This window comes from Ochotona princeps, chromosome 5 (assembly GCF_030435755.1).
Source record: "Ochotona princeps isolate mOchPri1 chromosome 5, mOchPri1.hap1, whole genome shotgun sequence".
Classification (NCBI taxonomy): Eukaryota; Metazoa; Chordata; class Mammalia; order Lagomorpha; family Ochotonidae; genus Ochotona; species Ochotona princeps.
In genome coordinates, this window is record NC_080836.1 from 5,482,891 (window position 1) to 5,554,979 (window position 72,089).

At 40.6% G+C, this 72,089-nt stretch overlaps 1 pseudogene; it reads left to right on the forward strand.

Annotated features, from left to right (window-relative positions):
* The first annotated feature begins 37,946 nt into the window (after positions 1-37,946).
* LOC101529747 (aurora kinase A-like) lies at positions 37,947-43,640 on the forward strand (annotated as a pseudogene).
* The last annotated feature ends 28,449 nt before the right edge of the window (positions 43,641-72,089 follow it).

Here is a 72,089-nt window from a genome sequence, read left to right on the forward strand (position 1 = left end):
TGTTTCATCTGATAATTACTTTAAAAAAAATAGAATACAGGTCTAATTAAGAATGATAAAATAATAATAAGTTTGTAATAAAAAATAAAACAAGAATATATGATGACCTTGAACAGGAAACTATTAATTAACATCTGATATTAACATCTACCATACTTAGGGAAGAAAGCAAGAAATCATATACTATGGCTTAACAATTAAAATACTTATTCATAAAAGGAAATGATTAAGTGAACATTAACAGTTGAATTGTTGCACCCACCCCCACCTGGAGCTTCCGCAGGGGATGGAAGAAGTCCAAACACTACCATGCAGAAACCAGCGTCATCGGAATGACAACCAGGAGCCCTGAGCGGTCCACAGAAACAGAAGAAAAATAAACTTCCTTTGGGACCAGGGAGGGGAGCTTTCTCTGGCCCTGACCTGGTTCCGGCTCTGGATCCCCACCCTCCCTGGCAATAACCATCAGGATCGCTCAAAACAAACAAACAAACAAACAAACAAACACGCAAACAAACCAAAAAAACCTAGAATAGAGAGACAAACAACAACAAGGAAAGCTTAGAATCAGATAGGAAATGGTCAGCGTGGATTTACTCATACCTCACTAGGTGGGACACAAAGATTAGTTACTCCTCACTGGGGTATTGAAGATTTCTCTGCACACCCTTGAAAAAAAAAAAATGTTCTGCACCTAAACTGTTGACATATGTCTTGTTAGAACTATAAGTGAGTTCAGACCACCCAAAAAAACAATAAAGTTCAGTAAAATCATGTTTCAACACTATAATCAGCTAAATACTAAAATGAAAATGGACATGAGACAGCTGAATAGCAATCTATAGCCATTTTAAGGTGTATAGAACACGATTGAATATAAGCCAAAATTGAAATGTCTATGAAGAAGTCACAGGTTGTGGTTGAGAACCTGCATTTTCCTGTTAACATATTGGTTACTCAATACCATGTCAATTAATACCATAATGTTGTAAATTGTTGTAAACATTATGTTGGGACTTTTAATTGATTGGGATGATACTCTGCCGGCTTCACCTTCAGACCAGTGATGGCCTCACCAAGAAACCACTGATCTTACCAGGACAATAAGATGCTGGACTGTATGCTTGGTAAATACCTCCAATGAAAAAATCTCAACTGAATTTAAACTACGGTAATGCAACAAGGTGGAACAATCCACCGTGTGGGGAGGGTTTTGGGAGGGGTAGGGGGAATCCCAGTGCATATAAAAATGTGTCACATAATGCAATGTAATTAATAAAAAAATTAAAAAATAAAAAAAGAAAGTAAATGGACAAAATGATCCTAATAGGAGAACGGGATGAGCCAAACTAAGTGAATGAGTAAATTAACTGATTGAAAAACCACACACACCATGTTTCAATATCTTACTTTATCTTGAAATAAATATTTACAGCACATTTGGATTTCAGATGTTAGGTTTTTGTGTTTACATTTAATGCTGACTGGATTTTAAAATCTTGGGTAATTGTAGAAAATCACACTTTTCTCAAAACCTTAAATAAATTACTTAAATGTAAAAAAAAAGAGTTGAATTGTTAGTAAACCATTGATAAATAAATCCTACACTAGATTTACATAATGTTAATTATAAAAAGACTTCTAAAATCTGTACATACAAACGATGCAGTAACACCAACACTTTTAACAGGTTTTTTACAAATAAGTTATTTGAATAACCAGTCTATGAACTATTGTCAATTTTATTATCCTTGTGTTTCTTAAATAATTGCTCAATCAAATTTATATTAAAATCTGAGCAATTGAATTTTTTTCCAAATATAGTTATTTTTATTTGACAGGCAGAGTTTCAGAAAAAGAGGATGAGAGAGAGAGAGAGACAGAGAGAGAAGAATTGCCTTTGTAGGGATCAATCCCTGGATTCCTGTAAAAGTTGGGGCCTATCTTTCTGAGACAGGACAAATTTTATCATTTTAAGAACATAAATTTTTCACCTCCTTACTCTTCATTATGCAGGATAATAAATGTAACCCATGTCAGGGATGTTTTGAAAATTAATGGAGAAATTTATTGAGAACCAAAGTGCACATTTCAAATTGTTTGAATTTAAAATAACTTCTTTATATTTCACTTTCCACTAAATGTATGAAGTGCTGTTAATTGATGTTTTTGCTTTATTTTATTGTATCCATACTTTAATGTGTAGGCTCAAAAAGAGACATATGTATGTTATTTATTAATATGTTCTTAACTGCTAGGATAATTCTACGGTGTATATGCTCATACTATATAGAACCAAGAAATTAAAAACAAGTGTATTAACACATTAATGTTTAAGCCTTGTGTCATAGATTTCATACATGCAAGGCATGTGTGGAAAATATCATTTTAATGTCAGTCCCTTATTGATACCAAACATAACAACAAAAAAGTACATAAAAATTGATATTCCAATCTTGCAGGAATGAAAAAAAAAACAGAAGATGAGTTAGTTCTTGCCAATGAATTTTTTTTTCTTTCAAGATTTATTTATTTTTATTGGAAAGCCAGATATACAGAGAGGAGGAGAAACAGATAGGAAGATCTTCCGTCCGATGATTCACTCCCCAAGTAGCCACAGTGGCCAGAGATAAACGGATCCAAAGCCACAAGCCAGGAGCTAAGAGCAAGTAGCTTTTTCCTCCAGGTGTTCCATGTGGGTGCAGGCTACCAAGGCTTTGGTCCATCCCCTGATACTTTCCAGAACTGCAGGGAGGGAGCTAGATGGGAAGTGGAACAGCTGCAAACACAAATCTTTGCCTTTATGGGATTCTGTTACATACAAGGTGAGAATTTAGTTACTAGGCTGTCATACAGGCCCTTGCTTAAGTAGATAAGATGTAGGAGTCTTCTAGAAGTCTATAGGTGCTCTAATCTCTTTCACAATCATTCAGAGGGACAGTCCCAAGAATTGCTTGTGCTTGAGTTAATAATTAATCATAGAGCTGACAACCGCATTTTGAACAGGGATGTCAACTCCAAACTTGTGAAAGAAAAATGTGCTTTTCCCAAAAGAGCCACTATCCAGCTGTTATCTGTGGCATTGCATTGCTTAATATCATGTAAGCAGCACCCACATTTCATCCATAGTTTGTGAGTTATGAAAGGATCCTAGGAGAGAAAAGAGGTAGGTCTAGACAGGGAAATGACAAGTTCATTATGTTCCCTTGACAATTTTGAAGACAGTTGGAGTGCTCAGGAGACACATCTCTTTAGACATGCCTGAACTGCAGTGGAGAACTTAGACGTTAGACTTAGATGAGTTCAAGCCAACCATGCTCAAGGTAAAAACAAGGGTAAAAGCTGAGAAGGATGAGACTAAGCATGGCAGCACTACTGATGCCAACCCACAGAATCAGGCAGAGGATGAGCCTAGAAAAGAAGTGTTCATGCTGGTGTCTTGAGCTAATTAATATTCTGTCTATCGCATTTCCTATAGGGGATGATGGAGCATGTAGTCTTGCTCATTGTACTCAGCAAACAGATTTTTTGTGTGTGTATATGATTTTTTCAGAAGACCTGGGAGTTGCCTGAGTTACAAGCATGCTTATGTCTCACATGTGTACATAAAATATGTGTTTAGTCACAATGGTTTTGTTTTTCTTTAGAATAGAGCTGATTTTCTATGGAAACATTTCAGAGATGTAGAGGTTAGTTGGCTGTGATAAGCGGTACTTCATCTTCCTGGACTCTGGCCCTGTGTATTATTCTCAGTCTCAACACTCTGTAGGTTGGAAAATCAAAATCTTTACATTTCAGTAGATTTCACAGTTACTGCTGATGTATCACTCATATTGGAAGTTAATAAAGGAAAGTAGAGTAATAGGATAGGTGTCGATGGGCAGAACTTCACACTGGTTTGAAGAATAATGAAATCCTTGCCAAATTCCAGTTTCCAGGAGACACCAGCACCAAAGATGTGAACTCAAACTGCCCTGTTCCAAGTGTTCATTGTACCCAACAAGATCCACAGTCTTCAGACTCTGAGATGAGAGAACCCAGCTGGAATCCATCACCCATATCCTGGGGTATCACCTTAATGGCACTGAAAGGTCATTCTCCTGTATTGAGATCAATTGCTGGAAGTTTACTATGTAAAATATTTAAAAGTTGATAGACAATTATGGTTTTTACTATGATTATAAAAGCAGTCTTAGATACCTTGTTTTTAAAAAAACTTGCCTAACTTGATAAATATTTCTAATTAAGCTACGCAGAATCACTCTTCGGTCTTGGGTGTCTAGGAAGCTTTGTCCCAATATTGTGGACATAAGGAAACTCAGCAGCAGAGGGGACGCTACCCAACACGAAGCAGTGCAGTTCTTACCTAACAAAGCCAAGATCGGACAGCAATGAGATGGGGGTTCACTTCTCATTATCTCTTGCATGATGGACGCATTCCTCAGAAAGGGGTGGGCTTTCCAGAAATGTGCCAAGAAGTTCACCATGATCTCATGATAAAGTCAGCAGAACAGCTGAGCTGGAATGAGTTCTCCAAGCCTCACAGCCAATGGTCCTCAGGCTCTAGTCACTATAGGCAGATTTTCATCTCACACACGGAGCAGAATCTCTTACTCCAGAGATCTCAATTATGTGATATATTCTCTAAGCGCATTCACGACAAAAAGTAAAATAAGCCTACACAGCATAAACAAATGGTCAATTTAAGTAAATATGCAAATGGCAGGAAAAGTAAAACATGCTACAAAGATAGTATTTATTTCTTGTACCTATTTTTTAAGTCTTAGGACATTTTTTAGATATGCATCGTTCAGGATCATTTTATTTAATCCATTCTTACTAAAGTTATGTTAGCATAGTATTTTCTAGTTTTTCCTTGTGTTTTTTTTTTTTGAACAGAAAATGATTTTTTTTAACTAATATTTAGCATTATGTGACAGTTTCATAGGCTTTGGGAATCCCCCCACCCCTTCCCCTCCCCTCCCCCCTGGTGGATTCCTCCACCTTGATGCAGCATTACAGTTCAAATTCAATCAAGATTCTTTCCTTGCAAACATATATTAAGCATGGAGTCCAGCTACTTTTCCTTGTGTTTTTATGAAAAAGTGATTTAACAGTTACTGATGTGTTGACCCGAATGTCAAGAAAACAGCAGCAAAGCCTGAATCCTTATTTTATTTTTTGATTTGCTTTTATTTCATTGATTTATTCATTTTTTGGAAAGTCAGAAAAATAGAGAGGAGGAGATACAAAGAAGAAGATCTTCCATGTGTTGATTCACTCCTCAAGTAGCCATAAATTTCAGAGCTGTGCTGCTCCGAAGCCAGGAGCCCAGAGACTCTTCCAAAGTATCCCATGTGGGTGCAGGGTCCCAAGACTCTGGGCCATCCTTGACTTCTTTCCAGGATACAGGCAGGAACTGGATGGGAAGTGGGGTAGCTGGGACGTGAACCAGTGCCCATATGAGATCCCAGCACGTGCAAGGTGAGGACTTCAGCCACTAGATTATCATGCCAGGCCCAGCCTGAATGTCTCAGTGAAAATAAATTCATTGCAAGCAATGAATGGAAAATTTAAGTGACATGAGTTCTCAATTAAAATGTATTATCTGAAACGCTGTCATCAGGAACAAAATGGCAGATATTTTTAAGGGCTAAGATGGGGAATTATTCACCACATAGAATGCATGTGGCCAAACTATCTTACAGGCAAGCAGAGAAAATAAAGCTAGTACCAGGTGATGTACAATTAATCTGTCAGATACACACCATCCTTTCAAGAATGAGATGAGAAAGTTCTTTAACCAAAAAGGGAAATGTAAAATAATCCCGGGACATCAGAAAAAAGACAGACAAAAAGAAAATACATACGCAGATGCTTTCATCAGACTACCATTTCTCTAACAAGCTTTCTTAATTGTGTGGCCATGGACCGCAAGATTTAAACATCATCAGACATTCAAACAATGATATTTAAAGTTCCAAACACCAAACAGTTCTATAGCGAAGAATCCCCTGCTTCCACTGAAGTGACTGCACTTAGAGCACAGAGGTGCTATCGAGACGTATCTCCAAGGTATAAAAGTGCCACGTTAGAAAGGACTGTGAATATGTGCTGATTGTGTGTTGCTACAAGTAAGCTGGGATGCCAGCATCTTATATGAACACTGCTTCCTGTCCTGGCTGTTCACCTACAGGTGTAGCTCCCTGGTCATGGCGTGGCAAAGGCAGCAGAAGATGGTCCAATTCTTTGGGCTCTTGTTAGCTATGCAGGAAATCAGGATGCAGTTCCTGGGTTTGGCCTGGTTTAGTGTTGGCTATTGTGGCTAGTGCAGAATGAATCGGTACATGGAGGGACGTGTGTGTGAGTGTGCGTCTCCACTACACTCTTTGTAACTGTGACTTTGAAGTAAATCAATACATATGTTTTAAAGTACTATTAGTGGATAAAGAATATTATACTGGAAATGTTTAAGTAACTCATAGAAAATGGGGAAAAGAGTGACAGAGTAGACAACAGAAGGCATGTTCAACTTTTCACATGAAGTTTTTACAATGCCAAAGCTTATCTTGAATTTCAATGGTAGATATATAAAATAAAGAAGTTGGTAGAGTGAATAGTAATCAGAATTTTAACAGCTATGCAGCCACAAACATATGCTATGCAAAACTCACCTCAAAGGAAACAAAATGTATACATTGGAGGTAAAATCATGAGCGCCGGTTCTAATTCCAGCGACTCTGCTTCCCATCCAGCTCCCTGTGTGTGGCCTGAGAAAGCAGTTGAGGACAGCCCAAAGCTTTGGGACCCTACACGCCTGTGGGAGACCTGGAAGAGGCTCCAGGGTCCTGGCTACAGACTGGCTCAGCTCAGGCCACTGTGGCCACTTGAGGAGTGAACCATCAGACAGAACATCTTCCTCTCTGTCTTTCCTCCTCTCTGTCTACCTGACTGGCAAAAAAAAAAAAAAAATCTTAAAAACATAGGTTGATATTTTGGGATAAACGAACAATGCTTCAACTGATTTTCTAGTTCTTATATCTTAGCAATTTTTAAATTCATCTCATCACCTCTTTTTCTCAAAAAAGTGGTCAGATTCAGTGAGTAGTGTGCCTTGTGAAACATTCCCAGTTTAAAGTTATAAATGCTATTCCAAACAGCTGAATGGAGGTGTACATATGTGTGAAATTGCTCTGCAAAGGGAAGAAAGCCAGCAATAGGACTTTAATGTTGCCGATGTTTTCTAAGTGATGATTTAAAACAAACGAAAGATTCATATCATTGGATAGGAGTCAGGGGAGTTCTCACAGAGACAGATGTTCCGCAGGACCTTGCACCTGCAGCTGTTCAGAGTGGAAGAGGGAGGAATAGGGTCGTCACCGGGTGGGTATCCAGCTTCCTGAAGACAGAGAGTGCAGCACCAATTGGGAAAGATCAGCAAGAGTAAAGGAAAACTCCCTGAACTGACCTACCCGGAAGGCCTGGCCTCCGAAGAAGAATGCTATGCCATGACATATCTAAGGCATGAAGGTATCCAACAACCCATAGAATAGTATACTTCAAATATATTTATAAAACTGGTTTCAAAACAAGGCTATTAATACAGGTATAAGCCCCTACATTTTACTTGGATAACTAATATCAAAGATGATGACTCATTCATATTATTCTTCAAAATACGCATTTTTTAAAGCAGTTTTATTAAAGCAAGATCAGTTTGCACTGTGAAGAAAATAATACCCCACATGGGCTTCCCACCAGAAACAATAAATGCTCAGAAGAAAAACGTTATCTTCCAAGCTACTAAAAATGGAAAAAAAATGCATAGTGTATCAATTAAAATAGTAGCAAGGATGCCACTCATGTTTTACTTTATAATTGCAAAGTAGTTTTATTTGATAATTAATTGGTTACTTAACTCAATGCTGTGTCATGCTTAAAGAAGTTGATACTATTCTTTTATCACACATAAGGATGGTTGAGGACAAGGACATTTCAGTATATTATGCGAGGACTAATGCAGCTAAAAGTGAAACCAGAACCATTTTTGTAAAACAGATTATTTCTGGGCCTGGCACAGTAGTCTAGTGGCTAAAGTCCTTACTTGATAGCACCAGGATCCTATATGGTCTCTAGTTCATGTCCAGGTGGCCCTGCTTCCCATCCAGCTCCCTGCTTGTGGCCTGGGAAAGCAGGTGAAGGTGGCCCAAAGCCTTGGGACCCTGCACCCATGTGGGTGACCTGGAAGAAGCTCCTGGCTCCTGGCTTCAGATCAGTTCAGCTCTGGTCCTTGTGGACCCTTTGTGAGTGAATCAGCAACAGAAGGTCTTCCTCTCTCTCCTCCTCTCTGTATATCTGACCTTCCAATATACATAAATAAATCCTAAAAATAGAGAGATTCTTTCTGTACTAGCCATGACACTTTCCCCTTTCCTCTGCTTCTCTTCCCTCCTCCTCTTCTTTCTCTTTTCTCTTCTTCTTCATTGCAAAGGAATGCATTTTTTCCCGAAGGAATATTGCATATTCAGTACAAATCTGGGCAACATATATTCCCAAGGAAATCGTGTAGATTGTTCTTCCCACAGAATTTTTTTAGAAATTTTGTAGTTCCTTAATAGGGCAACTGTTTTTCTCTCTTTTGGATTCTTTCTGTCCTGACAAGGGAGAAAAGCCCATGGACAAGGAAATAGCATCATATCAGAATCGGGAATGAATATTACTGAGTGAAGCAAGGAGGCTCAAGGTTGTAGCAACGGGCCCGAATGGAGAGGCATAAGAGGTCGTGTGTAGGGGGTTTTACATTTCTCCAATGGGTATCTTGCCCTGATTGATGCATACGTGTGAGGTATGCCATATGGAAGCCATGAACCTAGCCATAGCCAATGCAACCCTCACTGACCAGTCAAGAATTAGAAACTGAGTGACGGGCTTTGCTGAAGGCAGTTTTCAGCGCTGTCAGGCCGGTGGTCATCAGGGCCTTTGGCTGATGCGGCTTCTCAAGTGATGATCATGATCACAGCAGAGTTCCTTGGGTATCATTACCCCCCTCCATTAAGAACTTGTCTCCCCCTTGTGTCAGAAGAAAATGCTGCTACCCCCAGCAATTTTGGGTAGTCTTTTTGTAGGAGCAGGAAGTGGCAGTCTAGCTAAGTATTCAAATATGACAGAGGTTCAGCTCCTCTGTCATCTGCTTTCTTGTTTCAGGAATCTCAACAGTGTCGTGGCATTTCAGGCATGATTGGAAGTCAGATTGAGTTGCTTGGTGGGGATGGCTGTGCCCAGCCTGCAGCCACGTTGAGTTGGCTTGGGAAAAGGTGGGATTTGGGCTGTGTGTGGCTCCAATGCCAGCAGTCCCTTAGCTGCTCCTTGCTTGTTGGCTACTTATTTGCCCACTTTATCTAGTTTATCAATTTTCCTTTTTTTTCTAGAACTTTTTAAAATTCAGAGTTTGCAGATAAATCTTGGTAATACAAAATTGCAGAGACAATGCTGACATTTTACAAAGTTAATCCAAAGCCAAGTCTCTGGCCAAGAACATGGAATGATTTCCTGGCTGGGGAAGATGTGGGGAGTGATCCCTTGAAAATGCAGATTCCCAAGGCTACAGAGACAACAGATTCACTGCACAATTGTTGAAGGGGACTGCAGAAGCTTGCCACAGCAGTCATGCATGTGTGGGCTCCAGGATGTGCTCACAGCTACAGAACAATTAATTTGCTGTGTGACCTAATAACTTGAGTGTCTCAACTGTATGTTCTTTAAGCACATGGCAGCACATCTGTGGAGAGGCCTTGTCATGGCTGCCTTCTGCTGATTCCCCATGAGCTGTTTTTGCATGTGAGAAAATGAGTCGTCATCCTACCCATCTGACCCAACCTGAGTCCTGTGACCCCCGTCAAATCGCGCCTGGGCGAAGGGGATGCATTTCTTCCTTGGTTATGGATTCAAGCAAATGCAGCTGGGTTTTAGGGCAATGCATGAAAATAGTGTTGATGTTTGTCAAATTCTTTAACGGAATCAGAGTTTCTGTGCTGTGTGCTAGTTGAAGATAAACTTGATAATTACCTAATGAGGTAGTTATAGCAACCATAATCTGTAAAATTTTCAGGTCCACATATCCGAAGACCTACATATTGCAATTCTAAAAATATGAAATGTGGGATAGATGTTTTTTTGTAAAATATGGGGTGTGCTCTCATTACCCCAGTGGGGGAAAAATCAGTGGCTGCTTTTATGTCTGGAAAACAAGCCTGAGGCCCTAAAACTGTTTACTTTGCAATAGTAAATTGCAAACTGAATTACTTTGCAATAGTCAGGTGCATGGCTCCCTGCTTTCCACTCCTGCCTCCTGGCATAATTCACTTCTGATTGAATGTGTTCATTACTTCTTTGAGAAAAAGACTAATTGTGAGTCACCAACTTGTTCTTTGTGAGAATACAGCAGTATGTAGGCTGGGGATTAAATTACAGGTTAGCAAAATGAAAGACTTGAGGTTCACAGCTTTCCTGAGCATTCTCAGGCAACTATTTCACTGTGTTGTGAACTAATACTAAAGAACAGCTGATGACAATCTAATGTTACGTAGTTTGTGTTTTCTCTCAGACAGTTTTATAGTCTTATTTTTGAAATCAAGAGCTTATTTTATTTAGATAATTTCTAGGCTTACAGAAACAAAGAACACACAGAAATCATATACCCAGGGCTCAGTGTAGCCTAGCTAGTTAAGTCTTTGCCTTGCATGCGCTGGGATAACCATATGGGTGCTGGTTCTAATCCCAGCAGCCCAGCTTACCATCAAGCTCCCTCTTGTGGCCTGGAAAGCAGTTAAAAATGGCCCAAAGCCTTGGGACTCTGAGCCTCCTTGGGAGACCCAGAGGAGGCTTCTGGCTCCTTGTTACGGATCTGCTCAGCTCCAGCTGTTGTGGTCACTTGGGGACAGAAGCTCTTCCTCTCTGTCTTTCCTCCTCTCTATATATTTGACTTTCCAATACAATAAAATAAACATTTTAAAAAAGAAATTATATGATCTCCCTTGTCCTCACATTTTTATCCTAATTATTAATGTGTAGTGCTGATACATTATTATTAAGCATAACCCATATGATATATTAGAATTCACTCTTGAGGGTGAACACTTTTCCTGCACAGAATGTGTTTCACTTAGTGGGATTCCAGAAGAAGAGGGACAGGTGAAGGGCAATAGGAAAATGCTGTGCTTTACTGATGTAATCCCAGACTAAGTGCAGGGTAGGCACTCAGACATGCCTTCTAGCCAGTTACAGTGTCATTGTTGGGTGGGGGGTGGCTGTCAGGGACAGCCTTTATGCTTTCTCCTTTCCTCGTCTGAATAAATTCCGCCACTTTACAATAAAAGGACATACTCCATCAGACTGTCCCTGGTGGTTCTTGCAGCTGAAGGACACCTTTACTTCACCCCACAAGTGGCCTTCCCTCAGGACAAAATCTCAAAAACCACTGCTATTGGAAACCAGCACCTGAATTTGAGAACCATAATGTTTAAAAAACGTTTCCCATCTAAATGGGTGATTTGTACTTCTGTTAGGAGATGGATGTTTAATGCATTCTCTCTTCTGCTAGCTAATGTCTTAATTCTTCCTTTGGTGTTCATTAAGAGCTGTTTCCTTGTACAAAATAACAAGCATCAATATTAGAGATTAAAAGAACAGTAAGAATGGAGCATTTTGGAAGCTCCATTAAGTTCACTTGACAGTTTTGACAATATTTTCTGAGGAAGAACTTGTGCTGAACATCTTAGAAAACTGATTTCAAGGCACACCCCTACACATTCTCACATTAGAGTTTATGGGACACGATGGCAGTGCATGCATTTAATTATTTTTAATAATATAAAATGATCAAATAATATACAAGTAATATGTTTATAAAATAATTAATATGGGAAAATCAAAATAGCGGACTATGGTAAGGACACATTTACATGGACAGAGAATCATTAGCCATGGTGAAGCAGAGAGAGCCGATTCCTCTTCTAAGAGGGCAGGCCTGTGGCAGAGAGATACTCAGAAACTCATAGAACAGCTAATAGAGTTGACCAAAGCAATCTTAACCATGAAACCCGCTAATCAAATTCTCTTCAATTGAACATAAGGAAAACAACCTTAAATGTGCACAAGGAAAAAAATCAATTGGCATATAGAGGAGCCCCATTCAGACTCACAGCTGATCTCTCAGAGCAAACTCTTCAAGCCAGAATAAAAATGAAACAACATATTCCTGATTCTAAAAGAAAAAAACTTGACAGCCTGGAATAACATACTCAGGAGAGCTTTCCTTTGTCTTTGGGATTGAAATAAAATACTTCCACAGTAAAGAAAAGTTCAAGAATATGCCAATTCCAGAGTTTCTGTACAAATGATGCTTACAGACGCTCTCTTGAGAAAGGAAAGTAATAGCACTAATCAAAACCAAAGGCAAATGTGGAGAACATCCCAATAAAATAGGAGCAGAAGACTAAATCAATGAACAAATCATTGTTAAAATGACAGGATCAAATTACCACATATCCATATTAACATACCAATCAAACATCATAGGTTAATAGAGTGGATCAAAAAACAAAATCCATCTAGCTCTTGCCTACCAGAAACATATCTCACCAACAGAGATCAGCAAAGGCTATATCTTATGGATTTTAATGTTTTTGTTTGTATTTCAATTTCTATGAAACACTTTTGTTTTTTCATGTTAAATCCTTCACTGACTCTTCAATCATATATTAGCATCATTTTCTCTGTAAAGGTCCTTGATTTTCTTTTTCATTTCTTCAGCAGCAAATTAGTCATTCAGTACTATTTTAACTTCATCTTGTTGCTTATGTCTATTTTTCTTCCTTTTGTTGATATTGCTTTGTGGCTTTTCACTTAAGGGCATACGTAGTAAATGTGTAATAGAGACTGTCATATCCAGACTTGTACGTACAATGAAACAGTTGCATAAAACTTGAAAATAGGATGCTGGACTCTCTTCCATTGTCCTTATCCATGATGGCAGGACACTTAAATCACAGAATGATTAACTTGCGACTTTTTATGAAGAACTCCAGTACTCTAAAAATAGAGAAGAAATCCGTGTGGTGAAGTATCTGGGTATGAGGAAAGGGAAACCACAGAACCTATGCAGCTCCATCATAAATAAATACATGCATATATACAACAATTCATATGAAAATTGTGCAATACATGTTTGAAAGTCGCAGGTCCAAAAGACAAGTCTATTTCCCTCTCACCCACGATCCTCTGTCCCAATCTCCTTTCTTTCTCCCTCTATCCATCAGTGTTTGCCTAGACATGATTTTAAATGACCATTTTTATACAGGCTTAATTCATTATTTACACAGGCTTAATTTACCACAGATCTTATCTCTGAACTAGTGAAAAATGAGAAATTTCCTTTTTTTTTCAAGATTTATTTTATTTTTATTGCAAAGTCAGATATACAGGGAGAGGAGGAGAGACAGAGAGGAAGATCTTCCGTCCGATGATTCATTGCCAAAGTGAGCAGCAATGGGCCGGTACGTGCCGATCCAATGCCAGGAACCTGGAACCTCTTCCAGGTCTCCCACGCGGGTGCAGTGTCCCAATGCATTGGGCCGTCCTTGACTGCTTTCCCAGGACACAACCAGGGAGCTGGATGGGAAGTGGAGCTGCCGGGATTAGAACTTGCGCCCATATGGGATCCCGGCACGTTCAAGGTGAGGACTTTAGCTGTTAGGCCACGCCGCCGGGCCCCCCCAAAAAATAGGAAATTTCCAATTGCATAGGATTATAAGCAGGGTTAAACATGAGAATTATATCCCCAAATGATATTTTCATTCTTATATTTTTAAAATTAATTTCTTTAATTTCCACGTATTAGAGAACATGTATTTGTAAGATGTAGAACTGTATTTGTAAGCAAGGTGCTTGCTTATGAGGGGTGTGGTCTTATGAAAGGAATCAACATTACTGTTTGAGGTCTGTGTTTATCATTGAAGGACTGGGTTCTACAGTTTTTCTTCATCACGCTCCTCATTTTTATTTCCTCTGCCTCTTTTTTTTTACTTCTTCCCTGGTTTGACCCAGTGTTTCTCCTGATATGGGAATTACAAGCATTTAGATTTGTGAACTTACAATTGTGATAGCAAAAAAATTGCCCACTCTTTTTCATTCAGTTATAGAAAACCTGAACAAAGACATAGAACATGGTGGCCCTCAGGGATACCATGATTTAGTACAGACACAAACAAAGAATGTTGTCAGTACCTACATAATTCCACAGCAAGCAATCTTCAAGGAAAATTGCAGTGGTCAATATGCCAACAAAACTTCACAGGAGCCATTTGCAAAGGATTATTGGCAGGTCATCAGGTAGCAACTGTCTAGCTCACCATGATTGGTGCATGAAGTATATAAACATCCATATGTATGTTTCACTGGAACCCTAGACATCTCAAGTTCTGCCGACAAGCTCCATTAATGCATTTTGCATGCCTGCACATATTGAAGTAGATCAATGTAGGCATTCTGTTTTTTCACTTAATGACAACTTCCAGGTTGATGATGGCAATCATCTTATTTGTCTTTTTATCTCCAATGATTAAAACAAACTAATTAAACTCAAACTGAGTTATTGGACAGACTGTTCAAGCAGACTTTGGTGTGAGGATGTGGTACACCAGGTAAAGCCAACAGTTGGGATGCTCACCTCCTTAATTAGAATGCCTGGAATGAACTCCTGCCCGTTTTACTTTCTGCCCCTACTTCCAGCTTAGATGCACCTTGAAGGCAGCTGCTGATCATTCAAATACAAGGGCTTCCCATTCACTTGCGAGACTCAGCTGGAACTTCCCGATTCCTGGTTTCACCCTTGTCTACACCTAGTTGTGGGCATTTGATGAGTGAAGCAAGGAATGGAAGATCTGCGTGTGTGTGTGTGTGTGTGTGTGTGTGTGTGTGTGTGTGTGTTCTCTGAAGCAAGGAGGGATGGAAGGTAGGAATTTAAAACAAATACAAAAATATTTAGTTATTTTACCCTGTGGTGTTCTCCTGATAGTAGCTCTCTAAGTAATTCTATAAATAATGCTGTTTTCTTTACCCTCACAAACAAAAAAAGACAAAAAGTTTCTATTAAGAATGTTGAATAATGTCTATTTTTTTTCCTTGGAAGATACATTTTTCACATCACCACAAAAGCACCACATCGTGCCTGAAAAACGCATGGGTGAAAATGACTTTAATATGTATTGCTCACTGTTGATTTGGGTTACGGAGATCAATGGGAACCTGCCCACCCAAACCTCCTGATACAGCTTAATTTCATTATGAGCAGAAATCAACAAAGCAAATTATTTCTGCCCCAGTAACAAAGCAGGCTGACAAGAGGGAACATTTTATATTTCATGCTGAAACTGGAACTTGAGATCTGCTCAGATTTTAGGGAAACAAAATAAAAACTCTCAGAGCAGAGAAGAGCCAATGGTGCTGGACAGAAACAGGATTATACACAGGAATTAATGGATTGTTCTTTAAAATTATCAGCTGCACAATAAGAGTGAAATAAACTTACTGCTCCTTGTCTTTGCTGGTCTCAATGTCCTTTTCATTTCTGAGTAAATAATTGAAATTAAATTTGGCTATGAATTTCATCAGCACTTAAATTTTTGAGTGGGTGTGTGTAGATTTGTGGATATGCAGTCACTCAGGGCTGTTTGACAGGTCTTTCTAAATACCAGCAACATGTTGTTATTGTGGTTGCACCTACTTCCTGGAGCTCCATTCAGTGATGTGCTCTGCACATTGCGAAGTAAGCCCACAAAGCAGATATGGTGGCAATACTCTACACAGCATATCATTAGATTAACAGCTTGGAACAAACACAAAAATGATCTAGTCTTGGTATTTACATTCATGTTGAAAAGAATGTCCTTATATTAGGAAACAAATACATTAAATACATTAAAGAGTGTATTCGCACAAAAGACAGTTTGACTGTTTGAAAGCTAGGATTCGAATATTAGTGTCAAGCTTCAATATTTAACTATTTACTCAAAAGTTAAGAAGTCTTAGATAATTGCAAATACTAAATGCATCAATGAGAAATAGGGGGCAGACCGTAAGCCAGAGAGGAAGAAAACTGGAAACTTGCACTGCCGTCCTTCTTTATTACAGTGTAATGTTTTTCTGTGACAGTTATCCTACCTTCAGATTGCAGCTCATGCTCAATTTGTTAGTTGGGTAATCATGACAGATGACATATAAGTACTCACTCATTTAAATGCTTTGTGTGAGCATCTGTAAGCAACAGGTGATGAAGAAAGTTTGCAATGGGCTGGCTTCCATAACAATATAGTTTCTTGGGTGGACATTTTGCATTGCAGTTGGGGTACTGTGGTGGGACAGCCACATCCCAAATTAGAGTGTCAGGCTCTGGGACCCAACTACTTCTGATTCTAATTAAATATGCTGTTTGTAAATATAGAAAGAATGGCTGTCACAGCACACTTGATCTTCTTGGAACACGTTTCATAGCTCATCAACACCTGAACAATGTTCCCCTACCAAAATGCAGCTCTCACTTTGTCAAAGGTTGTTGTATGAGTTGGAGAGTGGGAACAATATCTGTAAAATAAGTTTCACATACCTCAAAATAATCGAGCAACAACTCAGTACTTTGGGTTGGCACCCCTGAGTCTCATGCAAGGTTCCTACACAATCCATCCTATAGAACCACAGTGTGTGCTGTTATAATTAAATCAGATTATTTCCCCACATTTCTAGTTTCCCTATGAGATCACAAAAAAAATCAAAATAGATGTAAAACTTGTTGATCTCTAGACTGCTTATCCAGTTATCTATTTCCAAAACCAATATCATAAACTATTGGAGATAAACCTAGTTTCGATTTTTTTCAGACTACATATTTCCTACATACCACTGCTACACATTCCAGAAAAATGTAAAATGCTGTTTAAATAGCTAAACTCATTGTCATGTCCCTGAATATTTGGAAACTCATTTTTATTTTTTTTCTTGTTGCTGTTGCTGTTCATATTGGAAAAATTGTCTGGACATTTATCAACTTTTTTTTATAAAGAACATATTCTTGGGCCCAGTAAAGTATGCTAGTGGCTAATGTCCTCACCTTACACACTCCAGGATCCCTTATGGGTGCCGATTTCTGTCCCAGTAGCCTTGCTTCCCATCCAGCACCCTTCTCTGAACTTGGAAAGCAGTTGAGTATAGCCCAAAGCTTTGGGACCCTGCACCCATGTGGGAAACCTAGAGGAAGCTCCTAGTTCAGGAGATGAGCCTCACTCACTTTTATTCAGCTCCGGCCTTTATGTCCACTTGGGGAGTAAATTAGCAGACAGAAGATTTTCCTCTCTGTCTCTCCTCTTTTCTGGATTATCTGACTTTCCAATAAAAAAAAACCTTTATTTTTATTGCAAGCTCAGACATAAAGAGAGGAGGAGAGACAGGGAGGAAGATCTTCCGCCCGATGATTCACTCCCCAAGCAATTTCAAAGGCTGGCGCTGAGCCAATCCGAAGCCAGGATCCAGGAGCCAGGAACCAGCCACCTCCTCCAGTTATCCCATGTGGGTGTAGGGTCTCAACTCCCTGGGACATCCTTAACTGCCCACCCAGGCAGTAAGCAGGGAGCTGAATGAGAAGCAGGGCTCCTGGGATTAGAACTCTCGCCCATATGGGATCCAGGTGTGTTAAAGGTGAGGACGGACTTTTAGCCACTAGGCCACCACCGTGGGCCTCAAAAGAACATATCCTTATAACAGCTTTCAGACTTTCACCAGAATAGTTAGGCTGTAATGTGACTACCATTGCCACATAGGAATGCATAGCTATTCTCCTTTCGCATGATATTTACAGAAAAAGGATTATGAGCTTCAATAACCATTCCTATCCTGTTCTTACAAAGGAAACTATCATTGAATTTTATGCATCATAATTTAATTACAATTATAGAATCTGTGATTATTTTGTAGCCATTCTCTTAAAAATAGTTAGTGTGCAATAGAGCATAAAAATTTCAATGCTTTTGTCCTCTGTAAAGTTTGTATAGATTAGTGTACAGAATAAGGCAAATATTGAATAACTTGGGGATATGGAATTCAGAAATCTTTCACGTAAGAAAGCATAAAAATTTTAAATACATTTAAAATAACTTTAAACCTAATGTGTCTTTACTTCATGAACTTTGTACAAATGAAAAATGTAAGCATATATACTATTGTAGCAAAGAACAAAACATCTTAATACACATAGGCAGAAAAATGCAAATAACCAGTGAATGTACTTTATTTTCTCTTCTTTAAATCATTTATTGTAGTAGTATTTATTGGACTTTTTTTTTACTAGGCCAAAGACATATGAATTAAGATAAACGTTCTCATCCCCATATAACACATCTGTAATCATTCACTTAAATAATTGTTGAATATGTACTTTTACTTTTGTTGGAGGCAGGGCGATGGTGGGTTATACCAGCAAACAAAACAGAGTAACAGTCTTGCATTAGCAACAGGAATGGAGACTGGAGAAGACTCCAGTCTCCTGACGCAAGGACAAAACAGCAACAAAACACCCCAAGGCTCATGGTGCTGCTTCTCTTTCTCACACTACTCCCTTTCTTGTATTCTCCTCCTTCTCCACTTCCCTGCCTTTATCTTCCAGAGATTTGGATGGGATGAGGGAAGAAAGCTTCTATAGAAGTCACAAAGAATAAATGACATTGAGTGAGTTTTGTTTGGGAGCCCAGGGCTGCAATGGTGCCTGCCGTGGCTGAATCCCTGCCTTCCTTATTCTGTGTCCACGCAAGGGGCTGCCAAAAGATGCTTGGCTCAATCCTTCCCACCCAGTCCTCATATTCCAGCAGCGACATTTGTTAAAGGAATTCAGAAGCACTTGTCTTTGTTCTTTTTCTTTTTGTGTATGTCTGTCATAAGTGTCTTTTCTGATTTGGCGTCCCTATCTGTCCATTTATTGATCACTTATTTTATTTTATTAATTTTTACTGGAAAGATAGCTCAGATTTACTCTCAGAAGGAGAAACAGAGAGAAAGATCTTCCATCTGCTGACTCAATCCCCAAGAGGCCGCAACGACTGGAGGTAAGCCAATATGAATCCAGGAACTGGAAATAGATGTATTTTTAAATGGTCCATCATGCTACTCACATGACAGCTCTACTGTTGTTTCTATTGAAACTTTTTAAACTCCAAATTTCAATGGGGCCTGCAAGTACTGTCTGTTCCTTTACATGAAAGGGTGCAACCTGTGGTGACTCATCGTTTAAGAATTCTAAAATATCCTTAAAGCCTTAGTAGGCTGGGGGTACAGCATGTAAGCCACTGCTTGCTACACTCCCATTCCATACTGGAGTATCAACTCAAGAGCTGGATGTGCTATTTCTGATTCCATGTCCTGCTAATGTGCTTGAGAAGTCCATGGAAGATGATGATCATGCTGGGGCCTTCACTCACCATTGAGACCAAACTACAGCTAATTGCTCTGGCCTGGCCAAGCTTCTACTGAGCTAACTTCTGAACAGATGATCTCTCTTTTTCTGTATCTCTATTTATCTGCCTTTCAACGAAATAAATAAAAAAATTAAAGTATTTGCAAGTCTAATCTCTCAGCCTTTGGCTGCCTTGGATCTCACTATAGCACTTGCCACTTCAATCCATCATGCCCAGTTAGAATAATGCATTCAAAAGCGGAGGAGCATGAGATTTTAAGCAATGTTCTGATAAACAGGATCCCCTTATACTATTTCATGACACACAGAAACAGTGCAAGAATACGATTATGTACTTTTCTTCACATCCAGTTGAAGTCAATTGATTCTGATCCCTATTTTAGTTGGGCAGCATTATTTGTTTGTTAATTTTGCTGGCACAGAGACATGAAGAGTAACAGAGAGTTAGAGGACAGAGATCTCATATCCTGGTCCATTTCTCAAATGCTCAAATCAACCAGTGCAGTTGTGCAGCTGGAGTAGGTGCTCAGTTACACCAACCCAAAGCTGGACTTCCTTTCAACTCCACTTCCTTTGCTTGCTCTTACCTTCAAAACTCCAGAAATGTTTCTGAGCTATTTTCTGAGTTCTTTCCATCCCCTTTAGTCATCCCTTCAGTACTTTAGAAAATGCCATCCTTTCTCCTGTGAAAAGGACAGGACATGCAAGCAAATGAAATAAGGTCAGGTTAGGCTTGCTCTTAACGGTTTTTCACAAAACACATCAAGGAGAATTGTGTTGATGAAGACAAAGTGTGCAACCTGTACTGTGGATAAGAGCTTTCTATGATTTGGTGCCAGGGAATGCGTTAATATTTAATCCAGGGAAGATACCACTGGGGCCATTGATGGAATGCACCTCAGGATTGAACTCTTCTCTCTCTGTGTTCTGACTTGAGTGAAGCCTGATTCACTAAAAATAAAACTCTTCAAATTTGTGATGATGTGACATGTTACAACCTTAAGCAATCCTCTTATTCTCTACATTATGATCATTGCTAAATAATAGCAAGGTTGAAGTCAGAGGGATTCCTATAATTGTATGCCATAGAATTCTATTCTCATACTGGCTTAGATTCTCACTCAAGGAGATCAATGAAACATAAATGACATTAACTATGTCTCTGATCAAATTCTACATCTCCCAGTGTTAGAATAATATCTGAGTGATGCAGGATAAGCTTGGGCACAGCAGTTAATACACCTGTTGATCCACAAGTGTTCCCTATTTGAGTGCCTACTTCAAGTCACAGAGCCTCTGGTTCCAATCCAGCTTTCACGCTCATGTGCATCCTGGGAGAAGACAGGTGATAGCTCAAGTACTTAGATATTTTCAACCAAATTGAACAATGCTGTGTAGTTTTAATATATGACCTGACCCAATACCTTATGTTAATCACAAAACTGAGTGAGATTCTTTTCTGGGCATATATCAATGAATCCATTGGAAATCTTTTTTTCTAGGGCTCGCTTGAATCACTTGGCCGAGTTAAAGGGTCCTGGCTGCCATAATGAGAGGTCACTCTATTTGGAAAAGGTTTCCATTTCATATATTTCACACACTTATCTGCCAAGAAACACAGTTAAAGAGAAATAAATTTTGTAAAATGCATGACCCCTCTTATATTTCTCAAGCTTTTTCAATGAACCCTCATTTTTTTCAATATAAAATCAATTCATGTGGAATATTCAAATGAAACATTTAAGAAAGAGCTTCTCTTTACATCAAAAAATTTCCACTACCAAGGATGGGAAACCACTTTCTATAAGGACCATTTGGGTATTTTTTTAAAGCTTTATTTATTTTATTGGAAAGGCAGATATACAGAGAAGAGAGACAGAGAGGAAGATCTTCCATCCGATGATTCACTCCCCAAGTGAGCCGCAACGGGACGATGCGCGCCGATCCGAAGCCGGGAACCTGGAACCTCCTCCAGGTCTCCCACGTGGGTGCAGGGTCGCAAGTTCTTGAGCCTTCCTTCACTGCTTTCCCAGGCCACAAGCAGGGAGCTGGATGGGAAGTGGAGCTGCCGGGGTTAGAACCAGCGCCCATATGGGATCCCAGGGTCTTTGGGCCATTCTCGACTGCTTTCCCAGGCAACAGGCAGGGAGCTGGGGCTGCTGGGATTAGAACTGGTGCCTATATAGAATCTTGGCATAACATACAAGGAAATTACGTTAGCAAACAGGCCACTGTGATGGATCCTCTAGCTTAATTTTGACTTTCTAGGAAACAGAACAAATAGCTCAGTCTGAAAGTGCTCTACTTGACTTCTCCTAGGATAATTCCTGGATCCCCTGCAGTTACAGAGGTAAATACATGCTTGCATTGAGAATATTAAGCGAGGGAACATTTAATGTAGTGGTCCAGACTCCGTGTTCCACACTGGAGTGTCTGGGTTTGTTTCGCAGCTCTGACTCCTGCATCTTGCCATTGCAGTTCCTAAGAAGCAGCAATGATGGGCCGGGTATTTGGATGCTGGCTTTGTGATTAACAAGATGTCTTTATGTGTGTATCTATGTGCATGTGCCTGACTTCCTTTGCTCATAAAGGCACCAGGATCCAATTATGAAAAAAAGAGCGCGTTTCCAATTTCTTAATTTCTTTACCACATGCATTTGAGGATTAAACTCCTGAAGAAATCTGAAAGAAACCGCAAACCACTCAAATGGTAGCAATGTCAATAATATCTTGGAGGAATGGGTGCTATGTGATGTATATCACACACTAAAAAAGAGTCAGTAAATGGTGAATTGGTGCTTGATTCTTTGGCAAGGTGGTAGGAATGAAGTCATCTACAGTATGCAGCACAAACAGAAAGCAGACACCCTCCACGTTGTTCTGATACCCATGTTGTGGGACAGAATTAAGCAGAGCCGAGCCACTGGAACACACTAGGAAACTTAGCTGGCTTGTTTCTTACCTAATTCACCAGCGTGTTTCTGAGGCCAAACAGCACATAAGTACTGTTCTGAAATCTGTTTTAAGCTGACAGAAAGGAAGGAGGGCCAACTTCATCCAGACCATGTCAACATAGTTCTGAATAAGAAGGCCTACATAACTCATTTTCTTTTTTAAATGTCTGTAATCTTAGCAAGAGAAATTTCTGAAGCCCCCACTTGTTTTTTTTCTTACTTTTATTCTGAATATCCCAATGTGCTTTTAAGAAGGATCCATTTTAAATAAAAATCTGAAGCCTAACCCTTAAGCTTTCTTGAAAAATACCTAAGGAAGCTAAGTACTACTGGGGGACATTGTTATTCTAGCTCACAGCAGCAAACTGTAGAGACGCATGGATGCTCCGAGGATGAGATTTCTCTTCTATGTAAGTGGGCGTTTTTACATCCACTTCAGGCAGCCTTTGGTTCTCTTATGTTTCCAAATAGAAATGGTACTTGCATGCTCTAGTAGGTCTATGTCTCTAAGTGTGGAGATTACATATTTATATATATAAGATTTATAATATATATAATATATATTATTTGCTAATTTCAGTCTCTGAGCATCGGTAAGAACAATTCTTGGCTCATTCACTGAATGTATTGTACACGACAGACTTCCTGTTACAAACACAGACTTAGGAAGTTGCTAAGTTAAGATGTTTACTCCTGAAGTTTTACAAAGATCAGGTGCCAACCCCTGCCCCAGTGCCACAACCTCCCAGGAGAACCAAGACAGCTTTCCCTTTAGCTTTCTTACTCTTTCAGCCCATCTGTCATGCTGTTCTGCATGTGTCTGCACCATAGTCACTATTTTTGCTATAAATTCAATGAGTAGAGCATGGGATCATCAAAGATCCTCTCCCAGCACCTCCCACCCTGCAGTCAAAAGTACATTGTTTTCAGGCAGCCCCTTTCCCCCTTGCTGTCAGATTCCGACATTATGCCCTCAAATTAGACAATAGTGAGCAACAATCTACTTGACATGGCACGTGAGAGATAGAGGAGTTGATTTCTCGGTTTTTTGTTTGTTTTGTTTTGTTTTACATGAAAACCTCCAGATATCATTCTGTATTGCCTTGTTTTATCTCCATTCCAAGCATCTCAAAATTGGTACAAAACCTTACTAGCCTATTCCTAGATAATATAAATGCTATAATGCTTTACATTTATACCACACATCTGTATGAAATAGGAATAGATATATTTCTGGAAAGTGCACATCTGCTCTTCCTCAAGCAGATTGCTCCAGTTATGTATAGCTTTCTGAAAGGGGGGAATGCTTTTAAAAGGCAAGAAGGAATAGGCAATAATTTCATTTCTATAAACATTTCATTGCAGTCCAAAGTGTACCTATGTGTTCACAGTACTGAAGACTAATTACCAATCAATGACCTTGCGTATATCCCAATGTTGCCTTTAAAAGTATGCTAATTTTCAAAATCCTTCCAGATTTATACAGGGCACAGATGTGCACAGCAGTAAGTGAACACTATACAGGCATGCAACTTGTCTTCCAAAGCAGCAGTTGAAAATGGTACTCGACCTAATTATCTCTCAGAAATGATTTAGAAGGATGTGATGTGGGAGGCGAGTCAGCGCCAGATAACATGTTGATACATTTTGAAACAGAAATGCATCTTTATTAGCAACTATTTGAGAAGACTCAGAGGAGAGAGAATGCGAATGGCAACACAGGTAGGTGTCAGGGTCCATCTCCATCATGATCACACTGGTTTAGTCTTCCCAAGACTCTACAGTGAGACTCCCTTCTTCCAGAATGTTCACCATGTAGTTTACACAGCAGTCTGTTGTACTCCCAACCTCATTCTTGTCCTCAACTTGCTTTGCTCCGGCTTCTTTCAGTGACTCTGATTTTTCTGTCATGTCTTTTGCTCACAGATCAAATATTATGACTTATTCTTTCCTAGTCTCAGTCTCTACTCAATGAAATTCACGTACAAGGCCTTCATGCATTTGTGTAGCCATGAAAGGAGATCAGGGATATCCAAATGCCAGCAAGGCATCTGGACCATGCCTGCCATCAGCACATTTAGCATCCCTGGTTAAGCCAGTGTCTCTTTGATTAAGTGTAATTAACCCTGTACTAAGTGTCAGGTGGGGGTGGTTGTGTGCTCTCTGTAGCAGGAGAACAAGTATCCCAGGCAGCCCAGTAGGGGCAAGATCAAACTGCTCAGGCTCCAGAAGAGGCTGGAAGCCCTTTTGGAAAGAAGAGGAATGATAAACTTGAGAAAGATGCAAGGATGTCTGTGGTTATAGGATTTTACACTTGATCTTATCCAAAAGGCTGAGAAGGGGTGGGTTACAGGATTTAATTGAAGAACTTTGAAAGTTTCCATGGTTGCTTCCTATTGGAATAGTAGAAAATCACGTTTATTTTAAAAAGAAGGAAAACATCTTCGACCGAATAATTGTGAAATGGTTTGATATTAACTATTTTACTTTTTATGTATTTGTGACCCACTGACTAAACACTTCCTCTCAGAGCAGGCTATAGCAGTGGATTTTTAGATCATTTGAAATCACATGTTTATAGATACAAGCTCATCTACAGGTAAGGCATCAACGTACACAAAGGTCAGAGTGGCCTAGTCCACTCCAATACATGCCAGCTCAGCATCTTCGGCTGGCCCTCTGACAAAGACACCAGCTGCAGTGTCAGCATCCCATATGGCTACCAGGTCACAACCTGGCTACTCCATTTGTGTCCAGCTCTCTACTGATGGTCTGTGAATTGGCAGAGCAGAGGAAGATGCCCCAAGTAGTAGGATTTCTGCTAACTATGTGGGACATCTGGAAGAAAACCGTGGCTTATGAATTTGGCCTGACGCAGACCTAGCCTATGAGACCATCTGGGGAACGAACCAACGAATAGAAGATCTCACTCTCTCTCTCTCTCTCTAACATTTTCATTTTAAAAAAATTAGTAATAACCTGAAAAGTTTTAATTATCTTAAGATTAGTCCTGTACACTGCAGGAGGGAAGGTAGGATGTGTGAGAAGTATCACTATGCTCCTTAATCTGTATTGTGAAATCTGTTTACTAACTAAAAGTAAAATAAGTTTTAAAATAAGAAAAGGTGAAGAAATTCCAGTACACATGGTGGTCTGGGGCTGGCGCTGTGACTCATAAGGTGTCTGTCTGTGGCACCTGCGCCCTGTATGCATGCTGAGTCAAGTCCAGCTGCTTCACTTCCAATCCAGTTTCCTGTTAATCATCTTGGGAAAGCAATGGAGGACAGCCCAATTTCATGGGCCAATATGACCTACATGAAAGATGTGGAAGAAGCTTTCAGTTCCCGGCTTTGGTCTAGCCCAGAAGAAACATTTGTGACTACCTGCAAAAACAGCCAGCAAATGAAAGATTCTCTCTCTCTCTCTCTCTCTCTCTCTCTCTCTCTCTGGTCTTTCCTCCTACTCTCACACTGACTTTCAAGTAAATAACCAATAAATAAGTTTTATAAAAAAAACCTGAGAATCTAAAACTTGAAGTTCAGTCCTGTCTTAATTCTGTTTCAAATGATGATTTATCTAGAAACAGTTCTCTAACTTTTCCCATTATGCCCTCGCTTTTTTTGTATCTTGTTTTGTTTTGTTCATGGGTTCCACTTCTTAACTATATGGACTGTTTGTGTTTCCTTCTCTCAAAGCAGCTGCCAATATGTGGGCAAAGGGAGTCAGCCCCTTTCAAGACACAGTTGCTCTTGGACACAGGTAGAACCAGACTCCAAACCCAGTTCCCAGCCACTGCACCCCAACACCCACTTGCTTTATTTTTCCCCCACCATTTGTTTCCTCCAGGTATACATGAGCTCTGACATCTGAAGTCTCTTCTAACTCCCAACCATGCCCCCAACCACTGAGGACACTGAAGGAGCTCAGTATGCCCGCATTTACTAAAAGAGCATAGCTGTATGGAAATGCTTTAATCAGTGCCAATGTTCCTTATGTGAAAAGAATCAAAACTCTATGTCAACAAGCAATGAGATGCAAGGGCCAAGTCATCAAGACATAATAAATGTTTAATAAGTGATTTCTTAATCACAAAAGGTGTTACTGGGCCGGGGTGCTGGAGCAAAGGTAAATGCCTTGGAGGAATACAAAAACCTTTGTGAAAAATGATAGAAGCTAAAAGGGGACACTGACACTGTATCTGAGGGCAAGTGGAAAGAGCAGAGCAATAACTGCCTGACCAGCTGTAAGGAAAAACTCATTGTGAAGGGCCTATACAAAGGCACCTGAGTTGCATCTTCTTGCAATGAAGTCTTACCAGGAGCCTGTCTGAGCAAGAGATGTCTGCTTATAGGGGCAAGAGTCAGATGCCAATATAGGCTCTGCTCAGCTTATCCCAAGAGAAAGGACATCCTTGGCACTTCTCAAATGTCCTTGGGAGAAACAAAGGATTGGCTGGCACTTTGTAAAACTGTCAAAGAAACAGTATTATGACCTCTCTAGAAAGCAGACTGAGAGCCTAACACTCAAAACCTAAAATTAAATGAGTGCTCACCTCCGACAAGTCATGTGACAGTTATCCTTCGCACTTCAGTATGGCTGCTGCCATACTGTGATAGAGTCGTTATAACTCTGAGGATGTCCAGCGTTGGCTTTATTGTACACTCCTCCCAAGCCCAGGGGAGTCACTTATCGCCTGTCACTGCCAACTCTCTTCAGCTGAAATGAACCTATTAATTTTCCCTTTGCAGGATGGAACCAAATAAAAGAAATGAAAGCCTTTCAACTCCATGTGAGGATTATTTAGAGCCTGTCATGGGCTATCCAAGGCTTCTTTTGCAGGTCAGATACATGACACAGCTTGTTGAACAAAAACAGGATCCATATGGACCAAGTGGATTAGAATACCTGGGGCCCGGGGACAGCCAAAGGGATGATATGCTCTGAGATGTGCTCTGAGATCACACCTGTGGCAAGGCAACAGAGGCAACAGAAGCAACAGACTAGACTGCAGTGAAAGTGAGCATATAGAGACGGGAGACACATGCAGAAAAAATAGCATCCAAACTTGGCAGAAAAATTGGCAGGTGAGGAGTGGGACATGGGAGTAGGAGGCTCCCCATGAGAAGACAGCATTAGGTACTGAAGCAGGCGTCTGATTGCTAACTCACAATCAGTCAATTGAGATACTGTTGTCCTGTTCAATACCAATGCCAATACCGCAATCTCAGGCCTAGTGAGTCAGCGGCATTCCATCACCAAGAACAGTTTCTTGCAAGTAGCAGACTTGTCAGAAACTTCCAATGACAAAATTCTTTGCACTTTTTTTTTTGCCTTTTTTTGTTATGCGAAACTTCAAGCAAATGTAGAAGTGGACAGAACAATATGAGGCATTCACCTGTCTATTTCTCAGGCGTAGTGATTTTTCCTTTAATGGGCCACCCTTCTTCTTTACTGAACTGCTCTGATGGCTCCCTGAGTCATCCTTCATGTCTCACCAGCACTATTTTGAAGTAAATAAATTGTATTGAGGAGGGTACTTCATCAAGTTCACGAAAAATTGCAGTCACAGATGTTTACTGAAACCCATAGAATATGCACGTAATGAAAAGTCATGCATAGATTCAAACACTTTTATTTATTTGTTTATTTATATTATTGTAGGGGCAGATTCACATAGAGGAGAGATAGATCTTCCATCAATCAGTTCACTCCCCAAATGGCCACAAAGGCTGGAGCTGAAATGATCCAAAGCCAGGAGACTCTTTTAGGCTTCCCACACAGGTGCAAAGCTCCAGGGCTACGGGTCATCCTCTGCTGCTTCCCCAGGTCGTAAGCAAGTAGTGGAGCAGCTGGGACGGGAACTGAGATCAATATTGGATGTCAGTATTTGCAAGGGTGGGGGGGAATAAACAATTGAATCATTATGCCATGCCCAGAATAAGATTAGCTTTATAAATTTACTGATAAGGGAATTAATTATGGATGGGTAGATAGTTTATGCAATATGCATTTTGTATCTGAAATGGTACTTCACATCCAACATCTCACACCTCACAACAGCAGGTTAGAGATACATTATTTGCACGTTGAGATGAGAAAATTCAGTTGCTTAAGCTGATTCAGTCATTTTATTTTTTACCTGTGGTAGTTAATGTCATGTCAACTAATGCAGATCACTTGACCCAGATATCTGATCAGGTGCTATTCGAGATGTTTCTGGGAAGGTGTATTTTATGGATTGTATACTTTTCCCCCTTAGAGTCTCTTTTTATTTATTTTTTTATTTTTCACATTACATTTCCATAGGCTCATGGATTACAATGATAGCTAATGTGTTAATGCTGACAGTTGATGGATTAGGATGAAGGCTTGATTCAGTTATGATGTCTGAAGGTTGGTTGTTTGTCCTGTGATTGGACTATATTAGGTTGCCAGGTGGAACCCGATGATGTCATGATGACATCACAAGGAGAGAAGTAGAGGATGGAAGAAGGGCTCCCTAGGTGCTTCTGCTGCCTGACTCACCATGTGGGGGGTGCTCCTCTTCCATACTCTCCCACCGCCAGCCACAGCCAGACACTAGACTGTCAGAGCCTGGGACTTGAACTGTGAATCTCCAAACTGTAAGCCAAAATAAATCATTCTCTCCCTAAGAGGTATTTTAGTTAAAGTAACAGTAATTGACTAACACGTTGTGGAGAGGTTAGTACATAAGCCAATCCAGTTGTTCACTGTAGTGTGGGTGAGTGTCCAACCTGTTCAGATCAAAGGGATGAGCTTTAAATATTCATTTAGCTTTTTAAAGCATCCATTTTGTAATTTAACGCCAGTGAAGTATTGTTAAGCTTTATTTTTATTAATAATGGAGATTTATAGTGAAAAGGAAAGACTGAGCAAAATATTGTCCATGGACTGTTTTACTCCCAAAATTGCCATAATTGCTGGAGCTGAGCTCATCCAAAGCCAGAATTCAGGACTTTCTTATAGGTTTCCTATATAGATGCAGGGACCCAGGGCTTTGGGTCTCTTCTGCTACTTTCCCAGGTCATAAGTAGGTAGTTGGATGGAAAGTGGAGCAACTGGGAAACAAACTGGCATCAATATTGAATGCCAGTGCTTGCAAGTGGGAAGGGAAGAGTGATAACTAATTGAGCCATCACACAAACCCCTATTTTAAGTTACTAAAGAAAAAATAAAATTAGTTTCATTTAAAGTTTTTTTTAACTAGTGCACAAAAAGAAGTCAGGAGCCGCCTATTCGGGAATATAACTTACCCGAAGGTGCTCTTGTTTGAAAGGAGGAATAAGCAGGTGCATTGCTGTGCCAGACAAAAATCTTCCACAGTGTGTGGGCTGACCTTCTCAAAACTATCCTCTGATGAATACGTGGTATCATTCTTCCAGAAGTACACTAAGCAAAATGCTTAGAGCACCCCCAAAGCTGTTGGCATGGCCTTGACTCTGGACCAATACAGTTTGACTTTGAATGAACCATTTCCAGCTCTGGGTCTGTGCTGCTGTGTTGAGATCAGATCTTGATTCTCTTTGATCTGCATAGCAGCTCTGGGACCCATTAAGAATACTTGCTCCATTTTATTGTTTTAGTCAGAACTGGGTCAGCTGAACCAACTACGAGGGCTCTAGGGTAGCTAATGCTTCTGTTAATTGTCAGTCTTATGCAGTTAGGTCAAGAATAAGACAAGTTGTTTAACAAGAAAATTAATGTAGACAAGCTGACCCTGAGGGTTTCATCTTAAACACCACATGTTTTCTTCTTCAAACAAACTGTCCCTTTGTCAACTGATTTCTCTGGAGCATTGTCCTCATAAACTTTCCATAGATCAACAGTGGTTTCACTGCACTTCAACCTAACCTCACTAGAAGTTTGATATGTGTTCAATTTTAGAAAGATTTGCTTTGCTTTTAGAAGAGTTTCTTTGTTTTTTTTTTTTTTTAATTGACATTGTGTTCTTTTTGGTGCTGAAATCAGACTAATTAGACACACGGTAAAAACTTGGCACACATTTATTTAAGGTGCAAGCACCATTGGAAATCTGTGATTTTTTTTCATAGTATTGATTTCCTTGAACTTCTGGAACCCCATGTTTACAATGTGTGTGTTCTGTGTGTGCGCATGCATGTGTGAAAATGTTAGGTGCAATTAGCTGTGAGACTTGATGAGGTTGCTGGTCATGCTGGGGATGGCACGTTGTTGTATGGGCTCTAATGGATAGTGTAAGCTCAACAAAGACATGTTACTTGTGCATGACAGAAGTAAGTGGGAATGCACTACTTTGAAACTAGATGGAACCATGATGAGAGGAGAAACTGGACAAAGCAGGCAGGTGATGAGAAAGCAAGGCTTTTTGATGGGCAGGAAGGCAGGGAGGCACAGTAAGCACAACCAGGAAGGGCAGGGAGGTGGAAGAGATGCTGAGGCCAGCAGCAGGTGGACATGGCACACTGGGTCAATTCAGGGATTGTATTTGTTTTTGCAAAAATGAGACCATTGCTAGGTTGAGAGCAGAAGAATGCAAATGTCTGCTTCAGATTTTAAAAGGAGCACTGTGATTTCCCGCATGCTTCGTCTTAGACACTGGAAAGAATTGTGCATGAATAACACACTGGAGGCTTCAAACATTGTTATGATAGCAAAAAGGATCAAGCTTTCAATTATTCAACAAGGTACCTCCAGTAACATAAAGCTTGAAACCAAATCAGTGATGCAGTTGAGGTATCCAGGTTCTCCACCCTGTCCTCAAGATAACAGTGGTTGTAGAGGTAGTGGTCGAAACCTATGTTTTTCACAGTGAATGCACAAGACAAACAATGGATGATGTGGACACAGTTGCTTTTATTCAGTTACCAAGGAAAAGTTACTGTCAAAACATTTTTAGCAAATCCTTAGGTCAGGAATTTTAGTAGATTCTGGTAAATACAAATGATCATTTTTTACTTTTTTTTTTAAAAAGATTTATTCATTTTATTACAGCCAGATATACACAGAGGAGGAGAGACAGAGAGGAAGATCTTCCGTTCGATGATTCACTCCCCAAGTGAGCCGCAACGGGCCGATGCGCGCCGATCCAAAGCCTGGAACCAGGAACCTCTTCCGGGTCTCCCACGTGGGTGCAGGGTCCCAATGCATTGGGCCGTCCTCAACTGCTTTCCCAGGCCACAAGCAGGGAGCAGGATGAGAAGTGGAGCTGTCGGGATTAGTACCGGCGCCCATATGGGATCCCGGCGCGTTCAAGGCGAGGACTTTAGCCGCTGGGCCACGCCGCCGGGCCCAATTTTTTACTTTTTTACTAAGTCAGTTTATTGTTGATAAATCAGATGAAATCAAAGTCGGTTTGTGTCACGTGTATCTAGTATCTGAATAGATAGATACAAGATGTCATACCACATAGTAAGCTGTGCTGGGTATTTTACTAAGGGCACAATAAAGATTAGTAATTGAAATGGACTTTGACTGAAAGTGTACTATATTTACCATCAGGAAGACAAGCCATCGGATGCCCTGGTACTTGTGACTAGTAGCCCTAGTGACTGTCATCCATTTGTGGTCACATTGACACTATACCATGATGATTTTGTTTTTACTGAGTTAATCACTCGCATCGCCAATTGCATTGTCAGCACAGTAGCATATATATCTTCTCATTGATTAAAAATGCCATCAGAATCCAAATCTCAATGGCCGACATTCATTAAAACTATGACTAAGCTAAAGCACAGTGACCCATTTCCACAGTGTAGACAAATTTATAAGCTGGACATTGCTTTTGCAATGTGGTGTGATTATGGTCAAAGGTTCTTGTTTAGGATTTGAGGTGAAAAATGCTACCAGACACATATGAGAAGGTGACATCCAAGATGACTTAGCCAGGCTGAAAAGGAAGACTTGAAGGTTAACAGCTCTTAAAAACTGGAAAATTGGGGCTGGTGTTGGGGTGATCCTGGTTAAGTCAGTGGAGTGCAAGTTCAAGTCCTGGCTGTTGTATTTGTACTCTAGCTCCTGCTATTGGACATGGTAGGCAGTAAAAGATTCTCAAATACTTTGGTCCCTGGCACCATTACAGAAGACTCAGTAGAGTTCCTGGCTCTTGGTGCCAGCCAGCTGCTACCTTGGTTACTGTGGCTGTTGGCTATTTAGGAATGAACACATGGAGGAAAGACTCTCTCATCCCTCCCATCTATCTTTCAGATACATAATTTTTTAAACAAAAATAATTGGGAATTTATGTAGCCCTTCTGTTAATTCATGTACCTTGAATATGAGTTTAACAACTATTAATAGCAGACTGGATGAGCTAAAAAAAAAATCACTGCCCAGGAAGCATTGAAATTGCCATGAGAACTGAAAGAAACATCTTGCTTAAAGCAGAGCAGATGTCAATAAAAACTGCTCATTTCCCCTAAGGACCCTTCCACCTAATCACCAAACACGTCCAATGACTGTTCAATCTTTTTAGTCACTTCTGTAGAAGGTCTTGCACTTAATCAGGGAATGAAATCATATTTATGAATAATTTTGTGGGATTAATTTAATATTTACACATGATATACAGTTGCTAAATGTTGTCTTATGTTCATAAAATACATTATATTTAAAATTTTTTCTGAAAATGAATTATTCTTCCTGTGATTCCCAAACAAGCACAGGATGTGATAGTGCAAAAACTGCAAAATCTCTATCTACTCCAGCCAAAACAGAGCCCCAGCCATGTGCTTGGTATGTAGCGTGCCCTGGAGCTGCCAATATAGTGCTTTCAGAAGCCATATTCCAGGGCTAGGGAAGCACTTTCATTCCTGCCGATCTCGTCCTTACAGCCTATACAGCCTAAGGACCTATACCCTTGTCCTTAACCTATACAATACTAAAACTATTCCCTGAGATGCCTTGACACTTTCAATCACATTTAACTCTCAGGCCTTTGCTGTCCCCACTGTCAACACAGCCTCATCTTCCTGATTCTGTCTCAATTTCTCATCTAACATCAATCTACTTATACCTATCTCTACTTTCTCTACTTATTATCTACCATATATCCATCATCTATCATCAAATTATCTATCATCCATCCATCTGCCTTCATCTCTATTTCCTCCTATATCCACCTCCATCTGTACATCTATCCATCCAATTATCTATATATTCTAGGTCCTTCATTTCTTCTACTCATTGTTAACTGAATGGCTCTGTTTCCTTATGGATGCTAAATACCTTGTAAAATTTGAAAAGCCCCAAACCCAGCTCAGTATCGTAACCCATCTATTTCTGTTCTCATAAAAATGTTGCCATTCCCATTTTTATAAGAAGTCATTAATCAATTCGAAGCGTTGTGGGGAAAAAGGGACACAAAGGGCCAGAGAACTAGAGTAAGAAACAACAAGAGAGAGAACGTTCATTCACTAGTTAACCCACTATGCCTTTCACAGCCAGTACTGGGGTAAGGCTGAGGCCAGGAGCCTGAGTTTCATCTGGGTCTCCCACACAGATGCCAGAAACTATCTTTGGTTGCTTTTCCAAGGACATTAGCACAGAGCCAGATCAGAAGTAGAGCAGGTGCAACACAAACCGTTTCCCATGTGGGATGCTAATGCTTGGCAGAGGCAATGTCAGCTCCTCTCACCCCCATTTTTCAAAGCCAGAAAGTTGTCTTATTTTATTTATTCCTGTTTTTGGAACTTTCTCCTAGTCCACCCTCAAAATATCCAAACATTTCACTTTTCAAATATGGCAGACTGGGCCCGGCACAGTGGGCTAGTGGCTAAAGTCCTAACCTTGGATGTGCCAGGATCCCACATAGGTGCCAATTCTAATCCCAACAGCCCTGCTTCCCATCCAGCTCCCTGCTGGTGTTCTGGGAAAGCAGTCAAGGATGGCCCAAGGCCTTTGGATCCTGCACCTGCATGGGAGACCTGGAAGAAGTTGCTTGCTCCTGGCTTTGGATGGGCACTGCACCGGCAGTTGCGCTCACTTGGGGAGTGAGTCATCAGAAAAAGGATCTTCCTCTCTGTCTCTCCTCCTCTCTGTATATATGACTTTGCAATAAAAATGAACAAATTAAAAAAAAAATGCAGACACTCAACACATCAATTTATAATGCTGTTCCAGGTTTGGATCACTAGACGAGGCCCTTAGATGAGTTCCTAAATAATACCCTGTGGCCCTACTGCCTGGTCTCAAAACATTGGCCTGTGACAACAAATTGCTTCTTTGTCAAGGAAACTGGGCACTACCTTTCCTAAGGCCCTGCAGCTTCACTGGAGGTTCTTCAGATCCCTGTCTCCCACCCCCAACTAGGCCGGAGGGCCCTAAGTTCTCTAACACCCCAAAGCTTCCTCCCAACCCATGTTGTATTTATTTTGTCTTCCTTAATAAAACCAGGCAAGTCCAATCTTTGGAACTTGTCATTCTCCCTCCCTGCTTGGAATATTCTCCTCCAAGACAGTCTTAATACACATGCCCCTCCTTCTGATCTGGTCAAGTGACACCTCAAAAATAAGGTCCTTATCACCTCTACATAAGAAAGGGCAAGTCCTTCTTGCAGTATAGTGCATCATTCGCCCAATGCTAAACCTTTCCATACCATGTTTCACTTCTGTCTGACTGCCTGCCGACCCCAGGAAGGGATGTGACAGTCCATTTGTCTACCACTATATTCTCCATCCACACAGAAAACCACAGATAGTAGTTATCTGAAAGCTTATTACAGGAATGGGTCTTTAACTCGATAATCAAAACATTGATTAAGACTCCTGCATGCTAGGACAAGTTGATAGGAATGTCTATTCTTGACTCTGCATTACTGGTAATACACACCCTGGGAGAAACTGATGGCTCAAATGATTTGGCTCCCGCCTCCCATGTGAGAGATCAGGAACTGAATTCCTGGCTTCTGGCCTCAATTTCCCATGTTCTAGTCTTTCAGGAACTCAGAGAATGAAACAGTTAATGTAATTGCTCTCCCCCACCTCTCACTCTCTCTCCTCCTCTTCCCAGTTGTGTGTGTCCGACTCTCCCGTCAATTAAAAAAATGCAATAATTTGTCTGACCCTTTATTGAATGCACTTTTTCAATTAAAATATATTTGAAGTTAAGATAAAAAAAAGAAATTTTCACCTTCTCACAATTGCATTCAAAATATAATTCAAAATCATTTTACTAAGAGTCACCAAACATCTTAGAAGAATAAATGAAAAGGTTGGAATAAATTAAACCACAAGATTTATACATCTCATGTTTATTGACAAAGTCAAAAGAGAAAAAAGGAACCAGAATGTTGCATTCCATCACTAGTATATATTTTCTTGTGCAGTCCCTTTCTGCACCTGCAAGGGAGCCTAACTAAAATTGATAGCAAAGGATTTTTGGAATACTGAGGTATACTCACCAGGAGAGAACATAGTCCAGGAGCCTCAGTTTACCACACAATGTTTGAATCCACATTTCTATTCAACCAAAAAATAACCCTTCTTCTACTGGATAAAGGATTATTTTTAATTAAAATGATCATTTTTCATAAGCAATAATACCCGATAAGCAGTCTCTGAAATTAGCTTGTATAACACAGCCATTATTACTTTGCAAAAATAAAGCCCCCCCAATCTCCCTGCCATGTTTTCTAAATAAAAATTTATAAAATTACTGTTATGTCGCCAAAAATTTGCACAAGCCAAAATGAATGAGTTGAAATGCTAATGTAATTCTGTATTCCTGACTAAGTCACCAGATTAATGTTGTGCTTATTTGCAACTTATTGCAAAGTCTGTATTCATTTGGCTCACTCAGTCTTCTTGGTAGAGTTACTAAACATTCCTATCAGTACTGTGAACAAGATGGAGCACCTGATTAATCGAAACACCTAAACATAGTTTGGAAGATGTTGGGTAGTTTACCTTGCATTGGCAAAATCAAAAATACTTAGGAAATAAACATGTAAATGTTACTTGCCATCTTCTAAATGTGAATCTTAATGTAGTGAAATGTAATATGTGAAATGCTAGCTTGATTTCACAACATAATTGAAAATCAGCTTTATTAAATCTTACCTGCTAAATAAGGATAAGAAAAATAAGACCTATTTCATAAAATTCTCATTTAAATAACACTATTCATGTACTCAATTATTGTATCAAATAAACCCTCCAAGCTTGCAATAAAAATGTACTTACCTAAAATAAGTGCAATAAATTAGCTGAGCAACAAGGTGCATGAATACTGCTCAATCATAGAGCAAATTGATAGTGAAAGTCTTGATAGTGCTATGGTTTTGAAACTGTAACAATGTAATTTCAAATTTGCACGTTAGAACCATTGTGGCCATTTAAACTGGTGGTTTGAGGTCAGACAATGACAAGATATTGCATGTATTCTTTTCTATCACTTAAATGCTTAAAATGAAATCAGAAAAATCAAACATTCATTGTGGACTAATTTAAGAAAAGATGACCTCCCTAGGAGAAGCTAAAGCTGATGCAACTATGAGTGTACATTCTCTCCATCTGTATCCACTGACCAGTTCCTTGATCATTGTCCCTCATGATGAAAGCAATTAATTTCTTTTTACCAATAACTTTTGTCTCCTGGCTAGCTCCACCTCATAGAGAGAGTTTGGGTCAACAGCACACCTCTAGGACCTTTCATCCGAGTCTTCCAGAGAGAATCACACTTCCCTCTGGGCTCTGCACCTGCACATCCATCAAAATACCAGTCCCCAGCCTTTCCAAAACTAGATGGCATGCGTCCTCACCTACAATGAGACCTGTGAAAGTGTGGTCCATGTATTTATCACCACTAAAACCCAGAGCTTGCTTCCGTAACCTAACACAGAGACGTAGCTCGATACATTTGTGTTGGAATTTTAATGAAATAGAATTGAAATTACAAGCAAGACTTGCTTTAATATTTCTAGAAGCCTCCTAGATATTTATTATTCATTTCACGTACCACGTGAATTCTGCACAGATGGAAATGAATCACAGAAGTGGAAATCTGAGATGGCACAGGGGCTTCTGTTTTGTGTGTTGGCTATGATCACTGATTCCCTTTAAACATTTCATTATATTGCTGAAAAGTTTATCTGCCATATTGCTCAGGGGCTTAGATAACTAATGTTTTTAAAGATTTATTTATTTTTATTGGCAAGGCAGATACACACAGAGAAGGAGATACAGAGCGAAAGATCTTTTGTCCGCTGGTTCACTCCTTAAGCACCTACAATGGCTGAAGCTGTGCTGATTTGAAGCCAGGAGCCAGGAGCTTCTTCTGGGTCTCTCATGCAGGTGTAAGGTCCCAAGGCTTTGGACCATCCTCTACTGTTTTCCCAGACCACAAGCAGCAAGTTGAATGGGAAGTAGAGCAGCCAAGATTGGAACCAGTGCCCAAATGGGATCCTGGCTCTTGCATGGCAAGGACTTTAGTCACTAGGCTACCACACCAGGTCTTTAGATAACTATTTTTAAACTTGAAGCATGTTTGAGACACCTTTTGCAAGGCCAGACTCCCCCAACACAGAAACCTATGGAGGTCAGGGTGTGATAAAACCCTCCTGGAACATGTCAAGAGATCCTGAGACATACACCTCTCGTTTGGGTGGTCAGGAACAGTTCATGAGAACAAGGTAGGCATGAGACAGCCATTACCTCTGTTAAGCACAATTTTTGGAAATGAGCCTTGGCTGGAAGACACTATTTGTATCAGTGCCCAGAATGCTCACCTTTGGCCTAGCAGCACTAATGAGTCCCTTGAATTCCCTCAGTACAACCCTAGGTACAGACAAGCAGTCAGAAAACCAGGGCCATCTCTTCATTTCACTGAATGAATTTTCCAGTACTCTGATCAAGTGAGGCAGTTACAGGATGCCTGAGAAGGGCAGAGAGGACAGTGTGGAGGACAGTGAGCAGAGGTGAACAGGAGAAGCTGGGAACTGAGACGGGCTGGGATCTCTGGGCCCTGTCACACCACCCATGACTGTGATGGGGCACATCAGTGCTGCCTTCACGTTACCTGGATTTATGGACTCATCATGGTCTCTGCAAGACTGTAACAGTGTCTTCAAGTTTTTAAAATATTATTACGAAACAGGAATATCCAAAAGATCACTTTAAATAATGCCATCTACCCTCCCCACCGCTCAACAAGAGTCACAAGTCCATCACTCTTCTATTTAAGTGTATCCTGAGATTGCATAGAGAATGGTATGAAGTCTAATACTCTAGTATCAATACACATTTAACAGTTGCAATGAAAGTTCATCTTTTATTCCAAAGTAATGACGCATACTGAAATCTATCTCCAAATCATGTTATAATTGCTTCCATTATACAGATTAGATAGATAGATAGATAGATAGATAGATATTGATATATATTTACTGATCTTTTATTTTTCATGAAGGTTGCCTATGATATTTGCCCTTTCGGGATTGGTTTATTTCACTGAGCACAATGGTCCCTATCTGGTATCATTTTGTTTCGTCTTCTTGGTGGCTGAGTAGTATTCCAAGGACTGGATGTACCATTTTCTTTATCTGCTGCTGTTTTGATGGGCATTTGTTTTGCTTCCTTTTCTTTGCTATCACAAATTGTGTTGCTATTAATATAGAATTACAGATCCCCTTCTCATTTGCAAAATTCATTTACATTGAATTTATTCCCAAAAGTGGAATAGCTGGGAGTGTGGGAGGACTGTCCCTGAGCCTAAGGACCTGTATCATGAAAGCTAAAGAATTAAAAAACAAAAAGTCTGTAATTCACTGTGTGCTACCTTGCAACTTGAATCTACCGAACAGCTCTACTTCTACAGAGTAAACCTGTTTGGAATGTTGTAATGACTAATGAATGGGCAATGTGTTTATTTTAATGAGGTGTTCCTGGAAATTCAGAAATCCCCTGACATCAGCAATAAACACAAAAACTGTACTGTGAGATTGGACTCCCTATGGTAGTGAATAGGGTAGCCCTACACACATGAGCACCAACTTCTTACTTGACTGCTGGCACCTCTGATTGGCATGGAAGATGAGGAAAACAAATGGGCTTATCTGGTGGTAAGGCTGAGGAGCCGAACATCTAAATTAGAAGGCACCAAGCCAGAGGGATGGGTGGGATATCGTGAATCGAAGGAAGGAAGTTGCAAAAGAAGGCCTGGGGAGAGAGAAGAGGTGAGAGTTATCCATTCTATTAGTAATGGGCTCCTTCTAATACAGAGAGCAGCCGATATTCGAGCAAAGTGCAGATGAGCAAGGAAATTCAGCATTAGCACGAAGTCATAGAATGACACGGCACGTAAAGCAGGGCAGAAATGTGTAGTGCAACAGTCAAATCCAGTTTAACTACCTGTGACAAATTCACATAAATGACAGAGGACAAAAGGCCTGTCTCCACTTCAGAGGGGCTCTACCCACTCCAGTGGAAAGCACATTATCACGGAGCTTTGTCTAATGGGTGGGTGGGGTTTGTGCATTTTGGCATACAGAAAGGCAATAATACTCTGATTCCCTAAGTAACAACAAAGATTCTTGCATATTAAACATATTTTTGAAGCATGTATTTAGATCTCATTGGGAATGCAATTATGTGAAATTTCAGCCAGATAGATGTTTGCTGCCCTGTTGGAATCTTCTCTGAGATATGATTAAAGGTATCTTCCTACCTCAGGTGTGTCTGAGAGAGGCTTTGCTTTATAACTGGAGCTGAGAACCCCAATAGTGGAAGCCTGGGTTCTATATACAGGCTGCTACTTCCTGCAGGTACAGATTTATACAATTTGCTCAGATTCAAGGGCCATAGTGGTTTTTAACGAAGTACATTCATTTACATGTTCTTGATTGCTGGAGCTTTTTCCAGCAATCTTCCATGACTCGGATTCTGCATCATTCTCCGGCAGTTCAGTGGGAAGAGGCTGGCTGTTTCTTCTCCACCCTGACAAAAAATGAAGCCCCTGGCAGCCTTTCTTCTCTCAAAAGCTACCCTTCTTGTTATTTAATGAGTTCCTCCCTCAGAGACTGGTGTTTGGTACAGCAGTTAGAATGGTGGCGAGGACACCCCTGTCCCACATAGAACTTCTGGGATTCAGTTCCTGGCTCAGGCTCCTCATGCTTGCTTACTACAGACACAAACCCTGGTGAGTTAGAAGTCTGGCATGGCTGGTCAGGTCCCTGTTACCCACGTGGGATACCCTAATGCATTCCTGACTCCCCATATTGGACTATTTTCTACAGTGGCCTCTTTCAAGCCTTTAGGTGAAAGAACCAGCAGGTAGGGATGTTCTTTCTCTCTCTCCTTTTTCTCTCAGTTAAGAAATAAAATTAAACTCATCTCTGTCATGTCTATGGATTAAATGATTGTGATCTGTCCTGAGCTCCTTACAGATGTAGCAGGTTCTGAAGTCCAATGTCTTATACCCATTCCTATCTCCCAGTCTACACTGGATCTTAGCCAAAAGGCCGAGACGCGATCTCCCCAGTCTCTTCATTGCTTATCAGCTCCTGCCTTCTCCACTCAGGCGATTGACTAAGTCTTTGACTATCTGCAACAGCCTCAGTTCTTTATCCAGTAATTTGAGTGAATCATCATGAAGAGTTTACCAAATTTCCTTGACACATGTCACATCTGTCAGTGCACTCCCCTCTCATTGCCTACCCTACTGCTTATTCTCAAACAATCTAAACTTCATCTTTACCCCTCAGAGAACTTCAAATATCTAAAGCCTCTGCACCCTGGTCCCCTCTGAGACCTTCTCTCTGTGCAGACAATGCCCCTTTTCCATGTCCTAATGTCCTAATATAGCCACGTGATGCCTAACAAAGGAATGAAGGAGGGGACACACTGTGAGAAGAGAACAGTGTTCCCCACAGTTGTAGGGACAATGCTGTGGGCACTTGAACTATGATAACTCCAACAGTATTAGGTAAAATATTTGTTCAGGCCGCTTTGTACATTCAATAGATTCTTGACCAAAATGCTATTATGCAGGCCATGGCTATTTACAAAGTGTTGAATCATGGAAAACTCATAAGGCACTCAAGAATTTATAAAAATTACACAATTTCAGAATCAAGATGCAAGAAAAGTAACACTAAAAATAAAATATTGGCTAAATATTCATGAATATAAACCTATATAGTTGAAGGGAGTAAATTAAGCATCCCACAGACAATTAGAATAAGTTGACTAAGAAAATGACCGAGGAAGGGAAGTAGGATTTCTTAATGATAAAATGCCAGTTCACTTTACAGAAAGCAAATCAACACAGAAGTCTTCCAGCAGATAAATGGCTTTGACATGAAAATCTCAAGTTGATAAAAACCTCAGCCCATATAAAACACAGAAAAGAGCAGAAAGAGTAGGATTATGATGACATGGGGGTGATCCCTGAAATAAGGATGCCAGAGCAGAAAGAGCTATCTCTTTTCACAGAACAGATGCAAATAGAAAGCTAAGTTAGATACCATCACAACAAAACATAAACAGTGTGTAAGAAATGTGTCATCTATGATATTCGTGTTTTAACATTTTGCTTACCAAACTTGCTTTCCTAAATACAGAAGCTAGATAGACCGACTTCCAGGGAAGTGGAAAGTGCTTAATAAGTCTACTAAAGGCTGAGAAGTACATGAGATTCTTACAGATTTGTAGGAGAATTCCACAGAAGACAAAATCTGTTCTAATGCTATTCAAATTGGTTTTCAATAGGAGGCAAAAGGAACACTTGTAAATTATTTTAATGAAGGTTATGTTTTAGGGATCAAATATGAAGGCAGTCACACACAGAGATTACGTCCAGATTTATTTCTTTGATTCCTTTCAAGGAATTCAAAGATGGTTCACCACTGCCTGAAGACAGCTGGGGAGGAGTCTACCAGCATCATGGAGAGAGCCAGGAGAAACTGCATGTCGGGACTTATTAAGGCTACGATGTTGGTGATGGCCCTAATGTGTCCCGCTAGCTCAGCATCCCTGACTGCAAGAGGAGGAATAGCTTAGGGCATCTTGTGCTCTTCAAACTCCCCCATCAGGTCCCTGCCCATGCGCAGAAGCTTGCGGTCCTCAGAAGTCTGTGCATTGACTGCTGTGGTCTTTCCCTGTCTCCAAATCACCAAGTGAGCACAGCCCCAGTCTCCGGCCCCCAAAACGAATCCTGAAAAGGGCCTGTTAGCAAACCAGCAAAAAATAAGAAACCTTACAAAAGGCAGTGGAACTTGGATGATTTTGACATCATTCGCCAGCTGGGCAAGAGGCAATTTGGTAATGGTTATTTGGCAAGAGAGAAACAAAGGGAGTTTATCCTGGACCTGAATGCATTGTTTAAAACCCAGCTGGAGAAAGCTGGCGTGGACCATCAGCTCAAGAGGGAAGTAGAGATCCAGTCACATCTGTGGCAGGTAATATTCTCTGACTCTAAGGCTATTTCTGTGATGCCACTCATGTGGCATCCTAGAGTATGAGCCTCTTGGGATTGTCATAGGACAGTTCCAGAGGCTTTCCAAGATTGTTGAGCAGAGAACTGCTCTCTATATCACCAACTGGCAAATGCCCTGTCGTACGGTCACGCGAAGAGAGTTATTCATGAAGATACTAAACCTGAGATGCTGCTACTGGAGAGCTGACTTTGGGTGGTCCATGCATGTGTCGTCATGCTGGAGGACGACCTGTGTGAGATGCTGGACTATCTGCCCCCTAGATTACGGAAGGCCACATGCATGAGGAAAAAGCAGACCTCTGGAGCCTCGGAGGCCAACAGATACCATGAAACCTACAGAGAAGTATCACAGTTTGAATTCACATTCTATAACTTTGGAACCAAGGGAGCGAGGGACCTCATTTCCAGACTGTTGAAGCCCAGCCCCATTCACAGACGCTTTATTATCACAAGTGCTTGGGCACCCAAGGGTCTCAGGCAAGTCAACCCAAGCCCTCCAGCTGCCCAAAGAGCCTTCTAGCAACAATCGACCACACAACACAGGGACAGTTGATCCAGGGCTGCTGCATAGCCTGTGTGCCAGGAAGATGCTACAGACCTTTCTCCTGCTGAACACCATTGAAAACGCCTGCGATTGGACCAGCGGTGCCACAGCCTCTCACTTAGGAAGCTCTGCTTCAGAAGACATGCCATTCAGGGGTCAAAGCCGCCACAGGGCTGTGGGATGGCTACTGACTTCTTGATCCGGACCTGAGTTTTGAGCACCATCGCCAGAGCCTGTGCCATACAAGGTGTTCCGATGGCAGACAAATTTGGTGTCTGCTGGTAAAGCCAGGTGACCGCTTACCCTGACTTAATAGGTTACATAGCTGCACAGTGCATGATGGCCTGCAGGACTGCTTAATTCTTGCTGGGATCCCATATGGATGCCAGTTCATGTCCCAGCTGCTCCACTTTCCTTCCAGCTCCCTGCATGTGGTCTGGGAAAGCAGTAGAGGACGGCCCAGTGATTCAAGACACTGTATCCAGGCCCGGCGGCATGGCCTCGTGGCTAAAGTCCTCACCTTGAACGCCCCGGGATCCCATATGGGCGCCGGTTCTAATCCCAGCAGCTCCACTTCCCATCCAGCTCCCTGCTTGTGGCCTGGGAAAGCAGTCGAGGATGGCCCAATGCTTTGGGACCCTGCACCCATGTGGGAGACCTGGAGGAGGTTCCTGGCTCCTGGCTTCGGATCAGCACGCACCGACCGTTGCGGCTCACTTGGGGAGTGAATCACTTGGGGAGTGAATCACTGGATGGAAGATCTTCCTCTCTGTCTCTCCTCCTCTCTGTATATCTGACTTTGTAATAAAATAAATAAATATTAGAAAAAAAAAGACACTGTACCTGCACGGGAGACCTGGAGGAGTCTCCAGATTCCTTTGCAACAGCTCCAGCTTTTGCGGTCATTTGTGCAGTGAACCAGCAGATCAAATATCTTTCTTTTCTCTGTCTCTCCTTTGTAAATCTGCCTTTCCAATGAAAATAAATAAATCTTTAAAAAAGAAAAATGACTGGTCAACAAAATATGCTCTTAAATAGCTCTTTAGTACATAGAGGCAAACCTATTTCCTGTAACTAGTCACTGCTTCTGTAGTCAGTAACAAATCAAAGGAGAATCTTACATTCTTCATTTGGTCATTTTCACAAATTTATTATTTTTGCTTAATCTGCACTTATTTCAAAGTATGTTCTTGCCTATTGTTAACTTTTGCTTGGGAAATAGTGGTTAAGAGTGCCAACCCGGGAACCAGTTCATTATGTCCCAGTGCTGCTTCCGAGTTCAGCTTGCCAATTGTTTGTTTAACCTAAGACTCTTGATAAGAAGACCCACTGCAATGTTGTCAATGGCATCCTTGTAGAACTTGCTTTACCATTTCTGTACCCCCCACAACATAAGATAGATTTCTCTCAGTGTCATTGAATGTCTTGAGTTGAAACTGCCTTCAATTTAGCAATTTAGCGTAGGCTTAAATCCAACAATTGAGCTCCTCAACAAAAGAGCAAAGGGCTCACAGGTGCAGAGTGGAAGACTATGTTAAGCGGCAGTGTATGGTGGTGAATCTGCCACATCCAAGGCAGCTCAAGAGACACAGCAGGTTCTAGGAGGTGTCAGCTGTTTTCCTGTAGGTGACAGCATGGCTCTGCCAGCACTTGGGCTTTAGCATTCCACTCTCAAAAGCCATAAGATTAAAAAAACAAACAACAACAACAACAAAACTGCTGCTGTTCCTGTGTCTTTATTCCATAGTGGTTTATTCTAGCAGCCCCGGGATACATAAGCTGATGTTCTCAGCATGTGGGTCCACTTCTCAGAGTCTTGGCCGCCATGCTGGTATCCATATGAGATTCAGTCTGTGTCCCAGCTGTTCCACTTCTCATGTAGCTCCCTGCTTATGGCCTGGGAAAGCAACAGAGGATGGCCTGAAGCCTCAGGACCCTGCACCCACACGGGAGATGCAGAAGAGGTTCTGGGCTCCTGCCTTTGGATCGACTCAGCTCCTACCCCCTGCAGCTCTGCTTCCCATCCAGCTCCCTGCTTGTGGGAGACCAGGAAGAAGCTCCAGGCTTCTGGCTTTACTTTAGTTCAGCTCTGACCATTGTATTCATTTGGGGATTCAACAAGCAGACAGAAGATCATTATCTTTTCTTACTCTGTAAATCTGCTGTGCCTTTCCAATAAAATATGAACAAATCTTTAAAAAATACAGTACTAAGCACTTAAAAAAGGAAAATTTCAAATAAGCAACGTAATGGTTGAAAAAATTAATAATCTTAAAATAGCTGTACTACTTAAAGAAATTTTTGGATTCAAAACACCAAAAGCAGCCATTATATATTGAGAAATAAATCCTAAACTTGTACAGAACCCCAAAATGTGTAGAACAGCCAAAAAATTCTGAGAAAAATAAGCAAGCTAGTTATCTTATTAACCTCAAGGACTTAGAAAAAGAAGGAAAACAAAACCAAAAATTAGAAGATATATATATATGAAAAGCAGTAAATAACATTAAATTTTTTAAAGATTTATTTATTTTATCGCAAAGTCAGATATACAGAGGAGGACAGACAGACAGGAAGATCTTCCATCCGATGATTCACTCCCCAAGTGCGTGCAACGGCCGGTGCTATGCCGATCCAAAGCTGGGAACCAGGAACTTCTTGTAGGTCTCCCACACAGATGCAGAGTCCCAAGGCTTTGGGCCGTCCTCAACTGCTTTCCCAGGCCATAAGCAGGGAGGTGGATGGGAAGCGGGGCCGCTGGGATTAGAATTGGCGCCCTTATGGGATCCTGCCGCGTTCAAGGCGAGGACTTTAACCGCTAGCCCACGCCACCAGGCCCAACATTCAATTTTGAAACCACAGAAGATAAATAAAGCAAATGCTCTTATTTTTTGAAAGATAAACAAATTAGAGAATAAATGCAATTTAAAGATAAAACAGCAGCATGTATGCAAATGTTGCCTCAGAAATAATATCATAAAAACCTGCTATGAGTAATGAATAACACAACTGTTGTGGAGTGTGAGAGCTATCACACCAGACACATGTATAGACTATTAGGAAGACCGTAGTCCCCAAGCTTGGTGACAGCAATTCCCCCGCTACACTCTAGGAATGTAGTGAGGCAGAAATTAGAGGTTTTTAAGCTGTCATCCTTCATTCAAATTGAACTCCATACAGGACAAAGTTTTCATGCATTTAATTAACCTAGTGTCCAGAAGCCAAAAGAGAGTTGCCGGAACCCAAAGTTTTCGTGTAGTTTTATTGAAGAAGCGCAGTAGGAGACAGGAGTGGCCATGTGCCTGGAGCCTCCAAAGCCATTTCCACACTGGTGATTGATTTGAACGGCACAAGAGGAAGGACTGTGCGGGTGTTCGGAAGCACAAGGAGCCTCCAGAGTTGATTTTGTGCGTTCAGTTAACTTAAATGGTGCAAGAGAAGGTGGGAAGGGTGAGACATGGAAACTCCCTTTCCACACTGTCTGTGCTGTCAATTAACCAACAAGCAGGTGCTGCACCCCATCTCTATAACAGCATTGCATTCTGTTAGTACACTCACTGTGGAAAGTAGAATGGAACTTCCATGTGGCTCAGCAATCCCCCACTGCAGAACACATATTCAAAACACATGGCCTCGTCATATCAAAGAGATATTGGCTCCCTTTTGGTTTATTGTAGCACTTTTCACTATAATTAAATTTATAATCAGTGAATTGCCCATCGGTGGGTGAATGGATTAAAAATGTGGTGTATATGCACCATGGATATCATTCAACTGAAAAGGAATCCATCATTTGCAACAAAGTGAGTGGAACTGAAAGAGGACATGACTGAAGGCAATCAAACTGACAAAGAGACAAGAGCCATCTGCTCCTAGGAGGCATGGGGGGCATGCGTTTCACAAGTAGAAGTTTTTTGTGATTCATCAATTGTAACAAATATATTAAATAGATGTCTTTATGAGGGAGAAACTGGGTGCGATTTATAGATTAAAAATACAACACATGGCTTTAAGATGTTAGCAATGAGGCAAGCCTGAGCACTTTGGATAGAAATCCTTTGTACTGTTTTACAATTTTTGTCTTGCAAATGTAGGACTACTCTGAAACAGCTTTCTGTGAAAAAAAAAAAAATAGAAAATGCTTCTTTCAACAAAAAACATTCTCTTCTAAGAAGATTCTAAAGGGAATATTGTTTATACAAATGAATTTAAACTTTTATTTATTTTTGCATTATTATTATTATTACTATTGCTAACATTTAATGTCTACATTGACTTGCACAAGGCACACTCATCATTGGAGAACTTTGAATATTATCCTTTCAGGCACCATCACCTTCATTTAGCAAAAGCTGTGTTAAATGGGAAATTAGAGCTTTTAGCAGTAGACATTACCTGGATTCTATGACCTAGCTATAGATTCTCAGGTAATTTACTCAAAATCTCTCAAAAATTGCATCAGCTCCATTAATTATTACTTTGGTTTAACAATGTCACCGTGTTTTAGGTTCCTATAGCTTTTGCCCAGACAAGTGGGTTTGAATTCATTCTTGGACACTTTCTTGGCTGTGTGGATATGAGATGGTGATTTTGCTCAGTCTTACACTCAGTTTCTTGCTCTGTAATTTAAGGCAAAACTAACCCAAGTTGCACGGTTATTTTTTAGTCAGTAAATAATATAACACAAGTGAAAGGACAAATTAAATGACCAGATGACAATAAATATGCCTGTTATTGATTATCTTATTCCTTATCATAAATTTAATTGTCTTGCATGGGGACTGATTGACACAATAGATATTATAAATATTTAATGCTTGTAAACATTTACTGTGTTGGAAAATTTGAAAATCCAACTTGAGAGGGAGGGAGAGAGGGAGATGACAAGGAGGGAGAGAGAAAGAGAGTGAGAGAGACTATACTATGTACTGGCTCATATTTGGAATCATTGAAACAGCCAGGGCTGTGCCAGGATGGATCCCAAAACTAGCAACTTAATCAGGGACTCAAGCTGAACCCATTGCTTGCTGCCTTCCAGGTACTCCTTAGCAGAAAACTGGATCAGAAGTCAAGGACGGGCCAAGAAGCTGATGCAATCCCCCCACCCCCCGTGACTCTAGCATCCTATGTATGTGCCGGTTTATGTCCCCACTGCTCTGCTTCAGATGTAATTTTTGCTAGTAGCTTGACAAAAAAACAGAAGAGAATTCCCTAAGTGCTTAGGCAGCTGTCACACATCTGGGAGATGTTCCCAATTCTCTTTCTCTGTGTGTATGTGTGTGTGTTTGTTTGTGATCGTGTTTGTTGGAGAAGTTTGTTCCCTATGTTTATGCTACCTTTGAGTTGCACATTGGAGTAGCAGTGACTACCCAGAACTCAAAGAAGGTTGAGCCAGCACAGCTTATGTCTAACACATTTAGACTGAGAGTATGGAGACACAAAATGTTGAATTGAACTTGTCTGGGCACTACAGTGTTGTAACTACGACAATGTGCTGGAGCAAGGCATTGGGAATCTTTTGTAAAAAGATCTTTGACTTTACAAAGAGCTGTTTAAGAATTCCTAAAACAGGGCCCAGTGCGGTGGCTTAGCAGCTGAAGTTCTCTCCTTGAACACATCAGGATCCCATATGGGCTCAGGTGCTAATCATGGCAGCCCTGCTTACCATACACCTCCCTGATTGTGGCCTGGGAAACCAGTTGAGAACGGCCCAGCGTCTTGGCACCCTGCACCCATGTGGGAGACCTGGAGGAGGTTCCTGGCTCCTGGCTTCAGATTGGCACAGCACTGGCCGCTGTGGTCACTTGGAGAGTGAATCATCAGATGGAAGATCTTCCTCTCCATATATCTGACTTTGTGATAAAAATAAATAAAAATCTTTAAAAAAAAGAATTCCTAAAACAACATAATTCCTAAGAATAGACTAAAGGTGAAAGAGTAAAGCAAGCTGACACTTGCCAACATCTTGTCAACAAGAGAAGCATAACACAGAGAAGATGGGGGAGTGGTTCAAAACTGGCTTTGTCCAAGTCTATCATCTACCAATCATTGCTGGTAATCTCCAAGGGGGGGCAATTAAACAGGTGGCAATTGGAAAGCTATGTGGGATGCCACGCAAGCTACTGTACTGATCTGAATAACATGGGTTTAGTACAGAGTCAATTAGAGGAATTGGAGCATACATATGTGCTTGGGATGAACTCAACCAGACACACAAAGGTGCAACCAAATGGACACTGCATGTGAAATGCCCACATCAGGCAGGTGCAATTACTGAGTCCCTCCATATTACCCCACAGTCTCTCCACACATTCAGACCTAGTCGATCCACTGTTGTACTTGCTATCCCTCTCTATATGTGTACATTTTCATGGCAACACTTGTCAAACTGGTATCATGTCCTTGACATACTATTGGGAACTGGGAAACTGAATTAGATAGAAGCATCCATTTTAGGAACTAAGTTTAGTAGACTGTGAATTGATTATAAGGCTGATAGTCTCTGGCATTTAAATGGACAATTTCAAGCAATGAAGGGTAATTGATAGCTCTTACAGAATAATAATCCAGGAGAAACTATCCACTGTCCATCACAGCAGGGTTAAAGGTCAGAGCTTCCTTGTAATTCTCAGTTAGTTCCCAGTGCTGAGAAAGGCTGTGCATTTGGTAGAAATAACAAAATAATATGTCAAAATTATAATAAAATTGATATAATTATAACACTAATACTACATGTTGGAGGTTGCTATATTTCTTATACAAGGCTAAAGCAGTTTCAGATTGATACTTGATGACGAACCTCTCTCAATTAGCCCAGATTCCCTGATAAGAAGATTCAGAATCTGAGATGCCATGAATCTCCCAAGATCGATAAGCCAGCCAATGATTGTCCTGCAACTCCAATACAAGACATCAACCTCCATTAACATGGCTGCTATTGCACAGTGAGTGTCTTCACAGGCTGTCGGGGTCCAATCTAGAATCCTAAATTATTTCACAAAATCTAGGGCACAAAGGTAGGCTCAAGTCCTGTAAGATTAAGAAAGGAGCAGGTAAAAGTGCATGTCAGCAGAGATCATGCGTCTCTGCTGGTCCACAGCTTCTCTAGCACTGGTTGTTGCTTTTGTTTGCTCTAAGTACCACAAGTCTGGGTGAATATGCTTGGGAGGCAGAAGGTCAACGCAGCCCCAGTTCACAGTGGTGACACGTGGGTAGCCACTGGAGGCATCGGAATACGAACAGTACAGACATAGTTACAGAACAGACAGAGAAAAATGATTCTAGTTAAATACTATCTGCATACAATTCAACTAAGCAGGAAGTTAAAAAGAGTTCTGTCGCACCTAGAGCCTACATAAATGAAAGACTATTTTACATATCGCCACGGAACACGATGGAATGCCTCCTTGTTACGTTCTGCCTTCATCAGAGAAGGAGACTCCTAGCAGCCAGATCAGCATTCCTCTAGTGATCAAAACCAAAAGATGTTGTTATCAAGAGCGAACGCTTTAACCAAAACTGATGCAGAATGTAAAAGAAAGAAGGTGGAGCAGAGTGAAGCTCCACCTGCAGGGAAACTGTGGCACTTGTGGGGAGGACTGGAGAGTTAGAGATGTCAATAGCACACACACTGTGTGACACGACAGGAATGGTGGGGCGGAAGGCAGGAAGGAGGGTAGAAAGCAGAGACCGAGTTAAAGTTGTGGTCTTCAGACCCAGGGCTTGATTGTGGCGACATCCCCTTCTACTACCCTCTCCAGTCCCCTGAAGAATCCGTACCAATCTCTATCCTGCTCCCTGGTGCCCAGACTGTTAAAAATGCCCTCCTCTCTGTGAGTAAAAGCCATTCAATGTCAATTCATAGAGAATCTAATTTCTCCTCTGTATTGATTTCACTGAGCCTGGGGTTAAATCAGAAAGGAGATGGTGATGCCAAAGGCATTCTAATATTATGTGTGGCCTCTGGTACACTTAGCTGACTGACCATGGACCTTTCTGAGGCATCATCATGTCTAATTAAACCAGCACAATATAGGCTGTATACAAGCGCTGCCCAAGGCAGTGTTGCCTGCTATAAGGCCTAGTAGAAATGGAGTTCTTATAACATACGCAGCACTTATTGGCTCTACATTCCCAGTAGGACAAACAGTGATGCAAGGAAATGGACAGAAAGCATGAGGTCTATGTCTATACAGGGATGGACCAGTAGGTACCAGAATGACATCTTCTGTCGTGACACTTTTCATTGCCAATCCCCCACACATCAGGCACCTGTCAAGCCCTGTCCGCAGCCCAGCCCTAGGGAAAGCCAGCTTATGGGAACAGGCTGTATTGTATGCCTTGAATGTTATTTTTTCTCAGCACAAGGAAGGCCAACAACTTTTTTTTCTGAAACAGAAAACACGCTCTTGAAGGCAGTGTGCAGGTATTTCTAAGCCCCTAAAATGATTGGGAAGGAGCCCTGACTGGAAGTCTATACAGGAGGAAGTTATATTATTTGAGCTCCGATATTCCACTGCCTAAAGCTATATGTCACACAATGGCCATCAAGGAGAGAAGCAGAGGGCTGCCAGCTTAGTGTGGACAAAGGGGCTACCTTTCCTGCTGATAATGATAACAGCTACTACAATAGATAGTGAAGTTAAATTTCAGCAGTGGAATGGAACTGAGGCCTCTATTCAAAGAGAACTGTCCACAAATGTGGTCTAATATAACTCCCTCAGGGCTTACAAAGATGGGTGGAAATGTTTCTAGAATAAGCTATTACAACTGAATAACCTGTCAATCTAGGATATATAGTGGACACCGAGGAGAGGCGGAGGGGAAGTGATAGGGTCATTTTATTTCTAATATCTTCAGTCTTTTAGAGAATAAAATATTCCGAGTAGAAGATAATTGATTTTCTTTTGCTTTATCTTCCTCTCTCTTCATTAGACGCTAAAGACAAGAGATGATGGGAAGTAGAACTCTAAATGAATTTCACAAAGAGGCGGGGCCTACCTACCAGAAAGAGATCGGATTTTACCTACCAGCAGGTGACCACAATTTTGTAAACTTTAAGGCTCACCTAGTTTGAGCACTTCGGGAGCTTGAGAAATGTACATCGAGGGGACTGTCTGCTTCCAGCCTCATGCTTTCTGAACACAGAATGTTTGCTAGAAAAACTTACATTTATTGGGTTGAAATGTACCTCCACAACCTAGGTTTCCTGAAACACAGACAGTAAAGGACCCCACTATCTCCAGTGATCCCATCAGAAGTGATATTGGCGGTGTTGGTTTGTGACAAGGGCAATGAAGGAAAGGGTATTTGTCCCTTTAATGTGGTCTTCAGGGAGAGGCATGTTGAAGAAATATGCATAGCTCTTCGAGAAAACCATGCCCATAATGCATTTCACCTTGACTGCTGATGTCCTACACCCAAAACAAGATTAGGGCAGGCTGGTAACAACCTCCAAATGCATACGAATAGTAATATCATCACTGCTTTTTAGTGGCGCCCAATATGGAGGAACAAGACCGAGAAGAATAAAAACCAGAAGTGAAAGTGCAAGTAAGCTTCACGTTTAATGATGAACACGCCATCCATCCAGCTTGAGCTGTTATCTGCAACTCTAAAAAGGAGGTGGACACACACTTTTGGTGTGCTAAAACCTGGAAGACAAGGCCATGTGGTGTATTGAATGAGTTTCTCAAGCACCATTTGGTAAAAATATTTGAGAAAAATCCAGAAACAGAAGAAACATGATAGAATGTCTCTGCATTGCTAATTGCTCTTTCCAAACATTGCGAAGCAATGTATTGGAAGAACACGGCCCTCAGTCACCATCCTAAAGGTTATGAGCAGAAATAAAATGAATACACTGCAATGCTTAAAGTTTATTTTCAGATTACTTCAGAATGAAAAGGCTGCCATAAAAAGTCAATGTGAACTGCTGGGCTCAAAATTCCAGCCACGGAGGAAATTGCAGTATCCATGCTTGGACTGTAGAATGCATGTGTCAGAGCTGGGCCTCCTCAGTGGCTTAGACGGAGCAGTAGACAGCATATCCAGATGCACATGGAGGATATGGCAGTACACTGGAGCCTGCAGAGGACATTGGTACCATAACCAAGGATGGATGACAGAACAAATTGATCAAGTACCCCTGCCAAGAGCTGGCAGTGAATACCAGGGCAAATGGAAACTCTACGGTGGACTATGTCAGCTGGTAGATTCTGGAGATTTCATTGTGATTGAAGGGCAAAATTGGCAGTAATACAGAACTGCTAAACTATCAAAACTGCTTGACCTTCGGAGTATCCTCCACATAAAGGACCCTGGAATGATTGGGAGACTGGATGTTTCTTCCCCCTTATCTCTCCCCTCCCCAGGGACACAGGAAGGTAAAAAGAGAATGTCAAAACAATGATGTCACCCACTTTCCTCTAGCCCTTGACCCTTTGCATCTTAATCAAATATGTGAAAGCTTTCAAAAATAAATGTATACAATAAAGAAAAAACTCACTGAATAAAACATTTGAACTTGTCTATTCAAACAAATCACTTTGAAACAAATGAAGAAAACACGAGGGGCCAGTATTGTAACAAAGTGGGTTAATCAGCTACAAAGCTCGCATCTCCTATGGGCTCAGGGTTAAGTCCCTGCTGCTCAACTTCTGACCCAACTTTCTGCTAATGAGCCTGAGAAGGCAGTACAAAATGATTCAAGCACTTAGACCCTGCTGAACAAGTCAGTTATATGGGCTACTGGCTTGCGTTTGGTCCAACCTTTGCAGATGAGGTCATTTGGGGAGTGATCCAACAGACAATTTTCTCTCTCTCTTTTTCTAACATTAGTACTTAAACTTTTAAAAGAATTTATTGTGGATCCGACACGATAGCATAGTGGTTAAAGTTCTTGCCTTGCACACCCCGGGATCCCATATGGGTGCCGGGTCTAATCCCGGCAGCCCTGCTTCCCATCCAGCTCCCTGCTTGTGGCCTGGGAAAGCAGTCGAGGATGGCCCAAAGCTTTGGGACCCTGCACCCGTGTGGAAGACCTGGAAGAAGCTCCTGGCTCCTGACTTCGGATTGGCTCAGCTCCAGTCATTGTGGCCACTTGGGGAGTGAACCATCGAAGGGAAGATCTTCCTCTCTGTCTCTCCTCCTCTCTGTATATTTGCCTTTCCAATTAAGAAAAAAAAAAAAAACATTGTTTTTCTGTGAAAGACAAGGAGACATTAGGGACACTGGACAGAAAAACAGAACGGATTTCTTGACACTGGCTTATTCCTGAAACGCACATTCAGCAAGGCTTAATACTGAAGTCAGAAGTCCACTATTCGTTCTGGATCTTCATTTAGATCTTCTTTCTGGATCTTCATTTCATTGACTGAAAAGGAACCAAGGACCTATGGTCTCCAAGAGTGCCTAACATCAAGCAGCTACACTAGGAAGCAGACATGGGACCTGAATCGAGGCAATCAAACAGGATATCCAGTGGCATCATGAAATCACTATGCATACACCTGTCATGAATGTTGCTACTTTTTAAAACAGCAACTATAGGATCAGCAACTATAGGTGTAGCAGTGAAACTATAAGTTGGGATACAGCATCCTGAATGCAAGCCATCCCAAGCCCCTATTGCTCCACTTCTGATCCACCTTCATATCAATTTGCGCAGGAAAAGAGCACAAAATGGACCAGATGCTTGGACCCCTTCCACCGACATGGAGACCTGGAAGGAGTTCCCAGATGCTGGGTTCAGTCTGGGCCCAGCTGATGTGGCCATTTGGAAATTGAATCAACAAATAGAAAACCAGTATCTATCTCTTCTCCCACTTCGTGTGTGTGTGTGTGTGTGTGCATGCTTGCACAGGCACACCTCTGCATTTCAAGTATACAAAAAACAATGAAATAATTACAGAAATAAAAAACACAAAGGGAAGAGGGAGAAGGATTAGAGAAGGAGGTTGGGACATGGGAAGCATAACACACAAGAAACACGCAATGGTATTTCACAAGACAATGTTGGTAGAGCAGCTCGCAAGCACCATCGTGGATGTCATGGATGCATTGAGCAGTGGAACTCAAGGACAACAGATATAAAGGAAAGTCAAGGGAGCCAAAATAACAGTCCTTTGATTTCTTCTGTATGTGGCAGCATCATTATCCACAAGTAAGTATGATTGCTACGTATAAATCATTTTTCCTTTTTTATATATAGAGGTAAAATTTTAGTACTAATAATTTCAGATTCTGTTTTTCAAGATTTATTTATTTATACTGCAAACTCAGGTATACAGAGAGGAGGAAAGACAGAGAGGAAGATCCTCCGTCTGTTGAATCACTCACCAAGCAGCTGCAAAGGTGGGAGCTGCACCAATCTGAAGCCAGGTACCTGAAGCCTCTTCCAGGTCTTGCACTTGGGTGCAGGGTCTCAAGGCTTTGGGCCATCCTCGATTGCTTTTCCAGAACACTGGCAGGGAGCTGGATGGAAAATGGGGCTGCCAGGAATAGAACCGGCCCCATACAGGATCCCAGTGCATTCAAGGTTAGGACATTAGCCATTAGGCTATCATGCAGGACCCTCACTCTATCTTTCAAACACAGAAATAAATATTTCAAAAAATCAATAAAAGCAAGCTTCAGATACATCTTCATGTTCACTCTTTTTCCTTTTTTAAACATTTATTTGGTTATTTAAAAAATTACTAAGAGAGGGAAAGGGAAGGAGAAAGAGAAACAAGAGAAGCATGAGAGAGAGAGAGAGATCTTACATTCACCGGTTCACTCCCTAACAGATGTCACAGCTAATGCTGGGCCAGACCAGTGTCAGGACCCAGCAGCTCCTTATGCTTACTGTACTAAAATTCCTTTTCTAAAATATCCAGAAGAATTTCTGGCCATTGACAGAAGCAATGGATCAAGCATTGCCTCCCCAGAGAAAGGATTGATCCAAGGTACATACTCCTTTTAACTGCATATCCTTTATGTTCAATAAGAAATACCTAATAGGGCATCATGTTAGTCTAGCAGCTAAAGTCCTCCCTTTGCACATGCCAGTATTCCATATGGGTGCTTGTTCTAGTCCCAGCAGCCTTGCTTCCCATCCACTTCCCTGCTTGTGGCCAGGGAAAGCATTTGAGGATGGGCCAAAACCTTGGTACCCTATAACCATATGGGAGACCCAGAAGAGCCTCCTGGCTCCTGGCTTTGAATTGGCTTCAGTTCTGGCCATTGTGGCCACTTGGGGAGTGAGTCAATGGACCGAAGATCTTGCTCTATGTCTCTACTCCCCTCTGTACATCTGCATTTCCAATAAAAATAAAGATTTATAAAAAAATTCTCATTAGAAAAGAAATAACAACATAGAGAAATGAGTTGCATCATTGTTATTTCCTACTCCAATTTTAATTTATAAAAATGTGTTGAAACAGAGAAAGAGAATCTGGGCCCGGCAGCGTGGCCTAGCTGCTAAAGTCCTCACCTTGAACGTGCCTCGATCCCATATGGGTGCCGGTTCCAATCCCGGCAGCTCCACTTCCCATCCAGTTCCCTGCTTGTGGCCTGGGAAACCAGTCCAAGACTGCCCAAAGCTTTGGGACCCTGCACCTACGTGGGAGAATCAGAAGAGCTTCCTGGTTCCCAGCTTCGGATCAGCACAGCACTGGCTGTTGCGCTCACTTGGGGAGTGAAACATCGGGTGGAAGATCTTCCTCTCTGTCTCTCCTCCTCTCTGTATATCTGACTTTGTAATAAAAAAAGTTAATAAATCTTAAAAAAGAGAGAAAGAGAATCTTCCTTCTGCTATTTCACACTCCAAATGACTGCTATAGCTGAAGGTGGACCAGGTATAATCCCTGAGCCTGGAACTCCTTCAGGGTATACCATATGAGTGGCAGGAAGCCAATTACCTGAGCCACATCCTGATGCATTTCAGTTTGTTCGCCAGCACAAGCTAGGATTCAAATCCTGGCGCTCCGCTATGCAATGCTGGGGCTCTAAGTGACCTGCCCTTTACTAGTGCATAAAACACCACTTTCATCATGATTTTTTTGTGGTCTTAGTTCAGGGTACTGAACTAACACACTTTAATCAGATTTATAGGAAAAAAAAAAACGAGAGAAGGAAAGATCTTCCATCTGACAATTCACTGCTCAAATGGCCTCAACCATTAGAGCTGAGCCCATCTGTCTCCAGGAGCCAGGAAATGTCTGGTGCAAGGTCCCAAGCATAGCTTAATGCAACATAGTGCCAGCCCATTTTTTGAAGGTAGAGCGCTTGCAGAGTTTTGTCCACCCATTTGCTAACATCGATATCACTTCATTTCATTCCATATCAGTTATTTTAGATGAATACGAGTATAGGTAAAGGCTTATGTATTAGATTAATTTAGCTTTCCTGACTTGTAATAAATCATTAGAAGCAGTGAGTGGGTCAGCATTCTGGGTAAGATTCATGCATCCCTTGGGAAAATACGTTGGTTTTTATCCTTGCTCTAGCTTCTGACTCCAGCTGCCTATATTGACTTCCCAGAAAGCAGTAGGAACAGCTCAAGAAGTATATATATTCAGGTGGGAGACCTGAATATTCAGCCCCAGTATCTAATGGCAAGAGAAAGCCAGGGCTTAGGCTTGCTGTTGGTGTGATAATTTGCCTCCGATCTTCAGTCATGGCTATGGCCAAGCCTTTTCAGGTAACTGAAAAATGAACCAGTAGATGCGATCATTTTTATCTCTCAGCAATAAATTAATAAATACAAGGTATCATTAGAAATGACACTGCAAGAAGATGGCATGATTGTTCTACCTCTGTGACCCAATGGCCAAGAAAAAACCTTCATAGTGAACATCCAAAGAAGATAAGTGGATAAAACAGATCTGTGCTTTGTAATTAAACATGCTGCATAAACACGAAACTAAGGGGAGAATCCCTAAGAAGTATCAGCGCATACATGACAATAAGAAGGTCACACTAAGCTGCAAAGGGAAGTAGGAGTCTCAGCCTGAGAAGCAACTCAATATGTGATGACAAGCAGGCTTAGAAGTGGAAAAAGTCAGATAAAACATAACTGGAGCTGAGATCAATGTTTGAGATGAATGCCAGTAGAGATAAGATGTATATTATCCCTCTCTTATACATGTTGATCCATGGGATGAATGAATTATAGCAGACCTGAATGCAGGAAGGTTAAGGCATGTTTCAAAGAACAGCTGATCAAAATTCATTTGCTAAAAGGTGGCACCCAATTTTTAGATCTTGCACTTTTTGCATTATAAAGTTTCAGATAACTCTTAGTCCATTTTGTGCTGCTATAACAGAACATTCTGGTGTGTTATATGGAAAAGCAGTTGACTTTGCCAGCTTTTGGAGGCTGAACTTTCAAGATATAGCCTCATCACTTGGATCCTATTGACAGCTGGAACCATGGTGAGAATGTCGGGAAAATGGAGGTATCTCATGACAAGAGAAAAATAGGAGTTAGGCTCATTGGTGGTGTAATAACTCACTCTGGAGGAAGCCAAGCAGGACTCCCTGAGAGCCACACTGGACTCTTCAAGTGCAGTACCCCTGATGGCCTATCTGTCTTTATTGGTCCTATGTCAAAAAACGTCACCATCTCAACACTCTCACGCTAGGGATTCATCTTCTAGAAAATTATTCTCTGAAGGACACATCCAAACTATGGCAGCTTCCTGTGGTATAGAAGCTGTTGCATGTGTGTGTGTGTGTGTGTGTGTTTTGATTGTTTGTTTTAGGATTTATTTATTTTTATTTGAAAGGTAGATTTACAGAGAGGAGGAGAGACAGAGATATCTTCCAATTGTGGTTTCACTCCCTCAACAGCCACAATGACCAACACTGAGACAAGCCAAAGCCAGGAGCCTGGAGCTACATTCAGGTCTCCCAAAATGGTGCAAGGGCTCAAGAAACCGGACCATCCTCTAATAATGCTGTCTCAGGCCACAAGCAGATAGCTGGATCAGATTGGATCAGCTAGGACCCTAATGGGATACCATATGGGATGCCAGCACATACAGATGAAAGACCAGCTGAGTATGCCATGATACCAGCCCCTGTCTTGACATTTTATTATGCAGCATAGCAGGTTGTACTAAATGACATAAGTTATGCTAAATACTAATTCCTGCTATGTATTCCATGTGATATTTTGATTTATAATTAGCCACAAGAGAAACTTACAAAGATTTTAAAGATAAATGTAAAGTTGGTATCATGAGATGAAGAGTTGCTGGATATTTCTAGCTCATCATCTTCCATTAGACTTCTAAAAGAGAGAGAATATCCATAATAAATATATACAGATAAGTGGAGACCTATGAAGGTAACTTGTGCATGTGATTCTGGCAACTGGAATTCTTTATGACAGATAGTCTTGAATGTCTAGGGAGGAAGAATCAAGACATAGAATAAGGTGAGGACATGTTTAAACAGACAGAGACATTTAGCCAGGGTGAAGCAGAGAGGCTTATTTCAGGAAATAGCAGATGACAAACTGAGAGCAGAGTGGCACCAGGAGACTGATGGACACAGGAAAGCATTGAAAACAATTGCTTCGTGTTGCGATGACCAGACATCCCAGCAGCATTCAGCCAGGGGCAATCTGAGTTGCACTGGTGGACAGAATTACACCAGCAACCAAGTGGGAAGGGGATTTCACTAGGAACTCAAGAAGTGAACCCAGAAAAAGATTTGCCCTTCCTGCTGGATTGTTTGATTTGACCAGGAAGAAAGACAGAACAGCACATTCTAAACAGGTGGGGAAGGAACTGGGCATCATCGTTAGTATGGAGGCAAAGGCTATGGGACAGGTCTGTGCATGCACTAAGCTAGGAGCAAACTCATTTCGAGCTCAGTGAATTGCAATGACATAACATCCTATCAATTCCACCCAAAATAGGTTCAGATACCCCCCAGACCTAATGACCAGCAGATCCAGAACTCCACCAGTGGCACATCAGGCCCCGTTTTGTATAGTGTGGCAAAGGCATTGAGACTGCAAGTACAACTCTGAGCTGTGAATGCACTGGGAACAAACTCACTGAGCTCAGTGCATTGCACAAGTCCCACATTGAAAATAATACAGACTTTGATATCTTAAATTTCAAAATAAGTCTATGTAGCCCTCAGACCTAATTGCAGGCAGATTCTGGCAGGATTAGCACCACCAACAACCTAGATATTTAGAACACCTGGTGTCTGTCTAATCTTGGGAACTGTATAAACTGGAAGTGAGAGAAACATTGTACAGAAAACAGTGCAGCAACAGTATGGGATCATAGCGGGTGGAGTGCTGAGCCAGGAGTTCGAGCTACAGAGACCATGGGAGATGTCTAACATAAGAGACCAGCTTTGAAACTCGCTGGAGGGAATGGCACAAGTGACTGCAAACAAAGAATTGGGTATCAATCACAATAAATAAAATTGAATTGCAGACCTGTGTGTGACACAGCTTAGAAACTTGCCCTAAGCAGAAGAATCTGTTAACCAAAGGTACAATGACCAAGAACAAAAAGAGTCAAAGATAAAACGAGTATTACTGAAGACTTCCTTGGAAACTCCCCTCAGAGTTAAGTAAGGAATCCATTGAGGAAATCGAGAATCAGAATTCAAAACATTTGTTAAAAAGCTTCTTACCCACAAGGAGAAGCACTTGCAGGAATTTAAGAGGTAAATAGCAACAGTGAAACAAAATCAAGCCTAATTATTGGAAATGAAGGACATAATAGAGCAAATTAAATATTCAGTGGAAATCTCAATACTAGAATGAGTGAAGCAGAAAAAAAGCATCTCAGAATTGGAAGATACTTCTTGTCATAGTGGGAAACAATCAAAAAGCTGGAAACAGTTGATTCAAGCTAAAAGAAAAATGTTTTGAATAATTAGGAAACACTATTAAAAGGCCATATATAAGGCTTATGGGAATTCCAGAAGGTGCAGAAAAAGAAGCTGGGTTTCAAAATGCCTTTAATGAAATAATAAAATAAAATTCCCCTATTTTGGAGAAACAATTAGAAAACAAAATACAGAAGGGGCACAGAACTCCCAACAGGGTTGGGCAAAAGCAATCTTTACCATGACATATGATAATCAGGTTTTGTCAAACATAAAGAAATGATTCTGAAATATGATTATGAAAAAAATCAATTGACATATAAAGGAATGACAATTAAATTTACAGTTGGCCTCTCACAGAAAACTCTACAGGCCAGAAAAGAATGAAGCAACATATTTCAGACTCTAAAAGCAAAAAATTTTCTGTCCAGGACAACGTGCACAGCAGTTTTCCCTTGTCTTTGAAAATGAGATAAAATTCTTACACAGTAAAGAAACGCTTAAAACAATATGCCTGTTCCAAACTTGCCCTAAAAATGATGCTTCAAGATGTTCTCGACAGAGAAAATAGCACCCACCAAAACCAAAGGCAAATGTGAAGAACATCCCAGTAAAATAACAACAGAAGACTTAATAAATGAACAGCCCATTACTAAAATGACAGGATCAAATTACCACCAATTTATATTACCTCTGAATATAAATGGGTTAAATGCATCAATCAAATGTCATAGATCAGTAGACTGGATTAAAAACATAAAATTCATTTATTTGCTGCCTACAGGAAGGAGATACATCTCACCAACAAAGATCAATGGAAACTGTATCTCATGAATTTAGATATATTTATTTTTAGTTTCGTTCCTTCAAATAGTTTTTTTAACCCCATTAAATTCTTCACTGACTAGTAGACCATACAGCAGCATCTTTTTATTCAAGAAGGTTCTTGATTTTTTTTCACTCCTTCAGCAACATATTAGTATTCAGTATCATATTATTTGACTTCATGGCGTTATAAATTACTTATATTTCTTCTTGTTTTTTTATTTTGTTCTGTGCATTTTCATTTAAGGGAATGTATAGTAACTGTGTTCAGAGTTTTGGCCAGCATCTTTGTTTATTAAATCAGGAGTAATCTGTGTGGAATAGGGCACTACAACCTGTTGGAGTAACAACCAGTACATATCGCTTAAAGTGTGCCATCCAGGAATATCAACACAGAGGTGTTTAATTTAAACAAAGAGGAAGTTTACCCAGCTGTGAGCAACAGCCTCACTTGCATTGTACCTAGGCAAGTGTTACACTTCTGGGAGAAAAGCAGCTAATAGCTGGCAGGCCTCCTGGGCCTGATTAATGTCAAATTCGTGTCAACCATAACTGTGTGCCAGCATAGTCTCCTAGCCTACTTTTTTTTTTCTTTCCTTTCCTCTCCTCTCTTTTCCACTCCTTCCTTTCCTTTTCTCTTCTCTTCTCTTCTCTTCTCTTCTCTTCTCTTCTCTTCTCTTCTCTTCTCTTCTCTTCTTTTCTTTTCGTTTTTCTTTCTTTTTAAAAATTTTAAAATATATGTGGGGAGGTGGTGTTAGATCCATGAGACTTGGAGATGGGAGATGAGGTGGGGCCTGGGTTACCTGAATGGGTCCTTTGGACCACCTCCCTGGTGAGTGCTGGGCCCATGAGCTCCAGAGACAGGGGTCTGACAGTGTCAAAGTTGCCAGGGGGCCTGGGCCATTTTTTTCTCTTACACAATGGGTGCTGGGTCCATGGACCCCAGAGCTGCAGGGTCTGGCTGGGCCCTGGATGTCAATGGCAGCAGGCAAGGCCCACTGGCCACCAAGGGTCACCCTGCTGGGGGATTCTGTGTAGGGTTTCAGGGGGTCTTGGAGATGGCACAGCTGAGGGTATGTAGGGATATGAAGGCTTACATCCACGATTGGTGGTCTGATCATAAAGTGCGTGTGTCAGAACTGGGCTTTCTTAGTGAAAAAGATGGAGCAGTGGCTGGAAGGCCCAGATGCACACGAAGGACATGGCAGTCCTTTGTGGTCTATAGAGGACATCTGGTACCATAGTAGAGAACGGGGAATAGAACAAATTGGACAATTACCCAGCTAAACAATGACGGCAAATACTAGGTGAATGGAGACTCTAAAGTCAACTCTATCAGCCAATGGACATTGGAAGGATTTCCTCATCCTTGTAATGATTAAATCAACTTTTCAGAACAATTGAAACCACTTGACCAGAACCCTCAGAACATGATCCATATCAGGGAACCTGGGTTAATATTGGGTGGCTGTTCCCCATCCTTGGGTACTGGGGAGGTTGGGAGGATGGATGTGACTTACCCCCCTTATCTCCCTCCTTCTCCCTGATACAGGAAGAAGAAAAAATGTGTAAACAATGTCTCATCCACTTTTCCCTAAGCCTTGATCCTTCTTGCCCTGATCAATTATGTAAACATGATCCAAAGTAAACATTTAAAAAATAAATAATAAAACAAAACCTTTTTTTTATTTTATTATTATTTTTACTTCATTAATTACATTGTATTATGTGACACAGTTACATAGATACTTGGGTTCTCCCACCCCTCCCCAAACCCTCCCACCATGGTGGATTCCTCCACCTTGTTGCATAAGCACAGCTCAAGTTTAGTTGAGATTCCCCCATTGCAAGCATATACCAAACATAGAGTCCAGCATCTTATTGTCCAGTCAAGTTCAACGGCTTCTTAGGTATACCCTCTCTGGTCTGAAGACAGAGCTAGCACAGTATTATCCCAGTCAATTGAAAGCTCCATCATACCATCAGCAAAAATTTACATCATTATGGAGTTAATTGACATAGTAATGAGTAACCAATATGTTAAAAGTAAATGCGAGTTCCCAGCCACCTTCTGTGACCACCTCACCTATACTTCAATTTAGTTTATACACAACATATAACATTCAAAACATAACATGTTATACATAACATCCATTTTTAAAAGAGGAAATTTAAAAGAAGTCAGAATTCTAGTTAATAACATTACATTCTAGCATTCAAATAGAACTTTTTTTCCTTTCAACCTAATAGAAATATTAGCAGAGTGTACTTCCTTTCAGCTTTTTTATGTCCTAACAGAATCTAACCTTTACCTGCCAAGCTTTGGACAGAGAATATGATCTCTAATTAATTGCTTATTTGCTAGCGCAAAATGGAGTGAGGGTGGGAGGCTGTCACGTGGATAAATTAAGGTGGGGGAACTTCCTTTGAAACAGACTAGAGGAGTCAGTGAGGGTGGTTTGTTGTATTATTTGGTTCAGGATTGCAGGTATGTGAATCCTTTGTTTTGAAAAAAGTCATTTTCATATTTGTGACATCATCCATGAGCCATACGATGTTATTACCAGAAACATCAACCTTCTCCAGATTTGCTGAGTTTTGAGACTGCCTGGGGTTTCAGGGAGGGTGTACCCCAACCCCAGCACAGGTTCTTTACCACAAACCAGAGCAGCCACAGTGGTTCAGACTTCTGATGAGGCTGAAAGATGGAAATGAGAGTATGACTGGGAGTGACGCTGTGTGTGTGCACACAAACGTGACGAAAGGAGAAGCTACATGGAAAACAGCTGATTATAAAATGTCCATAGCTCACACAGTGTTTAAACTGCTGCAAACACTTTTTATATTTTTTAACTTCTCTGAGATTGCTACTGTTTGGACTTCACAGTGTGAAGATACAAATATTTCAGGATGGAAATTTCTTAAGATTGATTTGAGAGCAACATTCAGGAGATATGTTCTTGGCGTGAACAGAAATATCTCACTATTTCGAGAAAAGAGCAAAAGAAATGTCTTCATGGAGGGCTGATGAATTTTCTCTGATGTCCAGAGATGATTTCTTTTGCTGTCAGGTCATGACCTGAGCTGCTCACAGAAATGCACCAAAGGCCAAGGGGACAGGGGAAAAGTGTGGGGGCAGGGGAAAAAGTGTAGGGGAAACAGAGACAAATTCTTCACTGTGCCAGCCTGTTGACCAGGCAAGGCACCCTACTAATGAGATGAAAGCCAGGTCTGTGTTTACATTTTGCAAGAGATCAACTCCTGGCAGACTCCAAGAGTTTCAAATCAACTATGCCATTAAACCAGCTCTTCTATCCTCTCACCTCTCATTTGCAGTGAAATCTATTTCAGTGTGGAGGTTGGGCTTGGATGACCTTTGGGCAACATATGCTTCAGTTCACTTTACTGGTAGTAACACTGGCAGTAGGCATGATTCCTAGAAATCCCTGTGTCTCTCTTGAGAGCATGTCTGAGCTGGAAATGGAGGCACTCATGATACAGGGCAGAAATCTAATGAGTGAGCCTTCCTTGCAGTAACACTAAATGATGTGAGCTCACAGCTTATCCTTGACCCTGCACTTGGCACTCCTGTTGAGAAGCCTCTCAGTCTCTCCCAACCAACCAAAACAATGAGGTATTAAGACTCTCAGCTAATGCATCCTGGAACTATTTGATGATCCATCTTCCAGGAAACTGAGCCTAAGAAGGACCTGAAGGAAATACATCACTCTCCCGTTTTATGGCTGTTTATTGGTTAGCAAAATGTCCCCACAACCCTTGATTTCCTGATCCACGTGTGTTTTTATGATGAAACGCTTTGAGATGGCTCTTCAAGCTCATGGTGTTTTAGTGTGTTTTAGTGTGCAACCTGCTCAGTGACAGTTTACTTCTTCCTAACTGAAATAAAAGGAAAACTATAATTTAATTTATTGGCTATGCAACTTTTTTTTTTAAGTTGGAGCTCGATCCCAACCCAGCAAACCCAGACAGCATATCCTAGACCTAAACACTGGTGTTCAGGTCAGTATTCCCATATCTGTCCTGTCCCCAAGGTTTCATAATTTTATACTGAAGGAGTAATTGGTAGCATTTTATATATATCCTCACAGATCCAGGTAGACCTATGTGTTACCACTCATTATACATTCATACACACACAGAGAATTCCTTACACAACTAACCAATGTTTATCACACACCTTTGTGGATCAGATCAACAACTAGAACTGTACACAGGTCTGGAAAGGTCTTTGGATTCTCACTGGTCAGATGCTGAACGTATAAGCCCCAGTTTGTTCATGGAATATTAGGCTCCATTCTGCTTGCAAATTTTGCTTTCTGCTACTTTTATACAATAATTAAAATGCTTTAGTCTTCTGCTGAAATCAAATATATTTTAGGACAGAAACTATACTTTGTTTTTAATAGCACCTCAAAATATTTTTTCTAAAGGACTTATTTTTTTGAAAAGGGCAAAGAAGAATTGATAGATGGTTGAACATTAAAGTACCGGAAATTGCCAGTTATGGACATTGGAAGAGCCAGTTATATTTCCTTATTGAAGTTTTCTACAAACTTACCTCAAAGTTTTTTCTTGTTGCTTTGAGAAAAAGGATAATAATTTATATATGGAAAAGTCCCATAAATGACTTTAATTATTTTCCAGTTGTATTTTTATTCAAAGATGTCTTCCCCCGATGCATTCTATTAAATGTAGCTAAAGTGACAAAAGAAAACAATTTGAGATAGTACAGTAAATTAAATCACTGAAATAATGGACCAAGAAATCTTAAAAAAAAATGAAACAAGATGAAATAGATCAAATGGTAGAAAGAAAATTGAGAGTTCAAGAGAGGAGAGATACAGCTCTCTTTTGACATAAGCCTTTTATTAATCTTGCAGAAAGCTTGCCATTTCTAGAATAGCATAAAATAATTCAAAAATTTAAATATGGGAAGTGGAAGAAAGTTGTATAAAGTGAGTAAGTTAAACTGTAGAGCTTTAAACAAATAAATTTTAGAGGTCTTGAGAAATGTCACATATATGTTTACTAATGAGTGTGAAACATACCCCAAAACCAAAAATGATGTTACTGTTAAAATTATTGTACTTCTTTATATTTAGTTCTGATCTAAATATAGATTGCTGCAAGTCAGGTCCCATGGCAAGAGATGGTGAAAATTCTCTGTTCTAGGCATGTAGGCATTCCATGGATGAAGTAATAGCAGAGTATATTTAGCATGTTGTGAACATGAATATGGCAAATTGGCAGTTTCCGTCAGTTGCTGGCAATAGTTTAGAGTGATGACAAATATTATTTTGATTTTTTTGTGTGTTATTTAGTTATGAGGAAAGTGTATGGTAAGCAGTCCATTTGATGATTTACTAATTTCCTCGTTGTTGAGAAGTCCGAGTTGATTATGTATTTAATATGATAACCATTTGTGTGCTGTGAATTGCATTAAGAGTTATGTAGGGCAGAGTTGATGCTTACTAAATGTACAAAATGGATTGATGAGATTAGCCAGTTAAATCTTTTCACCAGTAAGGCACTCAACAGCCCATGAGATATTTATTAAAAATGTCAAGTAAATCCTCTTATTTTTGTATCATAGTGTCAAATAGCAGTAAAACAAACATGTTAAGATCCTTAATCTACTGCTATGTTTCACTGTAAAATTTACCTTTGTTAAAATTTGCTTCTGTTCAAATTTGTTGAGACCGCACGTAAAAGTATCCTAATATTACTTTGGCTGGTATTTTCTAATTACTGTATAATATTTTGGGAATGCAAACTTTATTTGAATGTCAACTACAGTTAAGCATGTGCCGTTTGTTTTTCTTACTCAGGTTTTGTAACTTGATGGAATGTTTTTATCACAATTTAATAAATGTTTGCTTTATTTAATAAAAAAAAAAGAACTATTTCTTCTCTGGATACAAGAAGTCCTCCTTCATGCCAGCAGTGTGACTCAAGGCTATGATGTCTGCACTGATGGTGGTCCTTCCTAAGACAGAGCCATGACTGCAGTGGCTCTGTGGGGACATGGTAACAGGAGATAGGGCAAGAGTTCATTGATGTACATGATGAGTTAGGAACCAACAACGTTATTGTATATTTCCCGGGGACTGGCAATCATAGCAAGGCTTTGCTTGTGGGACAAAACAGATATTACTGGAGCATAGTTCAGACCTGGGCACTGAGTAGGGACTTCTCTCACTACTGTAGTTCTAGCGTTGTACATCTGGCCATGTCTGAAATCAAGCAGGGAGAGGATGATAGAAGTATGGTCCCTGGTGCTTTCATGTTGCACTTTCTGATTTCTTTCTGTTGCTTCCTATCAGACTCACCAAACTGAATTCAGAGGACAAAATATCCCAATGATAATCCGTGTACTAAGCAACTTCCAAGGATCACAGGTGAATAAATCAGGGAATGGATTTAAGAGACCAAACACTGATTAACCTGCACCACAGGGAAAGATGCTTATATCTACTGAAATATCAAACAAAACATGATATATACTTATTAGTTACTTTTCCTAAAGACAAGTCAAGACCAGAGTTCAAGTTCTTAACTTACTCTTGATTTGCTGTCATAGCAATTCAATTTTTCTTGTGCTTGTTTAAATTAAACAAGTTTGGATGTATGTAGCCATACGACTACCAATTATAGCCTCCTCACAGAAGGATGACAGTATTAATGTAGCACTTCCTGACTGGTACCTGGAGTGATACCATTTTAAATTCTTTAGAGCTACAAACAGTGTTTCTAAAGGTGATCTGCATTGACGTCTTGGGTAGGCAAACACAGAGGAGTGTTCTCATCCACGGAGTTTTCCATTCATCTACAAAAAATCTTTGATCTACAATTTACCTTTGGAAAATGCATGCAATTTGCTTTGTAAGCTGAACATTTCAGCCTCCTGCTGCTATTTTGGGGGAAGCTTGACACTTATAAAAGAACAGGCGAATAAAGCCTCAACTTGTCAAAAGCACTAACATTTGAAAAATTATAATTATAGAAACTGGATATAGTTATTTTTGAGGACTTCTGTGAAAATAGTCTCTGAACAGTATTTAATTCAAAAGGTTTTAATATCTCAGTTTGGGCACTTGGAAGTAACCATGCAGAGCCTAATATATGTCCAAGACAGAGTATTAAAGAAATGCCTATGGGGGAATCTATAGAGAACAAACATCAGCCTGACCTGGGGATGATGGAGAGTGATTCATGCCAAGAGAAGTGACATGGAGCCTGAAGGATACTTTGATGTCCCCAAAATAACACATAACAATACTTGATAAACGCAACTAGTGTAAATATCACCCTTCCCATCTTTAACTTTGTTTCTCTCATCTGTAACTCTCCTTTACAAACGTTCAGCTTTTGAATGCATTTTGTCACTTATTACTTAATTATTACATAATAAAATAGTTCCCTTGATCCTCGAGGTGTTGTTCCCTAAGGATTATTGTTTTGTTATTTGCCTTTTAAAATTAAGTAGTGGTGAATTAAAATATAACACAGAGAAAAATAAAATCTTATCCTAAGACATACATTTCCAAGACATAACTCATTTATTAAATTTCAGCAACAGAATTCTTACAGGGCACTTCTGGCCCAAGCTATGCTGTAAGAGTCATTCCTGTGAAAATTCTGGTTGTTTTAACCTCGTTTAGTCTATAAAATCAACAACAAAAGTGTGAATATGGTGGCGAAGTGAATTTAGCCATTACCTGTAATATCACCATCACATAATTTAACATCAGCTTCATGCTGTTATATCCAAGAAAGTAGCAAAAGGGCCTAGGGCGTGGCCTAGCTCCTAAAGTCCTCATCTTTGATGCACCAAGATCCCATATGTGCACTGGTTCTAATCCAGGCAGCTCTATTTCCCATCCAGCTCCCTGCTTGTGGCCTGGGAAAGCAGTTGAGAACAGCCGAACACCTTGGGACCCTGCACCCACATGGGAGACCTGGAGGAAGTTCTTGGTTCCTGGCTTCAGATCAGCACAGCATTGGCCGTTGTGGTCACTTGGGGAGTGAATCGCTGGGCAGAAGATCTTCCTCTCTGTATATCTGACTGTGCAATAAAATAAATAAATCTAAAAAAAAAGCATCAGAAGTTGGCTAGATTACTTGAACAACTGCTACAGGCTCATGACTGTGGCCTGGTCCAGGCCTGGCAGCTGTTGCCATTTAGGGTGTGTCTTGTAGATGGAAGACCTCCTTCTCTGTCTCCCTCATATCTTCCCACTGCTGTGACTTTGAAATACATGTAAAGACATGTAAATATATATTTATATAGATAGATACCATCAAGGTATCAAGCAGAAAGTTTCATTTTCACCATAGTAATTTGATGCCCAAACTCCAAATTTCACATCTAGAAGAATATTTGCTGGGTAATAACAGAGTGACCCTGCAGAGAAATGAGACAGACGGCTCAAAGGCAATACTTCACACCAAAGGTACTGAGCTCAGACAGTAGCAAACTCCGACCTTGAGTAGAATTGGATCTTCCTAAACCATAGATTTTGATATTTATGATTGCAAAAGCACTGCAAAAGGAGTGGTGAAGGGGAAAAGAAAGTTCAGGCATGTTGTGATAGAGAACAAAGGGGAAACATTCTGTTTTATTGTCCTCAGTGCTCATCCTCTGTGTAGGAAACTGTTGTTGGAAGGAAAGCAGAGAAATGCCAGAAAGAATAGAAGTCCAAGGATTGTGACACAGAGAACCTGTGAGCCACAGAACCCCTTGAGTTTTCCCATCTGAATCGCAGCCCAGGACAGAGGACAGAGGACATTGCTGCTCTACTCTACTCTGAGACATGTGTGTCTCACAGTGATGTCTTGCCCATCTGCCCCTGTGTCCATGTCTACATTCACCTGTGCATCAAATACATCGACAAATTCTTCTTTAGTGTATTGGGATTCTTTTTACATTTGAGAATTCTTATTCACTTTGTTTTATATATTAGTTAGCTTGTACAACACAAGTAAATAAATTTTCATTGAGATGTCAAATACAGAATGGAATAATTAATTTTATATTGAAATGTTATTAATCATGTACTAAAATGTTGAATTATTGATGATTTCATTTCTATAATAGCATAATTGTAAATAATTATTTTAAATATACTGATGTATGTATTGAGAGTGGCAGAGAGAGACACAAAAACAGATTATTTTTCCTCTTTCTTGGTGATCCTTGGACCTGTTTGGACTAATGGAGTTGGCTGTGCTCCAGCCCAGGCTGGATTCTCCTGATGCTCCAAATCCCGGTCCTTCACACAGAGCTATCTCCATGTGCATTCAGAGTTGTCACCAGCAATTAAAGAACATCCTTATTTCTTGAGTTTCCATATCTCATGCTCCCTCACTGAGGCAGTTTCCAACCTCAAAGCTAGACTTTAGGTATTACTTTTCAAAGTTAGTCTTTAGGTCTTACTTTTCACGTACACATCCTCAAATGCACCTTAACCATCTCATGTCAAGAATAGGAGATTTCACCATGGTGAATGATCCATTCTCAAGATCCATTCTAAAGTGGCAGCATGGCTAGTCCAAAGATACCTTAGATAGCTGTAATTCTTTTCTTCATTTCTGCTAAATTCCTGGAATTTCAGAGTATTGGAGTCTAAAGAAAAGAAGGTAGTAATGAATTAACCTTACCATAGCTTACCCTGTCCATGAATCTCAAATGGCTCACCATTTCCATGCACTTCACATTTTTGCTGTCACTTGAACCTAGAAATAGCGTCTTTGTGGTAGATATAACTAAGGAAATCTCAGGGAGCAGAAATCCAGGGCTCAAAAAGATTATAACACTTTCACAAGTCTTTCTCATTCAGGGTGAGCAAAATGTCATGTGACCAAATGCTCTAAAGTCTTATTGTGGGCAATGCTACTCTAACAATATCTCTTTTTGTGATACATCAGAAAACCTTCAACAGGATGTGGGTCTTATAGA